The following is a 70,610-nucleotide window of genomic DNA, read 5'->3' as shown; positions in this document are numbered from 1 at the left end:
TGTGCAAGTTTGTCAATGCACTCAGGTACCTGTTGACCCATTTTAGAAGAAATAAGCATTAGCACATACAGCATGGTTATAAGATTCACATGTACAATTCCTTGAAAACCTTCTACACACCCCGAGCTGTAGTTTGTCCTCAACAGCGGTGGCACCAAGAAGAATCAAATCTCTCTCGATCATATCGGCAGCTTCCTCGATTTTTTCATCTCTATCAGCACTAACTGAATTCTTGGCCGCCGTGAAGCTTTCATTGAAAGTCATGTATTCTTCTTCATCGAGTTCACGACATGCAAGAACCAAGGTCCTTAAACCTGCATCAGCATACTCATTCATATGTTCCTTGGTTTTTTCCTCAAAATCCCTTCCATCCTTTGCAAGCCTTTCAAACATAACACTGTTTATATCCAAGGAAACAAAGGTCAGGACAAAATGTTGGAGATTTTGGATGCATATCTTTTTTTCAAAATAGACGATGAGAAATGAGAAACTTGGCTCCCTTTTAAGATTTAGTTAGACTTCTTAGACAGATTGGTGTAGTAGCTTACAAACCTGTCAGCACCTTTGCTGAGTAATAGCAATTTCCCCTCCTCATCTCGAACTATCACAGACATCCGCTTCCGAGAACTATTGAACTCCAAGATATTTAGAAGCTTGTATGACCTACGAGAAAAAGAAAAAAATAGATTGTAAGTTGCAATTTGATTAGAATTTACCAGCAAGTCATGAAACTGTTCCATCAGCCTTGAGTATATTTATTTCTCACCTTTCAACTGTCTTGCCTGACATGGGATCCAGTTCATTCACAGAGATGCTTGTCTGTGTCCTCTGGTAAAATTCAAATCCCAGCTCCCTTGCCGCAATAACAAAGGCAGCCTCATCGGGTGACTCGGCTTCATATGATATCTTCCCAGAGTCTTCATCTTCTTCAGGTATACAAGTATGGCAGATTGCCAACAGCCGAAAAAAATCCTGAATAGCATCAGCACGAGGCTCATGAACCCAATTCCCATTCATGAGACGTCCGTCCTTAAAATTAAAACCTTTAATTGCAGATTTTGCATCCACATGATTTTCTTCGTGTTCTTCGTTATCAAGCTCATTAACCATTGGGGATCCTTTTCTTCTAGCCATTGCTCTCTCGATCTCTGTGACTCCGCGTCCATAAGCAGTTCCAGCAATGGAGCATTTAATAAACTCCATTGAATTGCAAGTCAGGGTTCCAGTCTTGTCCGAGAGAATTGTGTCAACTTGGCCAAGTTCCTCGGTCAGGTTTGATGTACGAGCACGAGCAGGCGTGTCTGATTCCTCATGATACATTTGAATATCTTGGTTGATGAAAAAAGCCTGCAACACCTTGACGATCTCGATGGATACATACAGAGAGATGGGGATGAAGTAACTATACAGCATCATTGCTGTCAAAAAGTGCAATATTGCTGCAATAGGTGCTTTGTTAGGATCATAGAAGATTGTAGTGTCATCTGGTCTAAGGTACCATCTCTTCATCTTGCCATCTTCTAAGTCTTCACGGGTTGCGATGCCAAAGAAAATCGAGCCGATAGTTGAGATCAAGACCAGAGCAGATAGGAGGAGGTAAATGATTTTATCCATTTTCCTTTCAATTTTGCTCCTTTTGGATGGTGGATCTGTGGCATTTTGCATGACTTTTGTGTCATGGCCTGTGAAAATAACAGCCCCATATATGTAATCGGTGTTGCGCAGCTTAGAGTCCCTAAGAAGAAGTTGCTGAGGTGAGAGAGGGTACTGCTGGTCCTTCAGTTCCATGCTTCCAACAAAAGTGTAGAGGTTCGCATTTGGATCCTCGCATCTGATTATTGCTTGAAAATCTTGGAAGCTAGAATCAGCTTGTAAATCTGAGGTTGCCTCAAATGACTGCTTCAATTTCAAATTTGTTTCTCCATCAAGGTTCATGGTCTCGACATAACATACTGCATCTGCATAACTGGATGAAAGCAAAATGAGGTCGGCAGGGAAAAATTCATCCTTCTCCACCTTCACTATATCCCCAACTCTCAGCTTCTTCCATTCTGTATAGTCAAAGTTACCATCCTGACGATGCACTTTAACTTTTCGGTTGTTCACCTCAGAATCCTGGAAAAAGGTATTGTTCGCAGAAGCGCACATTAAGTTATTACATACAAGCAAGTCAACATGAGAAGATTTGGGAAGACACTTCTTTGGCAGCCCAATTATAATAGCACATTTGGATAAAATTTGGAAGGAACTGGTATTTGGAAGATGAATCTTTTAAAAAACATAACACTAAAACAAAATTGAGCAACATAAATGATAATGTTTGGTTAAATATCAGCAAAAGAAGTGCACAAATCCCCTTTTTCTTTCAGAAGTAATAGCGAAATCAGCATTCCTTTGTCTATATCAACTGATAGAAGATTCTCACTCAATCATTAGAAAAACCCAGTCAGACAATTATAAAGCTCTTGCTTTCACTTCCATATCCTTCAGAAAGGCCAGAGTTAATTATGTAACCTAATTGACACCGTTGAGACATCAGCATACATGATTATGTTTAGCATTTGCACCATCCCGAGAAAGGAAAATTCTTTTTTTTTTCTAGTACATGGAACTTCCTACTCACTAAATCCTGGAAATTTTCTAGATTGTAAACAATCTATTCTGTCAAGTATCTCATCTAAAAACATCTTCCTCTCTTCCCCTCTCAAACTTTAAGAAGGTTAACATGTTCTGATCGATGAAATTATTCAATATGACTACTACCAATGCTACTATAACAGAAACAGCCATACTCGAAGTCCTTTCTTTTATTGCTTGCCAATTATTAAGCTCATCAAGAAACCCAAAATGATTCAGGAACAAGTTCAGACAGAGATGCGATCCGATCCAACAGCACGGTTATTAAGATAATATATTTCAAAAATCATCATACTGGATTCAAAATTTTCCCAAACAAGAGTGATAAAATTTACCTGCTGGTTGCGCCTCCAATCTTCGACGGCCTCCTTCGCCATGGTTGCTCCAATCACGATAATTAGCGGGAGAATTGCACTCACAGCACTGTAAGGAGCCAAGGGGGTGAAAGAGAGACATCCGGAGACCAGGAAGTAGATGTTGGCAACCCTCCTGAACTGCTCAAACAAGGACTTAGGAATGAAGGTGGCCAATGTATACTTGGTGGTGGAGACATAGTTGGATCCATAGTTTAGGTTGATGGCATGTTCGCGATCCGGGTCATTGGCATAGACTACTCGGGAGAAGCCCGGGCGTCCGATCTGGGAGTGGTCTTCTTTGAACCCCGACCTACCGCATGCAAAGCTGTATAATTTACTAACATGGAACTTGCTTCTTCTCCCTCTAGCCATCTCTTATAGTCAAGTCCCAAGGGATGAAGCCACCCAAAATGCAATCACTACCAGTTTGCAGCCAAGTGGAGTGATAGAGAAATTTTTTTTAAAAAAAATCTAATATCCAAAGAAAGCAAATGAATCAGGGACCTGGAATCAAAAAATTCAGGGAGAAGGGGGAGAGGAAAATCCCAAATCACAATCTCTTCAGAAACTGAAGCTCCCAAAATACTCAAACGAACAGCAGAATCTGGAGTTTAAAATTCCTAAAGGTTCTTCTTTTAAATCACTCCCAGGCTTAATAATCCCCAATCAGCAGGAATAACAAAAGAACAGAGCTTCCGTGTCCGAGAATAAAGAAGAAAAGAAAGAACAACGGAGCCCAGAACAAACCAAAAAAAATGCCCAAAGGAAACAAAAGATCCCACCTTTACCGCAAGTTCAAATACAAAATCCCACAAATAGATGAAATTCGACAATAAATCACCAAAAAAAAAAAAAACCCCAAGCTTTCTCTATCTTTCGAACACAGAATGCCGGAGGTCAGACTCTGCGAAGAGCTATAAGAGGCTCCGGGCAATAAAAGGCAAAGAGTTGGGAACAGCAGACCATCTTCTTTGAAGCCTTCGCCGTGGCGGGCGGCATCGCGTTGAACCTTCAAACCGTGCCGTGCTCCAAGTCTCCCCCATGACTCGAGCACAAGCGAGAAGAGACAGGAGAAATCCCGCGGAAATCTCACGTGGAAGCCCAAGAAAGAAATAAAAATCGAAATTTTAGGCGAAGAAAATTGTCGCCGTTCTAGAAGGTCAACTTCACCAACATGGTAATAGTCAGAAGCCGGCTTTTGACGGCGAATCTGACGACTTCCCGCGGGTGGTGCCCGAAATCTCTGCCTCCTTTCCTCCCTCCCTCCCTCGAAGGTTCTTCTCGGCAGAGCATGGCGCCGGGGGGACATGAGAATACGAGCCGAGCCAATAGATTTTGGTGGAGCCAAAAAAAAAGAAAGAAAAAGCAAAGATATTAATTATAAGATCTCCCGAGTTTATCAACTTAATTTAAATTGCAGGTTGGTATTAATGCAAATCATTTAAGTTGCAGTTTCGTATTAATGCACGTCAACTACTACATTGTGCATTATGCCTGGTAACAATTTAAAGCTCATACTAAGTTTGGAAGGAAGCATATGTTGATTTTCTTAACCTTTTCGACTCCCTTTTTTTTTGGGAAAAAAATACTAATTATAGCGATTACTTATTTTTTCGCTAGTTGAGGGATTAAGTTGTTGACTCCTACTCAAAACAAGCTTCCTGTTCCTTCAACAAGATTATCTGCAAAGAACGTGCTTTGCTCAGGAAATCTATAACAAATTAATTTCCTATGATATTTTATTTGCAATTTGATGTATAAAGGGTGAAGGAAGTAAAAAGAGATCCGGCATGTAGATGGGCGATTTAATTGAAGATACTTTGAAGATGCATTTAATTTTTAGTACATCTCCAGTTTTATAATATTTATTTACCATTATTAACTTTTTGCAACGTACACCTTACTACATGAATATATAATTTAACAATCTTCTTAGATAACATAATACCCATAATTAATTTTCCCATGCATAATCAACTATACCAAGTTACCTTAAGTCTTCTTTTCTAGAAGGCAATGGGGGACAATTTCACCAATCAACTATATAGAAATGATAAATTAATGAATCAATAAATACATGTCTCGTACCGCCATTTCATCAAAAAGAAAAAAAATACATGTTCAGTAAAGATTGCACTATTTAATTTTAAAAGCTTTGATTTATCTCTAGAATCCTTAAACAATTTTTTCTTTTAAATGTTGAGACTAACAGCCCTATTCAGATTATAGAACTGGAATATGGAAGTGGGAAGGGGGAGGAGCATGGCTTCTGGTTTGATTAAATATGGGCATACACTTAATTATCAAGTCCATATCCAATTTCCTCTCCATTATGTAGAAAACTCCATACCAAATCAAAGCAAAAGACTGTACCTACTTTTATGCATGGAATTCTCTTAAAGTGGGTCCCTAATTTTTATCCACCATAAATGTACTTCATGTGACCCACGTGTCTCTGGGTCTTTGGGGACGAAAAGACCCCAAGTACTGTTCCCAAAATGCCCTCTTTATCCACCTTTTACTCGTTATTCCATGAATATTATGGGGGCAGAACGGGAATAGTACGGGTCTTCTCGATGTGCAGCCTAAAGGACCGCGTGGAAATACGATTGCGGTTAGGGTTGTTTGGGGAGGGTCAGAACGGGAATAGTAAGGTGGGAACTTTGTCGGCTTCTTCTAGGGGTTGGAAGCGGGAGGTGCTTTGATTTTTAGTTTTTCTCCCGCCCTCTTCGGATTCTTTGCCGGCCTAGAAATCAAACTGCTAGAATTAGAATAGTAACATTTTTTTTTCCTAAAACAAATTAATAACATGACAACTCAATATAGCAAAAAATTTACATTTTACACCATATATATACATACATACATATATATATATATATATTAGGACAATACATCACGTCAATCATCTCATCTAACTTTTAGAGATCTTATTCATCTCAAATTAAAATTTATAGAAACGACATCAAATAATTGGCGTGGTGCACCATCACATAACGCAAAATATTATTTATCACGGTGTAGCAGCCTTTGTAATAAAATCGATATACTTGTTGTTTTTGTAGATAATGTTTTAAATGGTGAAGTAACAATTTGAAATTTAAATTTGAATAATAAAGTGATATTTTTTAACTTTAATTTTGAATAAAAGAGCAAACTTTTATGTATCGAGCCCGCCATTGAAACCTTAAGGCTAGCTAGGACACTTCAAGCACACTGTTCTCAATCATTTCTACCCTGTACACTTGCACTTGTTTCTGAGTCTAATTGTATTTTAAAACTAATTGATATGATAAAATGTTTACTTCTAGAAAAATAAAATTGTTCCAAAAGATTTGGCTGACGCTACTAAACACCAGGGATAGAAGACCAGTGATCTTTTTTTTTTTTTCTCTCTCTCTCTCTCTTTGTATTTTTGAGGCCATTGAAGATATTGTTTTGAAATGGTGCTTGCAACATAAAGCCTGTGTTGCTGATATAAATTTGACATGGAGGACAAATGCATAAATAAAGCTTAAAATATTACGTACATGCAATTATTATTTCATTTATTACCTGATAGCGTAGCATAGTCTCCACCGTGACGTCTTGGAAACATTACAAGGTCAGTCATTATCTTGGAATATTTCGGTTACCGCTCATAAATCAATTACCACCTCAAATTAAAGCAGCATAGTCGCCTTCTTCAATACGAAGTTTCATGTTTGCATCTTTCTTATTCATCTAGTTTCACATCTGTTCAGATGCAACCTATCAAAGTTGTCATCAATAGTCTATTTATAAATGATTTTTTTACTTCTGACAGTCCTTTTTCTTCTGGTGGAAGTTCCCCTGATTGTCAAGAGGTAATATATTTTTATCAATATGTTATTGGGTCATGTAAAAACAAACAAAACAGAGCAGGGAAAGTTCATGGCTGATAAGGCCCGGCGATGTGGTTATGTTACGTGAGAGGACATCTAAGAGAACCATAGCTTTCTTGGGAGGCAACTTCAACTTTCCAGGGCTTCATTTTCTGAAAAATTCTAATACCGTTCCCTTTAGACTTAGGAGAGGAATATCCTTCCCTCAATCACCATCCTATACCCCACCACTGAGGGGAAGAAAGATTGAAAAAGAGGTGGCTGAAGGGAAATGAGATGTCTTGATGAGGTGCCAAATGGGAAAAGGTCTATTTATGTAAGGGGATTGTATCTTTTGTGGAAAAAAATAATTCATCATGCTTCGCATGAATCCACTATTAGACCGCACAAAGTTAGCTTTGTGATATATACAGATAGATGGATAAAAACATCCAAAATATTTTAAGATACGTGCAGAATATGATCCAACAGTGAACATCACAAAAAAATATCAATTATTCTTTTTGCGCAACTATTTATACCTCAAAGCCTCATACTATAGAAAAAGCCAATGCCTCAGGGCTTTTCGATTCAAACATTGACAGTGCCTCTTTTTTCTTTGAAAAAAACCCTTCTATTAATATATAGTCAGCTAAAAACCAAAAGGTGGAGGTGTCCTGGGCCCACAACATTTTACATATGGTACATGATGTCTCCAAAGTGAGGGCATTGAGGTCAAGGATTTTTTGGTGCGAGCGTGGAAAATTTAACATCAAAGTGGGGCTCATCTAGAAGTATAACTATTAGTTGGATCATATCCACGGAGATGATGGACCAGTTCAATCATGAAGCAACACGTTTCATGCGTGTGTATTCACTCTTTTCTATTTTGTCCATCTATGAACGCGTTGCTCTACGGTTGGACTAGTCCACCAACTAAGCGGTGGATTTGATCCAATCAATAATTATTCCATCCTAAAGATCCTACGATAGGTTGGTCATAGTTACTATAATACTAATGTTATTGGATTTTATCTGCTACATTTAATTAGATGCTTGATGGGTGTCCACATCCAAACACATAAATGCAATACCCTAGAAGGAGGTAAATTTTCAGGAGTCAAAATTACATTAAGTTGAATATCTTTGCAACATCCAAACAAACTCTATGTTGAGATATAGACATTAGTTGTCTAGATTTTCATGGCTTGCATCACAAGAATGAACATTCAAAACAGAATAAATTTTCAATTCTTTGTTTTTGTTGTGTTTGAGTAGGGGGCAACGAGAGCTTCGATTGGCAAATCTAATCCGAGAAAATAACTTTATCTATTATTCTCTTATATTAGTACTCATAGTAAACACAAATAAATAAAAATAATTATATCTAATAATATTAGCCAATTAATTTAGTAATATAAGACAGTGGGATAACAAAAAGTAAGTCTATATAATTTTATGGATGTGTCCATAGAGATTGTCCTTGGACTACTATTTTTTATACATCCTGCTAGGTTATACATGCATGTATCTTCGCATGTCTCTTTTGTAGCAATGCAAAATATCATGAGCCCTCGCTGAACACATTATATATTCTCTTCTTCACTGATAATGGCTATGAAAAAGTAAAGTATCCAAAAAAGTATTTGCATAGCAAATTTATCTAGAACAGTTTTATTTGGATTCATAGCCATCTATCCAAAAAATTTCCAGTCTCTTGCACAAATTATGTGCACAACTCATGCATGATGCTAGAGACTTGTTTAGTTTACAAAAAGAATTTTTCCTTGTTAAAATATTTTTTTCTAGGAAGCTAATATCTAGGTATATGATGCCTGAAAAAGTAGTTTTTTATTTTTGGTTGACCATAAAAAAAAGTACCATATTCTGGAGTAGCTTATGTTTAATCGAGCATCTATTTTTATGAAAAAATTATATAAAATATTTGTTATGCTCTTATGAAGAGAAAGATTTTATTTCATTTTATCTAAAAGCTTAAGAATATTTTTAAAAAAATATATACCAATTTTCAGATAGGAATTGAACCTTTTGATATCCTATATAAACTTTTTTATATAAAATATAAAAGTTTTATTAGGTTACTTTTCTATCTCTTTTTTTTTTAAATTCTAACTGAATATGAACTTTTTTTTTATTTTTTTGTTGATCGTACTTTTTTTTCTTCTTTTTCTACGAACCAAACGAGTCCTAGTTTTATCAAGATGCCCTTCCCTACAATGCTGAGCCGATCGCTTGCAAATTAAACACCTTTCTCCTGGCCTTCCTCGTCTTCATATCTTAGATTCGAAAATCTTTATGGGTGTAAGTTGTGATTTTCTATGGTTTTAGTTTAGCCTGTGCAAGAAGTATGCCTGTGCTTTGTCTGTCAAAAAAACCTGCCATTTGAAACCTCACCATGCCCACATGCCACAGATCTCTTCTACGTCTCTTTGTTCTAATGAGACCTTCGGAAGCAAATGATCCAATGCGAGATGTTTTGGAACTTTGGGTACCTACATCAAATTCATCAATCATTTTCTTTTAGAACAGAATACTATCATCCTTCACTTTGTAAGTGACATCATCACATGGGTAACTTCTTCTTTTTTTTTTTTTTTGCAAGGGCAGCCGCATCCCAAGTTACCTGTAGTTTTAAGGAGGAACAGCTCATTAATGCCAAATGGCATTCATTTAACTCTCTCCCCTCCATCTTTTTTGGGTCCCTCGGAGTCTCTTTGCCAGCTACGGATTGGCGTTTGCTTTTTTGCCAGGGTATGGAACGTAGAACAAACTCTACTTTGCGGACGGAGTACAGATGGGTGGGCACAATCTACCATCTGTTTTGCTTCTTTAAATTATTATTTGCATGCAAACAAGTAATAACAATCAACATAGAAAAAAAAAAGGCAGATGAATTGCAGACATTTCCCTCCCCCTTGCTTTTCTCTCGTGCCTCTAATTACATTTCATATGCGTACTTATGGAATTCCTTGAGCTATTTATTTTGGATTATTGACGCCTATTTTTAAACCTTTTCAAGTGTTTCCATAGACTTATATTTTTTGGCTGTTCCAGAAGCGAAGGAGGTCGAAGCGATTTCAGCTCAAGGACCATTGCCGGCACCAGAAGATGGAGTTATCGTGGAACCTAATTCGAACACGGTTTCCATCAACAGCATGCATCGCTAATATAAAATGCTTCATTGCTGGCGCTTTTAAAAATCTTCGGCTATTAGCGACACTTATAAGCATCGGCAAATTTTATAATTCACGACGCAAATAAAAAACGTCGTAAGATTAGTTTTTGACGGTAACATATTTGACGCTTTTATGATGTTTTAGAAAATATCAGAAATAAAATTACCGATATTTTTTTTGCATCGATATATACATTAAAAAGCATCGACAATCCACCGGATACTTTGCCGATGTGGCGAGATGTTCTTTGTCATAAGGGCACAGTTCGAGGGAAAAGAGAGGGAGATCTCTATCGATCTTGGAACAAAGGAGAGGGAGAGGGATGTGGGGATGTAGTTGGGGTTCGACGGCAAGAGAGTCCTCCAGGTGCGGCGAATCCTGCGGAAATTTCGGGGAGTGGGCGGGCCGAGGTGGAGAGCGGCGCTCAGATCCTGGTCTTGTGGAACCTCTACAGCTGACTTTTCCGGTCCAAGAATGTGCTTAGATTCGTTGCTAAATTTTTATTTTATTTAAAATTTAATTTTAATTCTGATTTGTGTTAGTTATATTGAGTCTTAGACTCAATAAAACAAAATTTAAGTTGGCATTTTTTTTGCCTTCTAATCGAGAGTTGACTCAGATCCCACCGTAGGCTTGTGATCGTTGTTTTACCTCGGAGTACTAAGATGTCCCTGGGAAACAGACTTTGCCTCTGTGGGAACGGTTCCACAACTTGATATCTTTAAGGGAGGCGACCTTGCTCCATCTTTCCTTTTTTTTTTTTTTTGGTAAACGGATAAATTAAACGATTTGAGTATCTGTGGACATCTCAACCTCGAACCTTACCGTTCTTTCTATCTTCATATGTAAACCGAGGCCGGAGCCACCAGCTACGGAAAATAATTGGCACCCATAGACGAGGACCGTCTTGCATCAAACCTACGCCGCACTTTGCCCGCACGGACTGACCCCGCATCGTTGATGTTAATGCGTGTTACGTCGGCCTAGATAATGACAAGATTGGCTCTCTTATACATGCGGAACAACCCAGAAACCTAAAACACACAATACGCTACTATTCTTACGGAGCCTTCACTCTTCCGAAATTTCTTTCTTCCATACTGTTGCCTCGTTGTTCTGACTTAAACATCAGAAATCTCTGATAGTGAATTTTTTACAGGCTATCCAGCTGCGCTCGCACCTCGGTATGGATACGATGACAACAATATTTGTAAAAATTTAAAAATAAAATATTTAACAATTGAACAGAAAATTTTGTTGAATAAAAACGGCATTGCCTCTATTTGTGGTTGACTACATAAGAACGGCATTATCTCTATTTGTTTACCACCATTCATGTACGGTTAACTAAAAAAACTGATGCAAAATGCGTGAGAATGTAGTTTGTTTGATGGAAAAATTGAATAGCGGGTGAAAAAAATGAGGGGAAACCATGGCTCACCCCCACTGTGTCTGATGCATCTGATCAGATATTCGTTTGCAGGCATTCCTTCTACTTCCATTACTTCAAAAAGAAAAAAAAAAAGGGCCAAACATGATGAGGGATGGAGAGGTTTTTCAGACCAAGCATATTTTCTATAAAGCTAATGAAGCTGCGAATTGGATGACCATCTATATGGCTAACTATACTGGTAGTACCTTGTGGACTGTGAATAGAGGGCTGCTTCGGGCGCTCCGAGATATTCTATTTTTTGATCTTATTGGATATATTCATGCTTGTCAGATATGGATCGCCGACCTAACAAAAAAAAAAACTTTTTCTTCAAGCTGATTTTTGCCGTTGGCCTTCCACTTTACCCCAAAAAAGAAAAGATAAAAAAAAAAAAGGAAAGAAACGGCTGAATGTTATGTTCACTTCGAAAGGGTACGTTTTTTTAAGCGTAGAGTGGGTGGGGGGCCATCTGTCAAAAGGAAGGTTTCCTAATTTTTTTGACCTTATCATAGCAACTTTCAGCAAAGCAAGGTGGACCAAACATCCACTTAAATCTGTTGGTGCCAACCGTTACTACCCTTCTCGAGAAAAAATACTCGCCTTCTACAACATAGGATTAAACAATTTAACAGCAACTTGTAGATTACCATACTGTTTTCATGGGCCCTAATTAACGTGGGAAAGAAAGGTCCACGTATTAAAATTACCAAGCCACTGTCACCAACACTAAAATACCACCTTGTTATGATGAAAGGTATACTTTGGCCGGCACATTAATTCCTACATTGCATGCACCACGTGGTCATGCACGCAGACAATGACAACCGCTCGTTCTTGTGGACATCATTCGTAGAGTGCTTATCCAGTGTACTGCCATAGAAACGAGTGGTTATGAATATCTGCATGCACAGACATTTGGTTCATGCATGCTACTAGGGTATAATTTCTCTTTATTTTGTCGGGCCAAACACCCATGCCCAAATGTAAGATCCCAAGCTATCCACATAATGATCCCATCAAGCACCAAACACTTTGTTTAAACCTTTGTAACAATAAATGGCAAATCAAACTCTTGGAGCAGGTGCAGCCATATTGAGATTAGGCTTGTTTGGTGATGGTCATACTTTGTTTCCTAAGGGCCCCTTCTCTATCTAACAAGACCATGACAGCCCGTCTGCTTGTTCGTCATAATCATGAAAGAAAATTTCAAACTGGAACCAACTTCACCACCATGTAAGTAGGCCAAGATTAATTTGGAATATTGAATGCATGCTAGGAACCTACTTGTTCTCGATGTTGGACCCAAAAAGTTCAGCGTATGAATTAGATCACCGCGTATATCTCAATCTCAGAAGACTGTATCAAATCATTGAACAATGACTTTAAAAAAAAATCATATAATAATTAACCCCTTAAATGATTGATGATGACTAATATTGGTTATTACGGCCGATCATATCCATATAATCTGCATGTAGAATTACATGCAGCTCACATGCACAAAAGCCAACGTACATCCAATCTGTGCTCCACGATATGAGCAAAAACAAGATCAGTGGCTGTGATCACATGAAAGGTGCACACCAACTTTCTGCACGACTTTTAATGTTTTTTTTTTTTTTTGGCATTGTTTTGGTAGCCCACGAAGGTGCGAACGCGCAATCTTGAAGAAGTCCGAAATCTTAATAAACTTAGATCCAAGTACTCCCCTTGATGTAGCGTGTGAGGAACGCACCCGGTCAACTTTAGAAACGTTGAACGTACATTGTGCGGCCGCATTTGACATTTCTGGTGCTTTTGAAAATTACTCCTTCTGAACGGATCAGAAACCACTGGGCTTTCTAAGAAGGCTTCCGCTTGCCAAATTGAGAATGATCGCCCCCTTGGAAGACCAAAAAAAACCTTAAACATAGAACGCATCCCAGATACAATAATGCACTAAAGAGAGGTGATATATAAATTATAATATCTGTAGCCGTCCAAAGCCTGATTTGCTGATCAGAGAGCTCCAAAACAATCAGCGCTCCGATGGCTCATAACACGTTGCTGGCCTGCAGCAGATCAAAGATAAAAAAAAGCTAGGCTTGGAGGATCGGCTTTGATCGGACTCTCCAATGCTTTTAAGTCAGATAGGGCTTTGGAGGAAGAGCAGAGGGACAAACTAAATGACTAGAGAATATAAAAACAATTGAAAGAGAGTTCGACTACCTTCTTTGGGTGTTGGGTCTTCTTTTATTGACGAAGAGTCCTTCTTCCAATGGATTTGTTCTCTAGAGTTTTTGATTTAATAGGAAGAGATCAGGCTTTTCGTATCTAGATCAACCCCTCTACACCACATGCCACCTTTTAATTGGTTGGCATATTTTAGCCGCATCAATATTCATATGCATAGTTACCTATGTAAAGAATTAAACTATACAACGTGGTATTGAACTGAGCATCAATGTTGGCTTTGAGGATGAAGAATAGGAAGCGAACCCAACTTGGCGGCACCTTCAATGGTGAGAATGAAGCATTTCTTCGGGCCATCATACTTGCATTGAGCTATACATGTGTCTATATGCAAACATAGCAAAAAAACTCAATGAACAATGGAAAGGTTAATAAGAGTTGCAAGCTTACAAGAAACTCTAATTGTCAATACGTTAAATATGCAAGGATAAAATCCTCTAAATTGCAAACGTTGTTTTCATCAACAATAAACATTAAAAGAGAGGATTTCTTGCCAAAGATACGATGAGGTTTCTAGTATTCCCTCAACCATTACACAGAATCAAGTTGGAAATTTCAGGTTAGGAAATAAATAATGCAGAAAAGAAGTAAGAACCGAGCACGCTGGGTTCTGTTAGGCGAATCCACCGACTGTTAGGCGAATATGTTGTCTTTCAGGCTACCTATGTCTTCAGAGAGGCCAATAGCACTGTAAATTAGGTGGCATCCTATGCGGCTCATCATTTTAGAGATTTTATTTGAGAAACCCATGACTCTGTTTCGCCTCCTTTGCATTCTGTTCTATTGTGTGACTCTTTGAGTTGTGCTCACACCTGGCATGGGTGAGCTGCCGATATACCAAAAGAACAAAAAGTTGCCATTCTTAATGTTGACTGCTACCCGGCCCAATCGAACCCACAATCGTTCCTGTGTGCATATGGGATTGAGTCAAGCTAGACCTGGACCTGGCCTGTGGCTCTAAATCCCTCTTCGAGGCTCTTCTACTCCAGGGCATGAAGATAGCGAGACGATATCAAAAAGAAGCCTAAAGATGCACGCTTTCACCTCTCCTTCCCTCAGGTGGCAGTTCCTTCAAAACACCGCTATGGAGTAAGATAATGGCAAACTAGAGCTACTCTACTAAAGCTCGCCACCTTCCTTTACTTCAAAGTCGACGTTTCATCTTCCATAGAAAGGTGCATTAATTGCTTCATGTCATAAAGTTATTTAAACCAAAGTCATGGGCCATACTGCTCAGATATGAAACTATTTGTGAACCAACATGGATAGCTTCATAATAGCCTCCATTCATCAGTTACAGCTTGAGAATGGTGATTACATCCAAGCAAAGGCACTCCATATGGTTGTTCTCAAGTCCTTTCAATCTCTCTCCAAAATTAACCACAAAAATTGCCCATAGAGGCATGGAGCCCTGCTAACAATATATATATATATATATATATATGAGAACTATATCTGAACCATAAAGTTCCAATCTCCTCAAGCTAACACAAATAGCTCTCAGTAGATAGGCTTATATAGAGACGAGAGAGACAAGCCAGGACATTCTTATATGGACCATGGTCGTTCCTGCGTCCTTTTAAACCATTTCCCGATCTAACCACCTTCCTTCATCTCCAATCCTTAGCAGCCTTCTTTCGTCTTCATAAGCTCAAACATCCACCAATCGACACATATCCATTCCACCCCACGAGTCATTCGACATGGAATCCCTTTGGTGGCTTTGCTTCTCAGCCTCTCTTCTTCTCGTCCAACTTTGCACCGCCGGAGCACAAGCACCGGCGGTTGCACCCACCATCCTACCACCACCGGTCGCCCCCACACCTCCAACAGCTGTGACACCACCACCCTCTTCAAGCCCGACAAACTCGCCACCTCCGGTCTCTACACCACCACCATCAGTGCCACCGGCATCGCCTCCTGTTCCATTAGCGCCTGCATTACCACCACCACCAGTATTGCCGCCGCCACCGACATTACCACCACCAACAGCTTCGCCACCAGCTATAACTCCGGTGGTGCCACCGCCAGTGCCACCACCACCAGTGCCACCACCGCCAGTGCCAGCACCGGTGCCGCCACCAGTACCATCGCCGCCAGTGACACCGCCAGCTACACCTCCAGTGATGCCTGGGCCGGTACCAGCACCGTCAATATCTGTGCCGGCACCTGCTCCGGCAAAGCGCAAGGGGAAGCACAAGAAAAGAAGGCACAGAAAGAAGCATGCACCAGCACCTGCACCGACCGTGCCAAGCCCGCCGGCGCCGATTGCGCCCACGCCACCTGATGAGTTGGATGTAACGAGTCCGGCACCTCAGCCAATTGATCTGGTGATCATGCAAAATTTCAAATTAGATTATTTTCCAACAGTTACATAATATATTATCAAGATATGGATATATGATTGGCATAAGAAAAGTACTTGCATTGGGACAAAAAAAAAACTTATATATGTTTTATCAGACACTCTACCAGTAGTATACATTAAACTTTACAGCAGTGATAGTGCATGTATAACTGCCAGATTTTTATTTTTCTTTTTTTTAAAAAGAAACTCAATAATATAATAAAATGTATAAATTTGATTTAAAAAATATAAAAAAATAAATTTGACAAAAGAGAGAGAGGGAGAGAGAGAGAGAAGAAAACTAGTGTTTGTCAAAACAATTGAGCGGTGGACCGTTTACAATGCTGCAGCTTTAGAGCAAGTAACAATCCTCAATCATGCAAGCAATCAAAATAAAGAAAAAAGCTATAATGCATCAGTGCTTCAATAATCATGCTTTACTTCTAGTTTTATAAGATCAGGTGCACATTTATTTTCAAAATAACATCGATCTCAGGGTTGTTTTGTTGTTTGTGAGTTTTCTAAAAAGATAATTGTAGAATCTCATCATCTATAAAACAAGTCTCACACATTATGGGATAGATCTGTTTCTCACAAAACTCATTTTTTCAAAGTTTTACAAAACCAGTTTTATAGAAATATTCAAACAAAAGTTTTTTTTGTTGTAAAACTCAATCTTTTTCAGGTTTTCTACAAACCTATGTTAATTAAACCCAACAACTAAATAACTTAGTGGAATTTAGATATGCAACCAATTGTTTTAAAACAAAAACCATTTATATCAATACAAAATATATTGAACAAGGACATGCATTCTTTATGGTCACTGGCATGGCCACATGTGCTATGTGCCAGCAAATATCCAGAGTTAACTCAGAAGACAAACATTGTTAAGGCAAATGCCTAATCTTTATTGCTTGGAGGAGCTTTAAAATATTTTAAATTGCAAAATAATGCTAGTTAAGTTTCTAGAGTTCAAAGAATTTAAGAACTATGGCTCATGCATGACTTTGCTTAATCCTAACCACTCTGCTCTTCATTTTGATTATAGAATGGAAGCATTGCGATGTTTGAGAAGGGAGGGATGCTCCGAAACTGGGTGGGAACCATATTGGCTATTTTTATGCTGTTGATTGTCTGAAGTTAGCACTGCTTGCGGCTCGGTAGAACAATCTTCCAGTTTTGCTCATATTACAGAGGATTATTGTCTTCATTGTTTTCCAGTTACCAAATGCCATCTTCATATTTATCATCACATCTGTTTTTGCGTGTAATAGAGAAAGTTTTGTTTTTGAACTATGCAGTGGAATTGATTCAATCACTTTGGTCCGCTTCTAGTGGTTGTTTTACTTAACCTCACATCGGCTTATTCGCTTTATTTTTATATGATGTCATTCCACCTTATCTGAAAAGTGTGCAGGTTTCCTCATAGCAACCAAAATGGTCGTTCAATCAGACCATTGACTTTGCCATTAGGTTAGTAGTAAAGCTATCAACTTTGAGGTTTGGTCAACATAAAAGAATTTCATCAATGGGTCAAGACACAGACACAACTTGAGCAGATAAAGCCATTTTTCTTTCTCTGATCCACCATGATACTGTATCCTTTTTTTCAAGAGCTTCTCACACATGGCTCATACCCTTTTGAGTTGAGAAATAAACGACCACAGGAGCCAGGGATAAGAAGTGATAGGTGAAAATGAGGTCGAGCTCCATAAGATGGCTCACCTTTTAGTCTTTTACCCCCTCTAAAGACTCACCAAATCTGAGTTTTGCATGAGGGAGCTTTTATTGATTGAACTGGATGGCATATTTGAATCCACATCTTATGTCAAAAATTAAAAACCTTGCATCTAAACCCACTAACCTCTGCAGCCAAGCATCTAAAGACAATCCCCATAGCAGACAAACTAAATTAGCGCACAATACACTCAGTGCATCATTTTAAGTTGTGCTCCCAGTACACATCAAGGAAATATCTTCTGATATATCTTTTGATTGTGCAGCCATGAAACAACGAAGAGCACCAAGAATATTAAACAAACACTGGTCCCTTCGGTGCATCATACAATTGAAGACCAAGAAATGATTATTGCCAAGAGTTCTCATTATCTGCATAAGACCTAATTGCAGTGAGACCTGTACAGCTGCAACTCCAAAATTATGCAACTTTATAGCAGCCCTACAAGGCTCTCTTAAATGATAGCAAGAAAAACCAGCCTTAACATTGGATATTGACTGATGTCTGAAGAAATATTTTCAAACCTAAACTGAGAGACAATACCCAATCCTACTGAAACACAAAAAGGACTAAATTTCATGACACCATCATCCATCCTTTTCGCTATGACTACTGTAGTGGTCAAGAAGATCTACCAAATGCTACAAAGTACTCCGAAACAGCACATACATCATTACGAGAAATCGCATGTGTAAATCAACACTCCACGTGGCATATTTTAAAGCATGTTATCAACCTCAACCATCCCTTTAGAACAGGATGACTCTTGAAGAAACACAGCGAGAACGAATCACTTGAACAAACTCCCCATCACCGAACATATTTGTAGCCAACTGTTATTGAAAAATTTATGCAAGATTTTTTGCTTAAAAAACTTCAGCCTTTTAGCTCAACCTACTCACCATAACATCACTATATAATTCAAATTATCAAGCCTGATAAGAGACAAATATACGTGCAAAAAGAAATAAAAATGTTTCAATTTATACAGTTTTTAGCTAACCTCGACCTTCCCATATCTTGCAGCAAGATGTTGATGGAATGGAGAAATCATGGGCTCATCAATAAGTAAATCTGACTCTTTGGGAAGGGCCAGCTTGCAGGAAGAAGAAAGCTTGGGATATTAGATAAACCAAGGAAAGACTGAAGAAAAGCTCATGGTAGACTTTCATTCATCTGATCCTCTATTTTCGCTCAAGTGCACCGCATATCCTGTTTAAACAGCATGCTGTGCTAAGCGGGTATTCAGAAATTGCAGAGGACAAGGCAAGCTTTAGATAGAAGATTACTATCACGCAGTTCCTATGAAACAGGAACAATTTCTATGATTAGAAAGAAAGAAAGAATCACAAAAACATGGTACAGCTGTTCCTGGGATTTCAAAGGAAGATAGCTTAGACCAATCTGACATAGGCCTATGTAGATAAGCATGCACCAGCGCTGGCACGATAGATGATGTATGACACAGACTCGCATCGGCCGGCATGCAGATCCATAATTGATAGTCAAAATAATATTAAACTGTATAACAGATTATATTTTTTTAAAAGCATGGGCCAGGCCATATTGATGTATATTATGGTGAGTCATAGTGTACTAATTGACATACAAAAATACAAGTCACAACAACTGATGTTAGGTCAACAGATACATACTAGAACATAGAGATTGTGTATCATACCAATGAGGACTTGGTAGGGCATCATGTAGCATATTACAGTATTCATTGATTCTTTACACTTAGATTGTATATTAACCCATTAAGTGAGATGAAAACTTACTTGATATAAAATCATCTGTATATTCCCTATCGATCACTCCATGTGCCATGGCACCAACCTGAACATATGGTCCCATATGTACATATATACGATGATAATAAGCCTATTCATTTCAAAGTTTTATCATCGGCCGCACACACCAGACAAACAAGGCTGACATTGTCACTTGCAGCGGCAGCATAATTGTTCAAATCAACCAACTTTTCTGAACTATATGAGAGGCCTATAAATGCAGTAGAATGGTTAGTGTTCATTTACAACAACAATCAATCGTAAAAAAAAATTGACAGAACAAATCTGACCTATTTTCCCGGAATTGGCAGGCAAGTGGCATGTAACACGATTTTTTATTACATTAAGAAGTTTCACACGCTTACCAACAGCAGTTATACTCAATTTTTAAACTAACTGCACTGCAAAAACAAAAAGAAAGTGTACATCAACATTTATGGATTTGGAAAACAATTAATTAGATCTAGACATTTATCAGGTTTCAGAAGAACAAAAATTAGCTTTCTTGTAACTTACACATGAGACCAAACAACCACTTCAATGTCCGTGGGATGCGTACATATGGTTTAATTTCGAAAAGGACTCCTTTATCAGTTTTTACGTAAACAGCATGCAGCCTCCCAGCCTTAGTTATTGGGCTATCAAAAATTGCAAGAAGTGCCTGACACAGTCATAAGTTGACAAAAGTTATGGCCCAAAGTAAATTAAAGTCATGTAATAGGAGTGCCAATTCAGATTCAAAAATGTGTAAACTTTAGAAGAAAGCAAGACAACTTACTGTGAGAAACTACATGTTACAGCATGTATGCAATTGATTTTTCTTTTCATAGAAAAACTGCTTTTGTAGGTACTACTTCCTTCGAACAATAAATGCTCAACCACCTAAACACAAAAATTACCTGTCCACGTCTTGACTAATTGCACTTGAAAATGCAAAGATTCTAATCATCTCAAGTAATAATTCTCAGCAATAGTTTCTTGTTAATAATTGGGCTATCAGCGGAACCTCCATACCTGTTCATTGCATGAGAGTATGAAGCCACACTATTAAGCCATTACTTTGAAGGGATTTTCATGGTGCATGATAATTGTATTGTCAAAATTGACAGGCATGTCCACTAAGAGAAAACTGTAGCAAGCATAAGATATGGACTGTTGAAGTGACATAATATACATACACATGGAAGCATAACTTTAAAGATATTAAAAATGAAAAATGAAAAGGAGAACAGAATCAAGAAATCGGAAAAGCTGGTGAATGATATCTGGCCTATAATCAGCAGGATTAGGATTCTGCTTTCTTAGATAGCTGGCATGCTCATCCGAGTTCGGAATGTGGAATTTCTGAAGAAAAGAAAATTAGCTAGGTCACCTAAAAAATAAAAATAAATGATAAGAAGGCCATTCAATAATACACATTCTAAGCACATGGCTGTAACATCTTCCAAGCAAAAAAGGATAAAAGATTATCTACCTTTAAACCCATTTATAAGCATCCAACTAGTTGATGCATAGCAAACAACTATAGTTTTTGGGCACATTGGTCTTTTTGACTTCTTATTTACATGACTAAATTGTTTCTAAACCGGGAAAAAAACCTGCACTAACTAAGAACAACCTAAAAAGCAACTTCTGCTCACCTGGCAACCTCCATAGATGCTTTCCCAAGGAACCACGAGGCTAATACTAATAAAGCCTTAATTAAGCACTGGAGTAAAATCCTAATCCAAATATCCCGTCCTAGGAGCTATTTTCACCTGTCTTTCCAACGCTAACGGTCATTTTCACTTACTTCCCTGAAAATTTGGCAATTATAAACCATGAATTTAATCAAACCCCTAACCCAATCAAGCCCTAGAGCAAAACCCCAATCTGGAAAACCCTACTTTAACCCTCGAGATATTGCCTTAGAGCTAACGGTCATTCCACAAACTACACTCGTGCTCCATGGTGGACCGGCTTCTGTGGATCCCTGCGAGATATTGCCCCGCAAATGCTCACTAGACTTGCCTATCAGGGGTAGGCAACAACCTTTCCCGACTTGTCCCCCTATCACCTCTTCACTACATCATAGAGATCAAGAATGCACAGGGTAGCCCGGACTTGCCTTTCCAACTCTTATATCCAGAAACCACAGTTCTAATCAGACCCAGAACTCTAATGGAACCGCAGTCAATACCCCGATCGCAAGAAAATCCAACTTGAACCTCGAGAATCACCCAAATAGCCATTCCCACTCACCTTCCCTCCTTCGGTGACCAAGAACCGCAGTTCCAATCAATCCCAGAACCATAATTAACGCCTAGAGCAAAACCCTCACCCCAAAATCCAATCTTTAACCCTATAAACCAGTCCAAGAGCCATTTCCGTTTACCTTTCCGACTTTGCCGACGACGAACATTCCCGCCATCAGCTCCACAGCCTCCTCATTCCTCCTCTCGTCCTCAGCCTCCGCCGCCACCTCTCCATTCCCCGCGCCCTCTTCCTTCACTCCCTCCTCCTCCTCCTCCTCCTCCGCTTCCGAGACCTCATCTTTCTCCTCTTCTACCACTTCTTCCACTTCTGTTTTATTGTGTTTTCGCCCCATCACGGCGTCTCTCCTCGCCTTCTCTCCTCCTTGCTCTCCTCCGCACGCGCAACTCAGGTGAGCCCGGAAAGGGATCATTAAATCATCAGCCGTCCATTAAGATTGAACGCGCAATATGACCGTTGTTGATCATCAGGTCGAGCCACCGGTCGATCACGCTCACGATTTTCTTTTTTAAAAAAAATTAAAAAGGATTAATCTCAACCTTCCATTCGATACCCATCTCATTTCAACTAGAATGGAAATTTTATTGGAAATGACAAAAAGGTAATATCATCCCGGCAAGCGCTGGGCAACTGGACCCAAAAAAAAAAAAAAAAAACATTAGCAGCTATATATGATTTTTATTTAAATTATAAAAAAAGTATAAAATATTTTATATGCCGCTATATAATATATTTGTATCTATTATACTTTTTTATCCTTTTATTATTTATGCAACTTATTAACTGCACTCTTATCATAGATGGTGAACATAGTTAATTACTGCTATTCTTATTATTAAGAAAAGCATGCTTCTAAGAGCAATTTATCTATCCAAAATATGATCGCAGAAAGAAAAGATATTTAAAAACCAAGAACATATCAAAAATATCATTCGGTTCTAGAAAGGCATTACAATGGTTTGTTGAATTTAACAATCAATCAGATAATATGGAGTCAATCATCTGTTCTAGAATTTTGAATTATGATATTTGAGATGTTGAGGTGGTGTAGCATCTTGAAAATATATACGTGTTTATGATTTGCGTTGTTGTCTAGAATACATGTTGGAGACTCATTAGTATGTTGTCGATCAAGTAGCTAATGCTACTTGATCATGAGCAAGCATGAATTAGCCTATATTAATCTGATGGTATGAACATAAACCTAAAGAATGGACTCTCTGTTGTATGCTAATTAAGCTAGCAGTCATACCATTCCCCCTTGTACATTTTAATGTGGAATACTATGAACTGTGAGATGGCATCTAAAATCATCTGTTTGCATGTGAAATTAACTGACAAGAGAGGGGGTAATCAAAATATTCTCTCTAGTTCGCATGTCAAGAAAAAATTATCAATTTATTCTTGAAATTTAAACATTCCAGTGGAGTGATTCTTTTCCAAAGTCTCAACCATGGTCAATGACCATGACTGTTCTTGTCACTGCCAATTTTAAGGACAAAACGAGGATTTCAAGAAGAAGAAAAATATATTAATAAAGAATAATTAGTTGTGCCGTCAGGGTTGATTGAGATTTGCACTTGAAATGAGAATGATCTAAGTGGGGAACAAACTTCAAGTCTTTTTCTGACATTAAGATTTCAAATATCCTCGTCATGCAACAACTAAGGAATCCCCCATTAAATTTCTAATATATCTTGTAAAGTAAGAGAATAGGGACATTGCTACAGGGAGAAGTAATAATCCTAAAAATACATGATAGTGGTATGGCCTTTGTCACTGTTGTCTGCATATGATTTCATCTGTCCTGCTTATAATGCCACAAATAAATATTTAACTCAAAGTCTACTAATAAATTCAATATAGGATTTAAGCAGCAGCTAATCATTTTTCAATCACAATTGCGATAATCGTTGCTTCACTCCACAAAATATATATATGTAAAATATAAAAAATGTTGTCATTGTATTAGTATTATATGTTATATAAATACTTTAGATCCCTTTCCAGTTCCCACATTCTCACCTAGAAGCAGATGACCCAATAATTTGATGGGACAAAAGTAGACAAGAAAAAGGAAGGCACCTAATCTTTCATTCACTTATTCAATTTAAAGAAAGGCTTATGCGCAAAGTAAATTCAATCAAGGGATTCCACTCCAATAGGATTTTAAGTGATAGTATGATGCATCATCTTGCTCGGAAAGATAATATGATGCAACTTATTGGGAGCCTTACATGTGTATTGTGACATATTCTCCTACCATCAAGGTAGAAGAAAAATGTGGCAGTTGCTCAATATTTGGAAGACAAAAGAAATATCATGGTCTCTAAAAGAACATGGAAAAGATAGGGTTTCTATCTAGACAAGGAAAATGCAATGAGTTTCTCTTAAGTATTTTCCGGCATAAAGATGTACACCTCTAGACCCTTATTTCAGAAAGCTTTAATTTACTGTATAATTTGTATCATCACATGATAGCATGGTTAAACATTTGAGCGAAGCTTCCAATGGATATATGGGAAGGTTCATATTTTAATCAATGTCGAAGTATAGATAATATAGATGAGAGGGAACCACTTTGTGGATGCTACTTTTCTTGCTGAGAGTAGTATGCTTTGTAATTATATTATTTTACTATAAGAATAAATAAAAGGATTCTTAAACAAGTATGATTCAACATAAGGAGGAGTAATGTATCATAAAATATGATTTAAATATTTGAAGTATCTGTGTTTTAAAGGTGCCAACTTGGTAGAGTCACTAATTGTTGGACACTAGATATCTGGCTAAATTTAATTCCACCTTCACAAAAGTTTCAACCGAACTTTCTCTTATTATAATTCCAAAAAAAAGGTTATTTCTAGTTGCAACATCAATGATTTTATAAAATAGAATCCTATATTACTTTTGCTCTTTTGAATCTATTTTACCTCTATTTGCCTTACTTAACATATATTGAAAATGAAGTATAATGTACACCTCATGGAGATAAAAAGTATGGTTAACTATGTGCCTTTTAGATATGCTATAAAGTTAAAAATATTTTAAAAAGTAAGAACTATATTTCTCTTCCTCTTTCTACTTTTAGAAGGTACTTTTATCTTTTTTTTCAACCATAACATTTGGTTCAAGAAGGTGGATTAGAAATCAAGTGCTAATCTCTAATAAAAAATTAAAATTAGTTGATCAAATGCAAAAATACTTGATTTCATTCAACAAAAATTAACTCAAAAAAAATTGAAGTTAAATTCAGTACCCATCAAATAAAAGGTTAGATATAAATTTGAATTTTAATTCATCACTGCCGATCTTCATCTAGGCTTGATTCGGCCTTTTATCATTACTTGGGATCTATATTTTTTTAAATTTATTAGTAAACTAGGACATGTAATACATACTCTAGAAAATACTTAAAAAAAATACAATAATGATTATAGAAAAGTTAAAATAATTAGTATAGAATTAAATAACAAGAAAAAAAAAACCTTACAATATGGAGTCAGCAACGGAAGGTTGGTTCTCTTTTAGGTTTACTTCCAGGTGGCTATAAAAGCAACTCTTGATCTAAATCAACTCGGAAGGTGGTTCTCCTACTCCCCCCCTCCCCAGATCAATCCCCGGCCAACCTTTCTCTCTCTTCCTCTCTCTAGACCAGTGGCACGGTCGGTCGCCGCCCGTCCCTCCGCCGCCACCGCCCCCTAAACCACCGTCACGGGCGGTCATCTCCTCCACTGCCGCCGGTTTGAGCCAAAGCCACTGGTCAGTCATCGATCTTGATTATCTTGGAGTTCTTTTCGTGAAAGATCGATAAATTTTTTCGAGAATTGATATTAAAAAAACTGTTTGTTTCCTCTTGTTTTCCCTTGAATTTTTTGTTTGGATGCAAGATTTGATCGAAAGCGCCGCTCGTTTTGTTTGGTTGAGATGTGTCATGGGTAATGAAGGGTGGTGCTTGATCTTGTTATTTCTTTGGGTAATGCTGAGATTATTCGTTTTTTTCAGTATAATAAGGGTACTTAGATGAGCCTTTTCGTTGATAGGAGGGTTGAGAGACCTAAAGATGAGGTCTTTTAATAAGTTTCTTGGATTTAGGGGTCAGTGGGTTGGGACACAGTATTAGCTAGCCTTTTAAGTATCAAATTTTGGATGTGAATTGGGTTTCTGTCAGAAGGCACACTTGCTGATCTTTGCAATTGTAATCCATAACTCGGGAAAAGGAATACCATAGGATTTGTGTCATTAGCAATTCTGGGATACATTGGATCAATTGAAGGTCTATGAGAAAAGAGATCAAAGAGTTCATGAATATCATTGGATGGATAGACCAAATTTCTTGTTGCTGATCTTTGCGGATGTAATTCTTTATGCTGATCTTTGCGAGTGTAATCCTTAGCTTGGGAAAAGGAATACGCTAGGATTTGTGTCATTAGCATTTCTGGGATACATTGGATCAATTGAAGGTTTATAAGAAAAGAGATCAAAGAGTACATGTAACTCGTTGGATGGATAGACCAAAAAAAGGAATACCTTAGGATCTGTGTCATTAGCAGTTCTGGGATACATTAGATCAGTTGAAGGTCTATGAGAAAAGAGATTAAATAGTATATGTATATCATCGGATTTTTCTTCTTCTTCTTCTTGCTTATTTCTGTGACTGTAATCCTTAGCTTGGGAAAAAAGACTACCCTAGGATCTGTGTCCTTAGCGGTTCTGGGATACGATGGATCAATTGAAGGTCTATGAGAAAAGAGATCAAAGAGTACATGTATATCATTGGGTGGATAGACCGAGCAAGCATCGTTGGCTTCTTATGTGGTATTGGGGATATCCAATGGCAAAGATACTGCCTAAAGCTGTTAAACTAATAATTCAAAAGCTGGCCAGGCTTTGTAGTGAATATTTTCTAAGGGATCGATCGAGTGAATGGTTTTGCGAGCGTCGAGAGATACAAAAATGGTTGAGTTGAAATTTGTGGCAAATGGGTTATGCTGCACTTAGTGTTAGATCATTCAGGAGTGGGAGTGCAGACCTTTAAGATGCTGTATCCCATGACAGCATTTGACTCTTATTATGCCAGTTGCTATCAGCTGGTCCATGTCATAACATCATATTGTGTTGAACTAAAGAATGTCTTTTTGAATGACATGCACCATATCACATGGGTGGTGGGTGATTTTTGGACCAAACGAACCCTCTTGCTGCAGTATAGATGCTTATTGATGTGATTAACAAAGATAGTGAAATGGCATACTCTTAGACTGGCCATAATTTGACATACATACATGTACATGGCACCTAAATCTCCTAGTTGTTCAATTCCACATATGTATGCTGATGAGAGAGGGGCTTGTTGGAGGGAGGTAGTGGTGGTAGAAACCCTTAAGAGGGTTGTGAATGAAGAAATATACTGAAGATTAATTAGAAAGAGAATAAAATAAATGAATGGGGCTAACTCTACATAATTATGTGATTCCACATATATGTGCTGATGAGGAGGGGCTTGATTATATTGAAGGGAGGTAATGGTGGTAGATACCCTTAAGAGGGTCTTCCACAAAGTAGTAAACTGAAGAAATAATTTAGAAAGAGAATAAATAGATGAAAGGGGCTGAATCAGGGTCTTCCACAAAGTAGTAAACTGAAGAAATAAAGAAAGAGAATAAATAGATGAAAGGGACTGAATACTTAATAACTGATAGCTTGCTGCCTTTTCTAAGACAAAGGTTGGAGTTGACACTATTTGGCCATGGTACGGGATAACAGGTTGTGGGGTCATAAATGCTGTAGATCAAGATACATATATTTGATGGACTTAGAGTGGCATGCTCTATCTGGAGTAGAAAAGGTGTAGATTTCAGGTTTCTGACTCCAGAAGGCTTATGAGATCTAGGATTAGGGTTTTTGGATGAAGAGGATGTGCATAAGTAAAGTTCTCTACTAATCTGGCTGTCTTTTAGAAATACCAACTTCATGACTTCTCTTATTCCCAACTGCCAATGCGGCATCAATTCTCCAATAGGCAAGGGCAGTGTCAAGTTAGGCAATTTAACCCCTTCAATAAGCAATGAGAATCTTTTGTTTTGTCTGGGAGATAATATATATGCCTCAAACTATGATGGCTACATAAATTTAGGTTGTTGACAGTGCTGATGCGGGCAGGTTAGGGTGATAGGATCGATGAAGGTGACAGAAGGCAGTTGATAATATTTGTTCATAGGCTACCCATAGGAACTTTTTTGGATTTGTTCCAGCAGCCTTTTGTTGAGTTTTGAATTGCAAATTGGAGGCTCTGTATGCTATGTTGATGAATTTGCGTATTGACAATGTTTTTAATTAGCCTTTGCACCCAAAGATAATGGAAACTCATTTCCACTATCCTGTTCTGTGTTGAAAATAAATCTCTATTGAGTTCATGGATTAGCCAGCTACCACCTGATGCTCCTTGGTGTCCCATCCATTTCCGGTAAGATAGCATTACCTTTGAGGCATCTAACTTTTATTGGTACAGTTAGTTTTCAAATTATTGCTTGAATACTTAATATGGGCATTACATTTTCATGTGAAATTGATGTTACTTGATTTATGCATTCTGTTGTTCCATGCTTGTTTTGTTAATTGGTAGTTGCAGGTGCATTCTTAATATAATAATTTTAACTGTTCAGATTGCATTATTATGTACTGAGCAATAACTTTTTTAGTACAGTACTATTGAACCACAACGGAAAGTAGCGACAATCTTTTGAATGTTTGACAGGGCATTTATTTACTGTTTAGAACGCTAGTAGAAATTTGAATTTTATTCTTGCCATTTGTCATTTTTTTGTCATTGCTGGTAGGATTTACTGATTATGATAGAGGAGATGTTGATAGTTTCCCTCATGCAAGTTTCCTGATTCATTATTTTTCAGACATATAGATTCAAGGTTCTGGACTTCAAAATTTTAGCGAAGAAAATAAGCTGCAGACAAGTGCAATTTAACAGGACTGCAGCAATTCTTTTATGTCTGCTATTTTGCCTCATTTCGTGGTCGAACAAAGTGATTTCTTGTCCGAGCATGCTAATATCATAGGCTTGGCTTCAGTCAGCCTCAAGAGAAAACCAGCATGCGACTTTCCTCATCTCTCCATGAATTGCCAACATTCTCTAAACTAAATCCCGTAGAGGGTGACCTTGGCCTTGAAACCGGTAGAAGTTATGCCCATGCAAAACCTCTCCGTGCTCTACAAAGAGAGGGTGCTGCTGGATCTAGCTTTTCAAAGGAGAAATCCTCTCCAGCAACCCCAACTAAACGAAGGAAATGGATATGGGCAGTTCTAGGTGCTATTGCCATTCTCTTATTATTTTTATTCATTTACATATGTTCAAGATATTTTAGTACTTATTTATCGCGTGAAACGTCGGAGTATTATGTCATACTTGACTGTGGAAGTACTGGCACTCGCGTTTATGTCTATGAGTGGTCTATTAATCGAAATAAAGGCCACTCAAATTTACCTATTGCCTTGAGATCATTACCTGAAGCTTCTCAAAGAAAATTCAGTGCAGGGAGTGGCCGTGCTTATCAGCGTATGGAAACAGAGCCTGGTTTTCATAAACTTGTCCGCAATGAAAGCGGGTTGAGGGATGCAGTAATGCCACTTCTTCAGTGGGCTGAGAAACAGATACCCAAGCGTGCTCACAAAAATGCCTCTCTCTTTCTTTATGCTACTGCTGGGGTTCGTAGGCTACCAAGTTCTGATTCAGCATGGCTTCTGGACAAGGCATGGAATATTTTGAAAAATTCATCATTTTATTGTAAGAGAGATTGGGTTAAGATCATAACTGGCATGGAGGAAGCTTATTATGGATGGATAGCTCTTAATCATCATATGGGTATGCTAGGTTCCTCACCAACTAAAGAGACATTTGGTGCACTTGATTTAGGTGGTTCATCATTGCAAGTTACTTTCGAGACTGAGAAGCCAACGCACGACGAGACTGGCATTATTTTGAGAATTGGAGCTGTTAGCCATTATTTAAGTGCATATTCTTTATCTGGCTATGGATTAAATGATGCATTTGACAAATCTGTAAGCTATCTTCTCAAAAGGTTCTCAGGAACTGCTGCTGCTGGCTTAAATAATGGAAAAATTGAGCTTAGGCATCCATGCTTGCAGACTGGGTACAAAGAGGAGTATACCTGTTCCCATTGTGCGACAATTAACCAAGAAGGAAGTCCTTTGATTGGAGGGAAAACCAGTTCGGGGCATCCTGGAATGGTTATTCAACTCCTTGGTGCTCCTAATTGGGAAGAATGTAGTGCACTTGCAAGAATAGCAGTCAATCTATCTGAATGGTCTAGTACAAGCTCTGGAGTTGATTGTAAACTCAAACCATGTGCTCTCAGTGACAATTTGCCTCGTCCACGTGGACAATTCTATGCCATGTCTGGTTTCTTTGTGGTCTTTCGGTTTTTTAACTTGACTTCTAAGGCCACTCTTGGTGATGTACTAAAATTGGGTAAGAAATTTTGTGGAAAAACATGGGAAGTTGCAAAGAACAGTGTTGCTCCACAACCTTTCATAGAACAATATTGCTTTAGGGCACCATACATTGCCTCGCTATTAAGAGAGGGATTGCAGGTCAGAGATAACCAAGTGGTCATTGGTTCTGGTAGTATTACTTGGACTCTGGGAGTTGCATTGTCTGAGGCCGGACAGGCATTGTCTAGCAGAATTGATCTTCAGAGCTATAGAATATTGCACACAGATATAAATCCAACTTATCTTCTTCTCCTACTTTTGGTGTCAATCATACTCTTGCTTTGTGCACTATCATGTGTTGGCAAATGGACCCCAAGATTTCTCCGGAGATCATATCTCCCACTTTTTAGGCATAACAGTGCAACCAACTCAGTTCTCAACAAATCATCTCCTTTCCTTTTCCAGCGATGGAGTCCCATAAATTCAGGTATGCTTTTCTTGTGGCATTTCACCTTCCATTTTGTGATAACTGCTCGGTTCCTCCAACATCATCTAAATTTGCTGCATGCATTGAAGCACTAAGTTTTCTTTGCATCTCCTGTCATGACAGAATTTTTCCCCGAAAAAAAGTGATCAATTTTGAGTTTTATTATCCATCTTTTTTTAAAAAAAATGCTAATTAAGAGCCGTGGCCGTGGCCAATGTTGATTGCACTATCTAAATATGAGCAGTGGTATGAGTCAAGTAGGAGCTGGGTTGGTAGATGAAACAAATTCATTAACCCTTTCATGTTGAAGGGCTTTCTTCTGCTCTGTTATATGAGCAAAATCATATTTTCTGTCATAGGAATGGGATAAAAGTCAGCAATAAGGTTTTTTAAAATCAGGTCCACTTGTATTAAGGAAGTCTGATTTATCCATCTATGAGTAAGTCTTCTCTGAAACTGCTGGACTGTTTTCTGATGCACCAAGTGAGTTGTCCCGATATATTCACCATTTTTGGTTCACATATAATGATTGAAACATATATGTCCAGTCTTCATATCTCCTGGCAAAGCCTTTCCTTGCCCAAGGTTACCTTAACTAACAATTAGGCTCTGATTCTTGATGGTTGACGTCATTTGGATGACTTGTCATGGAACTTCATTCTGTCCTTGTACGGATCTTCCTAACTTACATTTATGCTAAAGAAGTCCTCATTTTAATGTGGAAATGCTTGGATGATGATGATGATGTTAATGAGGATAACTGGTTATTATACAAATGACTGGGTTTCTTTTAAAAAAATGTGTTTATAATTTCCAAAATTAGATGTTGAATGCCAGATGTTTATATACTGTTTTAAAATTTTAGAGGGATAAAATGTATATTTAGAAAGTGAGAGGATTATATAAAGTTTAGAATATGTTAGGCATTTATGTTCCAAAAACTTTATCCTTGCTCTCAGATCAAAAGGAAAGATCATTAATTCAGAGCAGATTTCATGACTTCTACTGATCGGCAAATAACTGTACAAGCTTCATAGCTTCATCAGCATCTCTGCAGGGAAAGCATGGACATGGGTGCATGGAATGCATGTGAGAATGTACTCATGAACATACAATATGGCAAATATTAAAAGTACAGGACATGGTAGAGCTAAAATATGGTTATAAATAAGTGTATATTATTTACCATATTAATTATTTATGTGAACCATATTTGTGGAATCTTTATGTTGGTTGCTTGAGTTTCAGTTAAAGAATATAAAATCTGCACCCATTTTACTCGGCTGAAGAGGCAGTGAGACAAGCATCTAATATACCAACAAACATGTATTCGTCCCCTTCACTAAAACTCCCATTATGTGGTAGCATTTATCAAAGAAGAACAGTGTATCTATAGCATGACTTAGTTTATCAAGTGAACATCATAATGTTTTTTTACATAAAGGCATAGATTAACTTAATTTATGAGAGGGTCCGTTTGAGTCAAGTGGGAGTCTGGAGTCATGTTAGGTCCAGTTAAGTTATTATGCTGGAGTCAAGTCAATAGAAGTCTTGTGAGTCAATCTGGTGTCTCAAGTCAAGTCGAGAGTGTTTCAAGTCAGATCTGTGATGTGTGGCTGAGATTCATTCTAGGCATTTCTTATGCATTGACATAATCTAGCGTGAAGGGAAGAAGGGGTGTTTGGACATCAGTTCTGTTGTGGCGGCAGCTTCCCTCGAAGAGGAGCAACCTGATCATTGTTCCTCTCTCTTTGTCCTTCTTAGATCCTCAAACATAAATTCAATTATTTTAATGAATCTGTCCTGAATACTGTTTCTGTTAGGTTGTTCCTTTTACACTGGTTGGAAGATTCAGATCTAAAACAGTCTGGACTCCACCTAATTAGGGCTGTAGGACAATTTATAATTAAGCTATAAGTAGCGGCATGTATGTAAAGTTGTCAATATGAGCGCTAGGTGATTGTCGGGTTCCCAGCTACCCATCTAGGCCCCTTGGTGGCCTTCAAGCCTGGGATCCCTGTAAGCAGGTGGCACACGTAGGCAGTGGATTGCCAGGGTGGCAAGACCGAGTCCAGCTAGGCATCCATTTCTGCCTGTAACAATTGCTTTGAAGTATCAGAAATTTAGCTCATTTGTCAAGTTTGTGCATGCAAAGATACTGACCGCGTCTGTGTGAATCGTCTGTTGGTATGTTCTTCTTTTCTTTACAAACAATTTTTCTGTCTTCCCAAATGCTCTGCCCCGTTGACATGTCCTTTTATTTTCATTTTGCAATAAGCATGAGTTACGTAATGTAGTTTGTACTTGCAATTGCTATGACCAAAACAATGTTTTGATGAAATTTTTTTGAATTTTCCCTTTCAGGTGATGGAAGGGTAAAGACACCACTTAGTCCTACTGTTTCTGGCTCTGAGCAGCATCCTTTTGGCATGGAATATGGATTTGGAGGCAGCAGCATTCAGCTTATGGAATCTTCTTGGCACCCATTAGGTGTTTCTCATAGTTATTCCTCAGGTAGCTTAGGCCAAATGCAGATTAGCAATGGAATGGGATCCTTCTGGCCACCTCACAGGGGTCAGACAACTCTTTCAAGCCGCAGATCACAATCTAGAGAAGACCTCAATGCTTCATTGGCAGAAGCTCATATGGCGAAGGTTTAGCATATCTGTGCTGTTGACAAGCTGGTATGAACCCTTAATTTTTAACAACCATGTATATAATAGCATAAAAGTATGAGATGTCTTACCTGATAAAAATCATTTTGTACTGTATCTTTCTGAATGAGAGCTTCCTTGGAATTCAAGGCTTCTATAACATTAGTTACAGCCATTATCTTTTGATAGTACATTAAGAATACCATGACAAGTAGAAGTTTTGATTCGTTTTCAGAACTCAAGATCCTCATAGGTTGTATATATTTTTTAAGCAATTCTGTTGAAGCAGGTATGAGATTGTGACAAATCAGAATCTGCAAGACAATGTGCCCACCTGCGTCACTGCAGCATGTTCTTTGATTCACCTTAAGCCCCAGGCGCTCTTGGTCCCCTTCAATTTTGTTTTCTGACGTGAAGGAGCTTCAGCAGGATGCCTCGTATTCCTTTTTTATTTTTACAACACAGTAAATTGCTTGTTTATCATAATTGCTAACTGAAAATTATTATTTTTTCTTTTAATATTACTAGTAGTTATTCTTTATCATCCATTCATTAGTATTTTACTAACAGTGGTGAATGCCTTCACACATCACTGCCAATTTGATCCCAAGCATGAAGGGTTTATGTACTTTTTTGATTTCTATTGACAAATTGCAAGGATCCATTTCCTTCGCATTAGACCAGAAAAAATGTGTTTCAGCTGCATAAACACCTAAGCAAGCGAGCTAGGTAGCTAGCTTCAAGAAGATAGTACCTTCCGTTCAAATTACCCTTTTGTGTGTGGACGGTAAATTGCACAGCAGCTTATTTATTATTATAATGAATGATGCTATAAAATTTCCAAGAACAGCATCCCAGCAGACTGACAGTTCCCAGTGAAATCAAATGCTGAGCTGATATTTTGCTTTTAATCTGAAAGGAGGATTTTAATTCTTCCTTAATCTCAGAAGGCTATTATTTGTTTATTTCATCACTTTTTAATCTTGTTATAATTATTACTGTAATAAATGCTGCTACTGAATTTCCAAGAACAGCATTACAACAGATGACAGTTCCCACAGGAATCAAATGCTGAGCTGATGTATCTTTTGCTTTTAATTCAAAAGGAGGATTTTACTTCTTCCTTAATTTTGGATGGCTATCATCTGTTTATTTAATCACTTTTTAATCTTATCATGAACGTGCTATGCTCGAATCTACTTTGTTTTCTCTCCCTAGCCAATCTTATATTCTTATTTGATGCGAGAGTTCTTTTCGGATAACAGCAGTAGTAGCAACAATAGCGAAAGCGAAGCAATCGATAGAGCATTTAAAGTCTAAATTGTTATATTCCAAGGGAGGTATAGGGATGGTTGATACATTGAATCCTAATTATATCATCATTTTTTTATTGTTGACCGGTGTGTCCTCTGTGTAACCAGGCAATTGAAAAAAAAAACTAGTTTCAGCAATTATTTGGCTTTAAGAATGTTTGTGTGGCTATTGTAAGTTCGATGATGCTGTGGATCTGTCTTCTTTCTTTGATGCCATCGAACTTCCGGTATACGTATTGCCAATATGCTTGAAGAGATGTTATTTAATAAGGTTATGCTGATACTGTTTCACTGGCCCCAAGAGGAAACATGTCATTGGGCTATGCTAGATTCTTTTGCATTGTATGGTTGCCTTTGCCTTTTCGAGTAGAATGGAGTAGAAATTATCTCTCAGCTCATCTAGATGTGTTTGGCTCTGTGTTATTTTTGTTAGTCTAAAATTTCTGTTTGGCCTTCCTAATTCATCGACCAAACATCAGTATAGGCATTGTTAACCGTTGCAGTTTCATGTATCAAATTGTCTGAAGCAAACTCAGATGCTTTATTGCGACGATGTTATAATTGATCGTGATTGGTTAATTTTTTTTTTAATCTTTCGTAATTGCAGCATTATAATGATAATTGTTGGCTAACATTTTAGTAACATATATGGTGGCTGAAACAATGATCTTGAGCCACTGAGGTGGTAGCCTAGTGAGAGCGTGCCTTTACTTCCAAATAAGTAGTTTCGAGTTCGAAACGCACGGGCATCGATTAAATTGTGAACACGGGATACTCCCTGCTCGGACACGGAGTCTGGAAGGGCGTATTGCTCTGCTAGTAGTCTCGGTGGTGCCAGGTGTGACGTACTCACACGTGGTATTCGTGCCGGAGCCCAGAGGGGTAACCGAACCGGGCCCACGGATGGGGAGGGTATGAGTAAAACCAGCCGGCGTGCCCAACATACGGTCATTTCTGCCCGCATCGAACATTCTTCTGGCGGGGTGGGGGCCGGCCAATTGGGGGCTGCTACACAAGGGTGGGCTTGTCCCTTCCTCCTCATTTCCTTTTTGTCTAGCAAAAAAAAAAAAAACAATGATCTTGTAGTTTTATGCGTATAAATTCTAAAATTATGAAAATTATATATAGATTATGTGAATACTAGATGCATCAAATGGCAGATGTTTGTGTATGGGAGGCAATTGGTTCAGATCATCTTCATTACCAAGTCCAAAATTCGCCTGAGCTGAGAACCCCCTACCTAACCCATCACCCTCTGGGACCACAACTCCGACATCTGAATCAGTCCCCATGATTGAGCCACCCCATGTCAACCGACCATCAGCCCATCATCTTCATGAGGACATATTTAGTTCTGTCGTTAAACAAAGTAATTATGCCTTTCAAACTCCTGAATGTACGCAGTCAAGCTTTTCTAAAATGCTCGAATGCCACATTTCCACTGTATCCAAGGATAGCTTGCTCACAGATCATACTGTTTATATGCATGGTTAAACATTACTGGATTGCTGGATGTATACGGAATGTGATTCATGATATTCTAGGATATTACTGATCGAGCATTTGTGGTAATACTAAGCACAATGCTTCTGGTTGTATCTTGAAATATTCAATTAGGGCTTAAGGTTGGTACATTACTGATAGAGTATTAGTGACGTACTAGCATCCATGGCTGGTTGTTTCTCCCAGGTAAGATCATAATGAGTTAGGATAAGAAAATCCCTTCTCTTCAGCTCTGTTAGTCGAGGGGTTGAAACAATTCTGAGAGGAAGGTTAGTGAATGCATGATAAATTTAGATATTAATTGAATAAACCTTCATGCAAGAACTTGGATTATTTTGCTAAGTAACTTCTGTTTCCTTAGTAACAACATATGATAAATGTTCGAGAAATTCGAGATCATTAGAGCGAGCCTGTGGGCCCCGCAGAGCCCAACAAAAATAGATTTTTCAGCCAGCGGCGGCGGCGAAGGAGGAGATATTTTTGTTCCAAAATTAATCCGCCAACGAGTCGCCTTGTACGTGTCGAGCATCCAGTGTAATTGCAAGTTAATTTCCCATGCAAGGAAACCTTTCAAAGCTTTTATTTAGGGTGAACTCTGAGGCCTGGACTCGCTTCTTCCTTCTTCTTCTATATAAATCCGAAAGATAGAGAGAGAAACAGGCAGCCTTCTCCTCCGTAAATCCTAGATCGCTCCTCCACCCTCCGATTTTCATCAAGCGGCTGGTGATCCATTGATCGAGCAGCTATGCCCTCTGCCAAAACGTACGTTCTCTTCCCCGCTTTCTCCTTATGAGTCGTTGTTCTCCTTTTTATGGTATCTTTTTGTTGTCGTTGAGATTTTCTTTTAAACTTAACCGTTCGATCTACTAGATTTTTTGCGTTGATGTTAAGATGATAAGTCTTTTTGGATTGTTTAAAATTCTATTAGATTTTATGCGACCCAAGTGTAGGGACCAAGATGCCGAAATAGTAGCCGACATAGTAAAACCTGGATTGTTTACTATTTTTAGGTCAAAAATCCTCGTTAAGATTGAATATTACGTTTGAGATTTTATATACATCTGGCAGCAGAGCAAAACCTTGCTTGGATTCCACAGAAAAGCTCCGGTTGGGTTGATTTGAGCAAGATCTAAAAGTTGGTATTAGGTCGAAAACCCTAAAGGACAAGAGAAGGGTTTAGTTTGCATGGCTCCATTATAGAATTATACTCTGGGTTCAGGAGAAACGCTTGGCATGAGCTGCTTCTAGGAGCTCTGTCATGGAAATTTAGGATGGTTCAAATTGGATGTTCGAATTCTCGGCCTAGACATGACCCTACTTGCATTAGGTTTACAACCCAAGCCTGACCGTAGTCAAAAAATTTATATTGGTTTTTGGGGGTTTACAAATTAGATTTTTTTCTTTTTTTTCTTAAGTTTTCATCTTGTGCTTAACTTGTTTTTTCTTCTTTTTTTTTTCCCCCTCGCTCAGCTCAATTATTTTGTTTGGGCCTTCTCTAGTTAGAAGGTTGCTGTGGTTGTTTTGATTATAACTGGTTTTCATTCTCTGGATGCTTCTGCCTCCCTTCCTTCTCAAAACAAAGAATAAAAAGGAGTTAAAAACGAAAGCTAGGTTTGGTTAAGTCGACTCTGGTTGCGTTCCTATGATTGATGCAGAGCTCGGTAATAACATATGAGCTTTAAAAGGACACTTTTGGGTGACAGGCATAGTGGCATAACATTCCTATGAGAAGTCCAAGTATGCCAACAATCGATGCCCCCATGCATGGCAATCATTGGTGTCCCTCCATTGTGATGCCTTAGCATGGTCCTCAAATCTGCCCATGTAGTAAAGCAATCATTCGCCCTCGGTTCTGATGCCATCAAATCGTGCATAGAGCGAATCTAGTAGAACGATACTTTTTTTTTTCCTTCCAGCAACAAATTTAGCAGAACAATGCTAACAGCATCTTCAGCTTGCATATGAACATCAGAACATGCATCTAAAAAGAAGAAGATGAAAAAAGACCGAAAGAAAGGGACTGCTCCTCCTAGAATTTGGGATCTGCAATGCACATGGAAATAAGTATAGATAGCTGTAGTTTCCCAACAAATGATACTCTACGCCGTGTGCACCATGCCAATCAGCTCGTCTTCTTCCTCTGGATCAATTATCGAGATGAGCTCATATGGCAAGATGCACAATGACACGTGGCGCATGCGGTGTCGGGTATAAATTCTCGGGAGGCCGATTAACCTTGATGTAATCGTAAATTGCGGAAATGCATTTAGTAGAAGCCTTCATAAAGAAATTTCATGTTGCTGGGGTCGAGGGCTTCATTCTGTCGCTCTTATTAAAGAGGTGTGGGGTGTGAAAGACCTCAAAGGTCGTGGAAACAGAAGATAGAATATCTAAAAAGTTGATGCTAGGAAATGCTTGTGGAAAAAGAACAAATATGATTTTGATTTCTGAGGATCAAATATCAATTCTTAATTACTTAAGATTTATACATATAATAGACAAATAATTAAGAAACCACCATAGATTATTTCAAATCAATAATTTTAATTTTTGATAATTAAAAATCTCAGTTAAGATTTAGGAGAAAAAAGATTAGGGAAACTTGGTTGCTACCTTCCATATCACATTGATTGACACCTCGATATGTATCGATTTATATTCTTTAGAGAAAAGAAGGCCGAGATTTATATATCTTGCAGAGTGCAATGTCTTTGCCAACATCAGAGTCTTGCTTGGATTCTAGTGGATGGGGTTGGTTTGGGTTGATTTTAGCAAGATCCAATTTACTATCGGCTGAAAGCTCTATTCAAGAAGGAAGTGGTTCACTTTTCATCATGAGATAATTGCTGCATCATGCAAACTGAACAAGGTTCTATTTGTAGATATTTGGATTAGGTTTAATAGGAGCACCTAATAGGTGTTAGTTCAAGTTAGGTCAAGCTAGCAACTTTGTTTAAAAAAATTAGGTTTCACATACATTGGGTTGGGTCATCCAAGCTGTCAGCCTAGTCTTGACCAACTTGGTTTAGGGTTTAAAATGCAACGGCCTTAGCACAGCTAAAGAGAGAAACATATTGGAATAATTGGATGCAAATTACAAGTTTGTTTGGAGTAGGCAAACTCGAGTTGTCACCTTACATTTGGTGCAAAGATGAAAACAAAAAGGGTAAGGTCAATGATAATAACAAAATTGAAGTTCTAAGCTTCTTTGGAAGGAATTTTTTTGATCCTGAGAAGATGGGAAAGCCCATTAAATCATGCACAAGCTTGCTTTAAAGTTTATGCTAGTGAGCTCCAATGCTATGTCGATTGATGCCTCCTAAAAATTGTTATAGAAGCCCATCCATGGAAAGGTCACTTCCCTTTTGGTGTGATCCTACTCAAGAGTGCATGGATAACTTAGTAAAGCAATGCATTCTTCCTGCTAGAATTTGGCACAGTCAAAAACCTTCAAATGCCTTCAAATATATATTATAAAAATATCGTACCGCTGAAAGGTAGGGCGCATTATTCGCCCCCTCCCTCCCAAAATTAAAGATAGCAAAGGTCACTAATCTTATCTTATTGAAAGAAATCATCCTCCTGTGAAAGACCTAGGTCAGCCTGATGTGGCTGGATTCCAAGATACATAAAAATGTGGCTGCTACAAAATGCTAATGAGGATTTTATTTGGTATGAATCTTTTAATAGGACGTTGGGAGTTTAAGCAATTCTTCGTTAGTTAAAATAGATACATTAGGAAATCAATGTAAAGTCGTAGAATAATTTTTCCTGGTTCAAGTATTTTTCGTAAAATATGTGGAATTATGTTCTCCTTAATTCTTTTTAATGATTCATTGTTTGAGGATGAAGGTTGGAAAATGCATGTTCAGCAAGCAATAGTTCAGCTGCTAATAATATCAACATCCACGCAACCACAGCCGATGCGCTGAATTATTTGAAGCTTGTCAAGGTTGCCTTCCAAAATGAACCCAGAAAATATGACATATTCCTTGAGACAATGAAAGATTTTAAAAGCCACAGGTCTACATCTTAGTTTCCTATTATTGCCAAATTATCTGATCTTTTCTAATTTTCTCTAACTCATTTGAATTCCCTTGTGATCCTATCGTTGCAGGATAGACACCAGCACTGTGACAACAAGGATCAAAAATTTGTTTTCTGGCCACCCGGAGTTAATTCTGGGTTTTAACTTCTTCTTGCCCATAGAACATCATATCACTATCCCTGCTGAGGAAGTAGCTGCGCACTATGTGGACAGAGTAAATTTGGGAGATATCTAACTGTAATTTATGGTGACCTGTCTAATTCTAATGTTGAGAAATCCTCATGATGCTTCATTGAGCTTGTTGGACTTCGTTAATACTGCAAAGCTGATGCTGGAGAATGATGTGACTGCTTTCTAGTTCTCCAATGTAATGTGCTTTAATGTTGACAGTTTGGGCCAATGACTTTGTATATCTTTTTATCTTTTCTATTAAAAAAAAAAAGATTTTTCATACTTTGCAGTTGTATTACCACAATGATTGATGGTAGTGAACGTTCATATTATGCAGCAAAGAAGGCTGAGCTCCTACTCTTCCTCAACTATATTTTCTTGAATTGCATCTTCTTCTCATTTGCTGCATTTTTTTGGTTGCTGTCTTCCCGTCTTACTTGCAATGACATAGTTGTAGCGCTCTCGCTGTACAGGACAAGGAGGCATGGCCTAGAGAAGTGTGGTTGCATATCATCTATTCACCATTGCTTTATTTAGATATTAATGTGTAATATTGTGTGCACTCTTTAATACATTAGACATACTTTGCTCCAGTTGTTTGTGTGGTAAGTTACTTCAAATGAAAAAAATGTCTGTGGAGGTATAATATGCAGACCATGATCTGTTGGTGCATGTATGAAGGAAGAAGAGACATCTTATGTGCAGAAGCCAACGATGCAGCTGATTGGATGGCGTGGCGTGCGTCTTATATAGCCAATCATATAAAATCAAGATTGTAAGAATCACGATACATCTTTCATTCAATTGTTAGGTATTTTGTTTGCTAATACTCGTGTATGTACTTATACTCAGATTTGGTTTAATCTATCTGATTTATCCCTCACAAAAAAAAAAAAAAAAAAAAAAAAGACTTGGCCTTGGGTCACCCCAGATGAAGTTGTCTGAGCTAAGACACTCAATTCCAAAGTTCTTGGCGCTGATGAGGTTTGAACTTCTAATGAAGCAAGTCGCTTGTACTCATAGTTTCTACTCACCTTTTGCCCTATCATATGAAGTAATTCTTTTGGTAAGAATTATAAATAATTTTTTAAATGAGCATGAGGAGCGATTCTGGCAGAACTATGAAATCTCAACCTGAGAAGTAATTCAGCTGGTGCTTCTTCTTTGCTTTGGTAACTCAGGAAATCCAGCTTGATGAAGTCCCTTTGCTGGTGTGTTGGTTTTCTTCATTGGAATTGGTTTCTCATCCGAAATATACTAAATCTTATGGCAATTTTTTAGCTACTAATTATAACATAATGCGCATGAATACTAAAACAGATGTTTTCTTTTTCAAAAAAATTGTTTAGAGCTTATTTGTTATATTACATTCTTATTTCTTGTTATGTCCAGCAAATTATTATAATTAAAAAATCACTCTGACCTTGAACTTTGAAGGATGTAAGACCCTTATCATACACAAAATTCTAGAAATCCGAACTTCTAGAAGAGTTTCTTTCCAATTGTCCAGCAACATTGGAATCTCTTTTTTAAAATAAAATTTCAACATGATTTAGATTTTTTAGGAAATTCTAAATAGGATTTTATTATGAGAATGAAAAGTTGGGAAACATGGTCACTCCTATATGGTGTTAGGATTTAGTTTAAGGTTAGGGCAAGATTATATGACAGGAGTGCCATGCTCCATGCACTTGTTTTTTTCCTTTTTTTTCTCCCTTTTGTTTTATCAAACAAAAGGAGGCGTCTCCTTTCCAAATCTCTGAATTGAGAATTATTTTTAGTACAAGGCTCTACAAGTAACTTATGGGGATGATTTCTATGATAAATTTTAAACTCCAGTAAACGATTTTCCAACCACAATAAATATATGAACCAATCAGCCTTCTTTTAACCTTCTCCCTCCTTCCACACTTGGTATTATGTTCTCCATTGCTCAGGAAGCCTCATAACTTCCAGTCTTGTAGGTAAACTAATGACGATCCAACACGTTGGCACCCGCGGACTGTAAATAAAAAAAATGTTATTTGTGAATGCTTGTTAGCGAAAAATACTAGATTCCTGCACGTTTGATGCATGCGGGTTGGTGGGATGGAATCCTCCAGCCATGCTTCTTTGGCTTCCTCCTTTTGCACGCAAACTCCGCTGGACCGACACCGACACCAAGAGATGAAAGCTAGAAGAGCAAATACGATTGATGGATACTAGATGTTATGCGTATTAACTCGTGCAGTGCTATAGCTAATGAAACTCAGAAAAATTGACGGAGGCCTGCATGAGCGGTTGAACATGTGGTTTAATTCGATGCAAAACGAAGATTCTCACCGGGGCTTGACCTGCCATGAATCCTTTTGAAAGAGATGAATGCCTTCAGGAACGCGGACACAGATGGTGCATGGCTGTCGTCAGCTTGTGAGGTGTTGGGTTAAATCCCGTGACCGACTGGGTACAATCCTAGTGTTAGCTGCCACTGTTGAGTTTGGCACCTTGAATACCAATAATAAGCTAGAGGAAGGTGAGGATGACGTCAAGTGACCCTGTTCCTAACCAGATGGCACAGAAAGGGGCCAGCACTTAGGATAGCCCACAAGCTTTTGTTATGTACAGTAGATATGGAGATAAAATTATTGCAGAACATCATCAAGGTTGGCTAATTCATGGCTATTCAAGTTGGAGGACCAATAGAACATCAGCAACAAAGCACTGATCGAAAAGGAGTCTAAACTTGTCGTCGTGCATGCCGATCTCGACCAAGGGTCTAAGCTTATGACACAAATATTCTTGGAAGGAAGCCACTTGAGATTGTGGAGCCATCAAGGTGTGCATGCCTAAGACCAGTACAATCATGATCATCGATGTTTCCCTCCAGGATGAAACTAAACAAACTTGGGCCATGCTTGCTTTGGGCATAATTAACCCGAATAAGCTCGAGGAATAACAAGTATCCACAGCTATTCGAGAATTCCAAAAGGATGCTCCCCTTGATGGCCTTTATTCCGCCTTGTTTTGGTGGGAACCGGTCAGCGGTTAACTTTCGACAAAAGCAAACACTGAGGAGTCCTTAAAAAAAGCTGGAATCTTTCTCCAATTCGAATTCCAGACGCAAATATATAAGTCCAGAGCTAGAAATTGTAATCAAGGTTTATCGAGAAAGATTCAAATTAATCAAGCCAGATCCAGTCAAATGCTAAGCTCGAAATTGCAGTTCCGCTAATATCAAATATTAATAGCAAAACATGCTGAATTTGCAATTAGCAAGATCAAAGTTTGCAAGTGATCAAATGATTTTAAGTACATCTCTCATTTTTCTAACAAAATTTGGGTAGCACCACCCGAAACCAGTTTCAAAACTCACAATTGGCAAAGGACTGGAAGAACATTTGCATCTCCAGATAATCATCAATATCCAAGTAAAAAAAATAATGGAGGAGCGCCAGAGTTGCATATCGCTACTCACACATATAATAGTATTATCAATAGTTTAACTTTAAGCTGATTCGATAATATAAACGTAACTGGGATGACTTTTCTCAAGACGATGGTAGCGAGGCAACTAATGCAATGGAATAAAATTAGCAACATCAATTCATGCACTCATCCTTCACAAAATACAAATGTCAGAGCAAACAGAACACAGTCTTTTTCGCATTCATTACTGCAAGAGCATATGTCCATAGATACATTTATCACAAATGGAATGCAAAGAAAGCAAAGGAGCTAATACCTCATTTGATCATCCAACTTTAGGTAAGCATGAGTATGCTCATTTCACCTAACAATTGGCAAATGTTTGACTTCTTTAACAAGTAAGCCTTTTACCTGCTGCATTTGACTTCATTTACAGGCAGCTGTACCAGGCCAATCATCTAGCTTCTGGGGCTCAAGCACCACTGTAATGTCCCTCGCACGATAGCACTAATCGTAATGGCATTGTCTCTTGTGTCAATGATTACATACGTTGGGCATTAGGAGACTTTTCGTCCATTTCCTGCAGTACATGTGAATGTATCTCAATCAGCTGGTGAGAATTAGGCATTCTTACCGATTGTCCATAAATGCAAGTATAGAGATCAGCAAGAGGTATCAGGCCTGCACTAGTTCTTTGTTAAGAAATAAGAAATTTGTAGGGGAATAACAAAGCATACGTGTATTGAGTAAACTAAAAATTCATGCATGAAGATGATTTGTGAATAATTAATTTATCCTAATGTGTTTTGTGTTCAGTTAATAAAGAACTTCATCATTTGTATGTTCTACCACGAATTTCATTCATTTGCAGCAGAATAGCATGCTTACCTAATGCCCAGCAAGAAAAGCATGAAATATATTTACCCCAATAAACACATCTTCCACCAATAAATAGTCCCTGTCACGAAGGACATCCTACCTTACACACCCAACTATACCTCTTTTTAGAAGTAAGAGCTTAAGATAAACTTGTTCAATAGGCCACTTCTGATAAATAAACAACCACCACCTTGTCATCCAACCTAACAAAAAATTCCTTCCCTCACAAATGAGGAGGAAACGGAAACATGTATCTATATACAATATTAACCGACCAACTCATCAAAATGAGGCAAATGAACAAAGAGATGCGAACACATTTCTTTCCTTCTTATGGCTCTCTGTTCGAGGCAGTGCCATCTGTCTCAATATCCTCTTCCAGTTTACCTTGAAAAAATGCGAAAAGGATACCTGCAAGACATCTCAAAGCCCTTCATCAACAAGGAGGGGAAATGAAAAGATCGATGAATTGCATTGGTCTACTGGCTAAGGGTACTGGCTGGGAATGAGTGGGTTATTTCTTGGTTCTGGTTGTCAATGTCAGTAATCTCAGGTTGACATTATCATGAAGAAAGACATAGTATGATTTTCTATTGATAGACTGAGAGAGAGTAAAACGAGAGAGAGAGAGAGAGAGAGAGAGAGAGAGAGCAACATCCACACCTTCAATCCATGAGGTAAACTAATGGATGGGAAAATTCAACAAATGCAAGCTTCTCTTCTGCTTCTTAAAAATGTGTTTTTTCTGCTTCATTTTCTTCTCATCTTTGGAGGAGAACCAACAACAGCAAAAACTTCTTTTTGAGCATTATGTTTCTGAAGTTGATTTCTTGATGTGATGGAATACCTTGAATGGATATTAACCTAGTTTTCACTTTAATCATATTAACAGTAAAAATATCATATGAAACAAAAGAAGCTAAATCACTCTAAGGGATAATGACCTCTTCATTATCACTCTGAAGATGATTAGCCACCTTCAAAGAAAATATGACTACCGTACAGAAAGAAATAGCAACATCATTAATTTTCAAAAAAATCAAAAAAATAAAAACACAAATTAGACACCAATTTAAACAAGGAACGAGTAACAATTCATCAATTACAAAATCAGTTATTTGTTAATCCACAACTTTATTCAGATAAACTAAACCCAAACATAACCAGTATATCAGAGACAACACAAATCTTCCAATAAATCTTCATTTAAAAAATAATATTCATCAATTTCCCATCCAAATGATTAAATAAGTAAACTTGTTCTCTCGTGTTCGGCATAAGTTTGGTCGAGGGCATTAAGTATTATCATGCTGAGTTTCATCCAAGCATTTGCAACAAAGAATAACAGTAGCATCATAAGATATTGTCCACGTGTTTTACTCCAACAAACATTAGCCCACTTCATTGAAGTCGTGATGCCAACAGTGCTCATTCCTTCCCTGCCACTTTTTGTGATCTTACCCAGCAAGCATATTAGGTAAGAGCAGTCACCAGTATGGTTTGAACTTTGAACAATACTGAGATGTCTCGTCTCAAGAACATAGCAACGGAACAACTCGGACTGGTATTTTCTTTATGAAATCCTTGACCTGAACTGATGTAGATCCCAAGCACAATGATAATGAAAGTTGTAAGCTATTGTACATTTACAGCCTGCACATCCACTGATTGATTTAATATGAATGAAACATTATAGCCTGCTGATGTTGTGTGTGAAGGGATTGGTGCTTCCTTATATATCCAACTAGCTGGATCATCACCCTCAAACTATAGGAACTCAATCCTCCTATTCCTATTTAAAGGACTCCATGATCAGATATGAGAGTCATTGTCGCAATGGTTGAACCTTGATCCAGAAGTAGATCTGATAGGGCCAGATATCACAGCACGTGAATAGCCAACCACCTTCAGAACTCCAACACATAGGAATCCTTCTTCATATTGATTTTTTATAAATGCTTTTACAGGCACTTTACTGACACCAGAATCCTACTTTAGAAACCTTGGGGCTTCTTTACTTACAAGAATGTTCTGATAATGTATTAGGATCCTATTCGGATTAGGACTACTGCAGCCACAGTCTTGTTTAAGTTTTACCTTGGGTAAGGGAGTCTTGGATCCTCTAAAGCTGTATATTAGAGTGTCCTAGGTGTCTCGTGAGTTGAGGTTCCACGGAGATCTCAATTGGTAACAGTAATAGTAAATATTATGGGAACTAAGGAAGTTCTATGTAATCTTACGAAAAGGTATTGCAATAAGTGTAGCATCAAAAGTATAGTTGATTGTCTAGAAAAGGGAAGTAATAACTCATGTAAGGAGAACTTCTATGGAAATCAATAACCATTTTACAATCTTGGTGGACTAATTCAATCATAAAATTGCACTCAAAATTTCTAAGAGGTCGATTCTTTGCTTAATTGAGAAATTCCTACATACATCTCTCTCTCTCTCTCTCTCTCTCTCTCTCTCTCTTACTGGCATCAATTTCATCTCAATGTGATGAAAAATGAAGTTAAAGTGGGAATCTATAGCTTAAAATGCGAAGAGAAGAAATGTTATTGCATTTTTTCAGTGCCAGAAGCCCATTTCATCACATATAGAATTGCAACCAGCGTTGCTCATAAATTAATATTTTCCTAATTAAAGGTCAAGTGCTAGAATCAAGTTTCAGATTTTGCTAAAATTACTGTTATAGAAGGACAATAGAGGAAATTTTGATATGTGGTCAACTTATTCATAGTTTGGGAGTAAATATGAAATTGTCCTATACCAAAATCTTGTTGACCAACCTTTATAAAAACAACTAAAAGATTCTAAAATGATGCCAACGTTTCATGTCATTAGCTGAAAAGTTCATCAAGAATTTCTTTTGTCTACTATCCTTCTATGATGGCTAGAAGTATAACATAAAGGAATTTCATATCTATAAATAACTCTGGGGGCGAAAATTTAAGAAGAGGGACTATATAGCATCAAATCCCCTGATAAACGACTGAGGGGTGGTCGGCCTTCTCACAATAAAAGCCGATATATATTCGCATACAGCTTTAAGCTGTCACATATGAAGGGTAAAGATTTTGCTAACCAAAAATCCTACCAAAACAGGAAAGTTTACTAAAGGCTCATGAGTTACATCCTCAGATCTATTAAGAAATTAATCTACTCAATTATAAACCTATTTAAAGTTTTCTAAGATGAATATAACATCAATACAAAATGCCATGAGATGGTTGCGGCTGCTGAATTGTATAGCATGGACGAAGCATTCTGGGCATACTGCACCACTTCATTTGTTGGTTTCACATTATTATTCATTTGAAGTTATGGATCTTTGTTCTGTGCACGTAAACTTTCATTTACCAAATCTAATTTGCTGAAACAACGGTAAAAATGTTAAGAATTTAATAGAAATTAAGGTATCTAATTTGAAGCCTTGAGTGTTGTAATGAAAATAAGTGTTGTATAATAGACTCAAAAGATGGATGCCATTCATATCCAAAATAAAGAGCATCAACCATCACAGTCACAAAATAAAAGGCAAAATGCATAAATATAAAATTAAGAAGACCTTGGAGAGTATCGAGGAAGCTCAAAGTGAAAGATAATGTTTGTTAAAGGCTGTGGCTCTTGTCGCTGCATGGCAGTAAATGCATCAGTTTCTTCCTCAACAGTCTTAAGAATCTTTTCTATCTATTTGGCCTCTGCTTCAGCTTGCTGACGCTCCCAATAGCCATGCTCACTTTTGCCTTGGTCTCCTTTACAATCTTTTCTTGTTTCTGGATTTGTATCTTCTAGTTCAATTAAATTACCACTAGCTCCCCTTAATTGATGATCCATCTTGGTTCTTCTTCTCTTTGTTGTTAGGGTTTCTAAGTCCATTTCAGACTTTTCTTTCTTCTGATGTTTTGCTGTCTAAAAGGCATGGATCAGACTAGGAGATTTAAAATAAGAATGAATTGGCCATATTCAAAGTCAGGCAGACGAGTGAATCGCTTGCCTCCACTTGAAGATCTAACTTGGAAACTTGCCCAAGTTTTTTTTTTCTGATGATAGAAACTTGCCAAGTTACTTTTAAAATTCAGCAAAAGTCTCAAAAATTATGGATCCGACTTAGTCAAGTTCCCAGAGGTATCCTTATTTCTAGTCTTGATGATTTAAACTTTAAAGATTTAACCCATTCAATTACATACTTGGTCTAGCGGCAAGTGACGAGATGTTCGCCCTCCCTCCTTCTATGGATTGTCGGTAGCCATAGCGAAAGCTAAGAAAATCGGTGCTTTCATTATCATTTTCCATTCATACTTCTCTATATATGATGTACTGGTAATCTATAATAATATACCAATAGATCACAGTTTAACTCATTCAAACAGTGATTCAAAATGAATCAATGGGTACATATTGATTTGAGTTTCAAAGATATAAATATCTATTTCTCAGAGAATGCATCAATGGGACATCAAGTGTTAACTTTGCTAGTAAATGCAATACATCTACAGACATGCACCCCACATGTTCATGCCTTAGTGTGAGGACCATGTCAAGTTCTAGCCTTTTAGATCGCCTACAAGGTCAGACTCGCGCAACAAGGGGTGCATGGTAGGTGCGAATAGCACATACTTTCATCTACAAATATATGTTGTATTAACAGTCCTCTTGCAAGAAAAGAAAGACACTTTTGAGGGGAAAATTTCAGGTGAGATAAGTCTTTGAAAAAACATGCAAACACTGCCTATGGCTTGCTTGTAGTCAGGTTTGTTAATAGGAATTCTTCACTGTGTTTTGCAGCACATGGTCAATCGAGATTGTTTCTTATAATAATTAATATTAATTGCAAAGACCCACGTAGAATCTTCTGTGCAAGCGTTTGCAGTTGAAATCCATCTCTTTGCTGAGTTTGTTCCCTGAAACCAAACACAACCTGAAAACTTTTGGACCAAAAGGGCTGATGTGGACATAAGATAACCTCACCATTTCAATGAGGCACTAAACCAACACCAAACTCGCACCAAAAAAATACCACACGAACACCACTCACCATTCAAGACCCAAGAACGAAATTTGGCCCAAAATCTCGAATCCAGGTCAATTCTTTAATCCAGAATCCATCTCGCGGAATCGCCAAAGCCAGTCTCAAACTCGACAAAGTTTAACTAAAACAAAAAGGAGAGATTTTGAGACCACGGAATTTACTATAAAACTCAAATTACGCAAATTAGAAGACGTTTATCGAGACGAACCATGGCCGAAGAGAAGGATGGTGGGGACACACGGAGGCGTGAGAGACGGAGTGCTGCCTCTTAGGGCGCCGGTACGAGTGATTCTCCGGCTTTCTACGCCGCCGGAGGGGCCTTGCCGGCGATGGGGGGACCTCGCATCGGAAAGCGAGGGATGACCCTCTCGGAAGCGGTCGGTCGGGCGCTCGGCCTTGCGGGCGGAGAGGTTAAAAACTCGTAATTTAATCTCTTGATGATATCGTATTTGCTAGGGACTTATGTGTGAAATTCCTTTGCATCAGATTTGAATTGGAATCGGCACTATTCATGCCGAGACTAGCGTAAGGCGTCCTATGAAAAATATTTATTTTAAGTTTACAATTTGAAGTCAGTCCCGGCGGCATGCTGTAACTAGTTCCTGGTACAAATGTGCCCTTGTGTCCTTGTCTAACATAAACATTGCGTTAAATTCTCGTTAGCTTTGATGATAATCTTTCATGAGCATTATTACAATAGCCACCCTATCTATGAGTAAATATTTCAAATGAATTTTAAACATTGTGGGAACCAATCTCTGCCTACAATATGTGAGGGCTAGCTCAAATTCAGGAAGAAGTTATGCTCTTGCCATGGTGTTTTCTCGAAATCCTTGATATCATTTACTGAACCATTTATTTATTAGTGGACCATCAAGATGATTGATGTCAAAACAAGCAATAGCTAGTGTAAAGGGAAAGTACAATGCAACTGTCGTGATTGAAATAAAAAAAAGGGGTAGGTCTGTGGGTCTCTTCTCTCCTAATTTGCCATGTGTCCAATATTACTCTAACTTGGATAGTTCCTCTTTGGAAGTGGGGGTGGAGGAAGGACTTCGGCGACTCTGATAAGATTGGTGACGAAGCAAGGGCAGACTAGTCGAGCAGATGGTTGGTAGAGGCATCAATCTCAATTTTGGAAGACGGTGGAGTCTATGATGATAGGATTGCTCGTGGAGGCAGCTGAAATAATGGCTCGGACATTGAAGAGTTATATAGGATCTTACAAGGATCATATGGGTATTGATGAAGGAGAGGAGAGTCGAGAATGGGGTGCCAAGAAGCAGGAGTCAGAGTCATTGTTATCGTTAAAGGTAGAGCTATGGTCACCATCGTCGTTATGGTCGTTGTCATTGTCGCAACAACATTGTCTTTATGCACTCGGTATCCATGATTTTGAAGTCCTCATCCTTCTTTCCAAAAACTTTTTGAGAGCCTCCTCATTCTCATTGGACTCACCGTGGAATTGAATAGACTAGGTTACCGTTGGCACCTTAGAGATCAAAAAGCTCACAACTATCATATCCATCAACTCTACTTGGAGCCTGACCACCTTCTTGAACACCTATGATGATAACCTCCCTCGCTAATCTAACATTATTGAAGATGTCATCATCAATTTCTTTAGCACCATTAAGGCCACTAACATGGAGTAAATGCTAGCATGGGAAAGACGATGGAAGAAAGGGTTGCAACCAATTACCTATTAAATTCCTAGAATGCCCTCTATAAATCAATTACTATGATAGATACTCTTATTTATTAAAATCACATATACGATAGCAAAATCCTAAAAATTATTAGTACTAACCTCTTTAGTTAGATAAAATTTTATGTGAAAATAGAAGTCATGTATTTTAAGTAGTAGATATAGAACCTAACCTTTCAATCTATCGAATAACTACTACTATAAAGTCCTAAAAATAAATAATTGCTATCAAGATCTATTTTTAGCTATATGGAATTTGTATTGTCATCTAATTAATGGTAACTTCATGAAGGATGGACAATCATGGATGACTATCTTTTTAGTTATCTTTGGTCATCTTGCTAGATATATATATTGGTACAAAATAGTTGGAGAAGAATAAAGTCTTGCATGAATTTTAGATGTCATTGAGAAAATCTTGGAAATGCTTCGATTTGAAGGTTTCTTCTCCATTTTGCATAATGAAAGAAATTTCTTTAATAAGTTAATTGATTTATACTGATAATTACCAAATAAGAATGTGTTCATCTAATTACATTTCTTTTCCTATACACATATATGCAATCACTAGTTAAGCTAGTTATTTTATGCAACAGCATCTTCTCCTACTTCATGTTCCATTAACTATTGAGCCATTTAGGATGCCTGTATCCAGGAGTTCCATCATGATCTTTCACTTTGATTTATTGAAAGAAATAAAATTATTCAAAATTCGGTCAAACTCTACTCAATTTATTGAATGATGCATTTTTCAAATAAATAACACACGATGCTGCGCTTTAAGCACTGGCGTCGACATAAAAGCTCCATCAGAATTTTTTGCTCTGATTCACCGAAAGAGACAAGTATACTGAGAATTTAGTTAAAATATAGTCTTGTTTTACTAAATAATGCATTTTCAATGAATAACACCAGGTGCGCTTTTAACCATAGGCACATATTATTACTTGCCGTTTTAGCGTACATAATAAAGACCGATGCAACTAAAGGCAGAATTACACGGGGCAAGCAATGAAAATCATTTTGTTTTTGTTCATCCATCGGATTGTTAGCTTTAGTAAATGCGGGTGATAAAATGGATCTTTGATAAATCTCGCACAGCAAAATTCTAGAACCATTCCAAACAAGGACCGCTGAAACGGTATTAGGACTCGCACTAGTAGGAAGCCCGTATGGTTCGGTACTGATTTGGTATCAAATCAAAACCGGCACGTGTAGGGTGTTCCAGTTTTGTACCGGATTGTCCAATTTTTTTTTTAACTTTTTAAGAATATTTAACTGATAATTATTTTTTTTGAAGTTTTTCAATAATTTTAAGTCTAATTTAATATTTTTTGATATTTTTTGATGTTTTTATGATCCCAGTTTAATCTAAATAATGCATTTTTTTATTTTAAAATGATATAATTTATATAATGATTAGTGAGATATTGTATGCTATAAGGAACAACATAAAATATCCTCAAATTAAATAATGACATAAAAATTATAAAATAGTACAATCACTTAAATACATTTAAAGTATACCATATATACCCATATCTAAAATCAGGTCGAGTAGTGATGGCTCTTATAGCTATCCGAATTATCAGTATAATCAGAAGGCGCGTCAACTCACTCCTCTAACCAAACGACGCTGTAGCCTTATATGTTCATCATATAAAAAGTGCACATCGGGGTATAAGCACTCTGGGATCTCTCGCTGAAGCCACAATCAATTGGTCGGTTTGTACCGAGTCGACATCGAATAAGCCGGTTCCAACCAATTCTTGCTGGTAAAGGATCAGTTACAGCTGATCCAATAAGGATTATGGCCAATAGGGCCGGAACCGAATTGAAATACTGAATCGACTCGGTTTCGCACCGGATCGGCTTGGTACTATCTGAACTAGGTGATTCAGCAAACTCTGATTCTAAATCATCGACGTACACATGAACTCCACAACCATCCATGCATCGCTAAAATTATAAATAGAAATATATTAAATATAAAGAAAAATAAAATCCAATGAATTCAAAGCAAAAAAATGCCTTAAAATCTAATCTAATAATTCACTTCTTACTCTTGGTAGCAACCTAGGATGAAAGCTCGGAATAGGGCCGTAACCCTGGCCATGCCATTTGAACTAGATGGACCACCTTAGTCGAGCCGACGAGAGGTAACTGGGTCACGCCATAAACGAGCAAGTCGGCGGTAACGTCACCGCTCCTGATCCTGTTCGTATTCGGAATCCCTTCTCACCTTGGAAACAAAAAAAAAAAATCTCCGCCGTTCGATTCAGATCCGGGCACCCAATCGGGTTCATCAGGAGCCGTCTGGCGGAGAAGGGAGGAAATCACCATTGACCGGATCAGAGCGGCGGAGGCCACCGATCCAACGGCTGTGATTGGTGGACGAATGCCCGGGGTGGTTTCAGTAACTTCCCTGGTTTATATAGCGCACCTCCCACCGTCCCTTCGGTCCCTTTTAATGAAGCCTTTGGCTCTCTGTCTTCGCTGCCCCCCCGCTCGCGTCTTCTACAGATAGGTAACATATAGGCGGAGAGGGAAGAGCCGATTTCTCTCTCTCTCTCTCTCTCTCTCTCTCTCTCGCGTTGTTGGCTTCGCTCGGAAGCTATCGCCACCTCGGAGCGCTTGATCCAGGCGAATTCTTGCCGCCAGATCCGTCTGCCGCCGGGCGATCGAAGGGGGAAGGCGGGGAGAGGGGCTTTGGTGTAAATCTTTGTGTTCTTCTCGGCTTCGTTTGTGAAAACGGCCCGGGAGGAGGCGTTCATGAGTTCCCAGCTCAAGCGGCCCAACATATCTCGAGCGGATCCGTGAGTTTTCTCTTCTCCTTGAGCTTTCCTTCTTCTGGCCGGACTCTCCTTCATTTTCGAGCTCTGTCTTAGTTGTGCTTTATACGGGCTTTTTAATCGCTTCCAGGAGGGATAGATGGTCTGTAAATCCGAATTTTCCCCGGTTTATTCGATTTTGTGAGAGTTTTCGGCTCTAAATCATTCTTTGCCTTGAACAAGAGGTAGGCATGGAGAAAGATTCAATTTTGTTCGCATATATATGTGATATTCTGAGCGTCGAATAATATACAGTCGAGTTAGGTTCTTTTTCCTGATGAATGATTTTTGAAAATTTAAATTTTGTTAGGGTATCGTTTTTGGTAACCAGAATTAGATGCGGGGAAAGGATTCATGTCTTTCTGAAATAATGTTTTTTTTTTCTTGGGGTTGATTTTTGTTCATGACATGGAAGTTTTACAATATGGGTTTCTATCTGCCGTGATTCAATTAATTTTGGTGGTCTTGTTGAAGCTCTGGGCAAACCCACATGGCGCCGGCACCGGCGGCCGGTAGTGCTCCGAAGCTGACGACAAGCGATGCCCTTGCCTATTTGAAAGCTGTGAAGGATATATTTCAGGACAAAAGGGAAAAATACGATGAATTTCTTGAAGTCATGAAGGACTTCAAGAGCCAAAGGTTCAACTTCTGTAGCCTTCTGTTACTTTTTTAATTTGTCGTTTTGTCAGTTGACGGTTCTTTACGTTTAATGTTTTTTGGCCTGTGCTCTCCTCCTGATGCAATCGTGGCAGAATTGATACGAACGGGGTTATTGTGAGGGTGAAGGAACTGTTTAAGGGGCATCGAGATCTGATCCTAGGCTTTAACACCTTCTTGCCCAAGGGGTATGAGATCAAGCTTCCCGAGGAAAAGAGGCCTGTCGAATTCGAAGAGGCCATTAATTTTGTAAACAAAATAAAGGTATAAATCTGACATATATATACATGTGTGTGTATGTTTGTATGTATATATGCATATATAGACACACACACACACACACACGTATATATATATATATGTGTGTGCATGTATGTATATTTCTATATATTTATATTTATGTGTGTGTGTGTGTGTGTATATATAATTTCTTGCCAATATTTATTTCTATGGTTTTCTCTTAATACATCACTTCTCCCTGCAGAATCGTTTCCAGAACGATGAACATGTTTACAAGTCATTCTTGGATATTCTGAATATGTATAGGAGGGAGAACAAATCTATCCAGGAAGTCTATCAGGAGGTATTTTCCTTTTCCTCCCATGCTACTCTTTACAGTGACGAAGCTCTGTGAACGGCCTAGATTCTTTTGTTTTTTGTAGGTAGCGGCTCTCTTTCAGAATCATCATGATCTATTGGAGGAATTCACACACTTTCTGCCTGATGCCTCAGCAACAGTGGCTTCACAACATGGAGCACCTGCTAGACCCTTTATTCGTCCTGAAAGGAGCTCTGTGATGCCTACAATGAGGCATGCTCATGGGGATAAGGTATAACTTAGCAATTTTATTTTTAGAGTTCTATGTTTACAATAAATTGTTCCAGTTAATTATAATTAGGAATAAATTGCTTTTAATATGAAAAAATCTCATACTTTTGAACTGCCAAATCGTCTCTGTGAATAGTAAATCATTCAAGGAAGATAATATATCCTGCATTTATGAAGCCTCTCCAAGCTAAAATTTTTGATATATGAGCTGCTCTGTATATGTGGTATAAAACCTGTCTCGATCAACCTTTAGGTAGCTAACTTGTTCCCATATAATGAGTTTGCAGAGGGAAAGAACTTATAACTCACATGCTGATCGCGACCTTAGTGTCGACTGTCCTGATCCAGAGCACGACAGGCAAAGGAGACGTTCTGAAAAGGAAAAAGATAGGAAAGAAGATAGAGACAAAAGAGATCGTGAGCGGGATGAGAAGGATTTAGAACATGATAGCAGAGATTTGGACAACACACAGCGCAGACGTAAACTTTCTAGTAGAAGGGTAGATGACTCTGTTGGCGAGCACTTGCATCATGGTGGGGAAGCTGCTGAAAACTTTGGAACATATAGCATTTCAGCTTCATCTTTTGATGATAAGAATGCTTTGAAGAGTAAGTCCAGCAGCATTTGTTTTCTGGTACTCAGAGATATCTTTGTTTTTGAATAAACTGTATCTCTGGTAGATGTAGAATTATTATTTAATATGCTTTTCCTGTGTCCTATCTGCCCTTGTTCCTTGGTATCTGGTCCCACCATTTTCTTCTGCTTGTTTATGTTCTTACATCTTCCAACATTTTGAGATTCTAACTCCTGGCTAATCCATTGTTTAATATCTTCATTGGTTAGACTTGGCAGTGCACTGCAGCTTTAGGAGCCCTGCTTTCTAGGTGTCTGGGATCCTTGTGACTAGTAGATACAACTGAGATCACGACTGTTTTCATTTTTAATAGCTTTCCTATCTCTGATATGAGATGAATCTCTAGAAGAGCTGACCCCAGACACGGCTGTTGATTTTCATGAAATCTTCTGAATCATTATATTCTAAAAATGCTTTGAGGTTATGTTTGTATTGGGAGCATAATTCTATTTTTTCTGTATGCATTCTAGCTGGTCAAAATACCTAAAAGGTTGTTAAGGATAGTGATCGTCGCTGTTGTCAATGATGTTGTGCATGCGTCATGCATTTTAAAAATATTGATCATCTCAGAATGTGTTAATCTCCAAAATGGTATCATTCAAATCCCTGCAGAGCCTGATGCGTTGTCATTTTGAATGCTGAAAGCACTTTTAGTGGAAGGATGACATATTCCTATTATGGTTTATCTTATCTACTTGGTTGCTTGTTGTTATAGCTATGTTAGGTGTACATAAGAAGCCTTGTTCCATTTATGTTGGCCCTTTCTAGTGGATTCTACTTTGTGATTGTCCCTGGGAGGCTTTATTTTCTTCTGACCAAACAGTCAGCACTGGAGACATCCATGAATTGCTCAACTTCTGACATATTCGACATGCATTTATATTGTTAAATATGATTGTAATCATTAGTTTTTTGGCATTAGTCTTGTGTGTTTTGTGGATGTGCCTCTGCTACACCTTTTTGAGAAATTAGTGTTGATTGTTGAAAATATGATTCGGTTCTTGTACAAAAGTTCTGTAGTGCGAGTCTAGATTGGTATTCTGGTTGTGTAGGTATATCAGAACATGTCTGCATCTGATTTCCTTGTTTTGTTTACTAAAAGAATTATTCTTTTCTTCCTTTTTTCGAGTGAAAATGGTGCATATATTGAATCTATAATATTTTGGCAGGTATGTACACTCAAGAATTTAATTTCTGTGAAAGAGTAAAGGAGAAGTTGCATCCTGAAACATACCAGGAGTTCTTGAAATGCCTTCACATATACAGCAAGGAAATTATTACCAGAACTGAACTGAAGAATTTGGTAAAGTTCTGATTATTAAATTTCTATATAAACAGTGGTTTTTTTAAGAACAACTATTAATAAACTGGTGGAATTTTACCATGCTAATTCTCTTGCATTACTTGCAGCCTATTTTTTAAAGTTTTATTATTCTATTTTTTTTATTTTTTAAAGCTTTAATATCCTATATTTCTCTAGTTGGTGCTTTTGGGTAATTTCCAGAAAACAGTATGTTTAAGGCTTCTAAAGTAAGACAGATTAGTTATGTTGGCTTATTAAGAGGATTATTAGTTGTTTAGGGGAAAAAGCTTAAAACCAACTCTTGAAATCCAATTTAGTGGAATTTAACTATACCTAATATTAAATGTTGTCAATCTATGACCCTTATAGACGATTGATGCTGATTCATAATATCTCGCAAACCACAGGTTTCACCTGACCCGCTTAAATGATTAGTTCAGGTGGTAACACTACTGCTTAAAAGGTAATGTGACAACATAAGAAGTCCACATGATTGCCACGCCCAAATGATATATTCCATTAGATTAAAAGACTGTTCTTCTTATTTTTAGAGTTTGTGTGCTGGATTTGTGGTCAATAATACTTGCTTCACTTGATGTGAATGGTCAAAGATCTTTCTACAGTCAAACAGGCAATGCACCAGCTTGACATTCTCCGTGTCTAAAAAGACTCGTTCCCTATATTTGGTCTGTTTGCCTCGATTTGGTATTATACTGAATAAATAATTTGATTGAGTGTCTGATCTGTTGCTTAAATCTGATTTACGCGTCTATGATTGTATCACCAATTTTGCTTCTATCACTTTCTCATTATTTCATTCTTACAATCCTCTGCAATGTTTTTCCACTAGGATCCTTACCTTTGCTATTCTCATCAGGCTATTTCTAATTCCATTAGTCATTGCAAAACTGGGCCACCCTTACCCCAACTTATGGCTATTGACAGACTCATCATCATGTTCACCTTTCTAATTTGCTGATATTGCATGATCCTGATGTTTATATTCTTTGTCATTTCTAGCAATTACTACTTTCAACTCCACCTTTCTGTCATCATCAACATCATTATTTATAAGCACTGGAAGCCTTATACTATTAGGAATTACTTCACTTGTATCATTGGTGCTGTCTTGGTTTAGCTGCCTAAGAAAATACCAAGAGTTGTGCAGTGTATGTTTATGAATCATAGATATAAAGGTTCCATGTGATGATGAAAATGAATGTATCAAAGTTTTTGCTATCGAAGTCTAACATATGATGTTACCCTTGATAGTGTGGATAGCCGAGCAAACTTTTGAATCAGCTGGATTGACATCTTGATAAATGGTGAAGTTTGTATAGAAGTCTATTTAATTGAAGGTGACTGACTTTAACCCAAACTGGACTGCTTGTAATTAACCTTTGGAGTTTTAAAAGAGGAAAGGTCTGTAATTGCTGTCTGATAAATGGATCGCACTCTAGGTAAAGTTGCAGTTACAGTGGAACCACAACCAGTCATCAGTTACTCCATCCCTTTGGATATTACATGCATTTGCACTTGGTTGCCATTTATAAAATATTGAAGCATGTCCATGTCTTGATTCAATCACATGTACCTCTCAGTTGATGGAATTACAGCTTTCAACTCTCCCACTTGGTTTGGCAACGTGCATGGTAAGTACTAGCACTTTTAAAGAATAGAATGAGAACATATTAACAGGAGTCAGAAATTGGAAGATTTTAAAATCATCATCATCCAAGCTTTTCTTCTTTAAATGAAGTTGGCTGTGGAGCAAAATCGTGAGTTTAGAAGGCTTCAAGGAAGCTTTTACCCATGAAACTGTAACTTTTTGATTAAAAATCAATCTATTCATGTATTGTAATTTGTCATTTAGTCATCAACTTGTGCCTTCAAGAAACTGTATATGTCCGTTTTGTTTGGCTGCTTGACCTATATCTAGTTATTGTCTCATTTTCTTCTAGCTTCTCATATCATCATGAATACCAACACACCATGAGTTTTGCTCATAAGAATATGCTTTTTCTTTTACACTTTCTCATTGCTACTTAATGCATTCTAAAAGCCCGTATCTGCTGTCATTTTTAGGTGAGTGATATCCTTGAAAAGTATCCAGATCTTATGGATGGTTTCAATGAATTTTTGGCCCATTGTGAGAACATAGGTAAGGTTATATTTTTTCACAGTTTTGGGATCCATAAATTGTGTTTATATATATATATATCTGCAGAGAAGTTTTAAGTCTGTGGATGTAGTTTCTAAGAGTGACCTTTTCTGCAGATGGATTTCTTGCAGGCGTGTTCAATAAAAGTATGTGAAAATCTTATTCTTATTTTTCAATTTCTTGTACCTTTGGATGAAAGCAGTTACTTTTCTTCCTTGACCATAATTTGTCTGCGACTGTAGATGATTGATGATGCTAGGGTGTTTTATCTGATATTTTTGTACTTTAAATTTATAACATAATTGTTTTGTTTTATACTAACAGCATCATTGCGGAATGAAGGACATGTGGCTAGACCAGTTAAGCTAGAGGATACAGACAGAGACAGGGAGCATGAAAGGGATGAGAGGGAGAGAGACCATGAAAGGGAAAGAGTTGACAAAGGTGCTGCCTATAATTCTAAAGACATGGCATCTCAGAAGACTCCTTTCTACTCAAACAAGGAAAAATATAATTTATGCAAGCCAATTTCAGAGCTTGACCTCTCAAACTGTCAGCGATGTACCCCCAGTTACCGTCTTCTCCCAAAAAATGTAAATGTTATTTCCACCCTTATGCCTTTTCTTGTCAAAACAGCTCTCTTCGCCTGTCTTATTTTTTGCTCTGTTGCTTGTAGCATCCAATTCCTCCTTCGAGCCACAGGACTGACCTTGGTGCATCAATACTGAATGATGTCTGGGTATCGGTGACATCTGGAAGTGAGGATTATTCTTTTAAGCACATGCGCAAAAACCAATATGAAGAAAGCTTATTTAGATGTGAAGATGATAGGTGCTCACTCAGTTCCCTTCAGTTGAAAATATCATATTGAGAGATCTTAATCTGTAGCTGAAATACATATTCTTTAATTTAACATCCATTTCATCTTAATAAATCAAAGAATTGTTTTCCTTTGTCAGGTGTTTTTCTGCATATTTTTCTATTAACCATTGGACATTTTTTTTCTTTATGTCTTGTATTCATGTTTTGATAACCGTTGCATATAAAGGTGCAGAACTCTTTGCTATAAAGTGTTTGTTTATGTGCCCTTTTTCATTGTGAGATGCTTTCAGATTTGAGCTGGATATGTTATTGGAGTCAGTGAATGTGACTACTAAGCATGTTGAGGAATTGCTAGAAAAGATTCAGGACAATACAATCAAACCGGAGAGTCCAATTCGCATTGAAGACCATTTTACTTGTCAGTATTCATGTCTAGTAACAGAAACAAATTGTTTTTTTTTCCTTTCTTTTCATTTTGCTTGAATGTAGTGTATTTATTTGTCTGTTAATTCTTTCCCACCTCCTTGAATAGCGCTAAACTTGAGATGCATCGAAAGATTATATGGTGATCATGGCTTGGATGTGATGGATGTTCTACGCAAAAATGCGAGTCTTGGATTGCCTGTCATATTAACTCGTCTGAAGCAAAAGCAAGAGGAATGGTCAAGATGTCGGGCTGATTTCAATAAAGTTTGGGCTGAAATTTATGCCAAGAACTATCACAAATCGCTTGATCATCGTAGTTTCTATTTCAAGCAACAGGACACAAAGAGCTTGAGCACGAAAGGTATATAAATTCTTTAATATTGTATCGCATTTAAGTATCACAAATTCCTGTTCTAGTAGTAAGTTCTTTATGTTTAATTGTTCATTGAATTCTCCATGAGATCAACTTCTGTAAATAAAATGTAGTGCGTCTGTAATGAAGAATGTTAACATTGATAAGTTTAGAAATATAGATTTATGTGCATAGGCTAATATTACATTTTATCTGCTGTATATTTTGGTAATGTATCTGCAATGTTATTCATTGCACAGCTTTGTTGTCTGAGATCAAAGAAATTAATGAGAAGAAACGGAAAGAGGATGATGTGCTTCTTGCTATTGCCGCTGGAAATCGGCGGCCTATAGTCCCCAATATGGAATTTGAGTATGTGGATTCAGATATTCATGAAGACCTGTATCAGATCATTAAGTATTCATGTGGAGAAGTTTGTGCATCCTCAGACCAATTGGACAAAGTAATGAGAATATGGACAAGCTTTTTGGAGCCAATGTTGGGTGTTCAACCTCGGCCTCAAGGTGCAGAGGATACTGGGGATGTGGTGAAACCTAAGACTCGTGCTGTCAAAAATAGTATGGCGAATGTTGGGGAAAGCAATAGCAGCCCTGGCACCGATGGTGCTGCCGCTGCCAAGCAAAGTAATGGTGATGAAAGCGTTCCACCAGAACAAGCAGTTTCATGCAGGGTGAGGTTGGCAAATGGGGATGCAGCAGTTACTGATAATGGTTTTCATGATGTTGATCGCACTGCTCGCCGAGGTGATAATCTCTCTGGTGCTCCACTTCATGGAAGGGTGCAGGGCAATGCTCACACAGCTGATGAAGTGTCTGGGGCAACTGTGCAAACTGCTTCTACTGAGAAGTTGACAGATAATGTTTCTCCTGCTGGTAGAGCTGAACCAGGTCATACTAGAAGCAACCTAGAAATTACCTCAGGTTCGAGGGGCTGAACTTTTTTTCCTTTTAATTTTTTTCTTTTCTGCTTTTAGATTTTAAAATAAAGATTCTTATGGTTCTCCTTGTAAGGTGTTAGTGCTCCAACTTCAAAAGCTGCTCAGTCTGGAAATGAGACGGCAGTTGAGCTCCGATCTAGTAATGAAGTTTTACCTTCTTCAAAGGTATGAATTTACAATTTAGGTCATTGTGGAGCTGTTTTTCTGGTTTATTACATTTGGCTTACTATCTAGCATATCCTTATAGTTATTAACCTGCTTGGTTTTTACTTTTGAATACTTCCAATGTTTGGTCTTATCCATAGTTTTATCTGAATATTTGGCTTCAGGAGGTTATCATTTGGTTGTTTGCGGAAAAATATCCATTTTTAAATAATCGAATCCATGAGTTGGTTCTCCTTCGCAATTCAGATAGCTTGTAGTTGAATGTCCAAAAAATCACTTCCTTCCCTGATGTTGTTTCTGAGGCTGTTGGATACAGTAAGCTGTTTGTTTGAAGGCTGAAAGGTCTAAAAGGATTAGCATTGAAATATAGAACATATTCATACAATACACTGGAGGATGATATTTAGGTATTTATGCATTATAATGACGTTTATAATAATCAACTACTATGAGAACACGAAATGTAGTCAACTGTTTCTTAATGCAGCGTTTGTCTGGTCGATTTAAGAAAACTGACAGCTGAGAAAATTGTAGAATTATGAAGGTTTGATTGCCCTCTCAAAAAAAGAAATATGAAGTTTTCAGATTGTATAATAAAGTTCATTGGTGTTAAGGATATAATCAGTTAAATTTGGATCATAATTCAAGGGAGTTCTTTTAGTTCTTAGGCATAGAAAATGAAATTTTATTTAACTTAAAAATAAATTAAATCTCAAAAAGTAATTTAACATCATTGTACATGCTCTAAAACGAAAATTATTGGGTCCAACATTGATGTGTTCTTTATGAAAACATTCCAGGCTCATCAAGGGCTTGATCTTTATTGCTCTATGAAGTGACGGAAGATGAAGAATCTAGTGCATAACTGGCAAGAGCATCTTCTAGTTGCCTGCATCTGTATGTTTACTCTCTATTACCTGTTATTGTGCGATACATTATGACTCCTGGATTTTTGATTTGTAAATCTTCGTATTTAGTGTGCGGACCCAATCTTTATTTGGTTGTGAAATTTTAGGCATTTCATTCATGTCTTGAAATTACTGTAATCATATGATCAGGGAAAAGCTTCCTTATTTAATCACTACTTGCCTATCACAAACTTGCTAGTGTGATATAGGATTTTACCTTCTGTTTATTCTGCTGTGTTCATATATGGAAAAGCTGTGATCATACAATCATGAACAAAGCTGCCTTATTTGCAAATACTGGCTTTTATTATTAGTCCTGACTCCTGTTATTGTTCTTGTTATCACAGATATTTAAATGTTAGTGTTCTGTATGTGTATTCTTAATGAAACAAATTTGTGGTTCTTCTGTTTTAAAATTTATTACATTTTCCTTTTAATTCTTGGTATGCTTGTTCTTGTGTTAGGGAGGGGACGGTGGGAGGCCAAATAGACCTGCAAATGGTGGTTGCCCCGCTGAAAGTAACAAATTGCATGGACTTGGTGAAGGTTCTGCTGTCCATAATAACTTTAAAGTTGAGAGGGAAGAGGGTGAATTATCACCTAATGGAGATTTTGAAGAGGATAATTTTGTAGCTTTTGAAGATGCTGCTATGGGTGCATCACCGAAACCAAAGGACAGTTCTGCTAGCAGACAGTACCAAGTCAGACCTGGAGAAGTGGAGGCCTGTTGCGGCGAGGCAGCGGGAGAAAATGATGCAGATGCTGATGATGAGGGCGAGGAAAGTGCTCAAAGGTCTACAGAGGACAGTGAAAATGCGTCAGAGGCTGGTGAGGATGTTTCAGGCAGTGAATCTGGTGATGGGGAGGAGTGTTCTCGTGAAGATCATGAGGAAGAAGAGGAAGATGCAGATCGTGATGATCAGGATGCTAAGGCTGAAAGCGAGGGTGAAGCTGAAGGAATGGCTGATGCAAACGATGCTGAGGGAGAAATAACGTCAATGCCATTTTCAGAACGTTTTCTACATACAGTTAAGCCTCTTGCAAAACATGTACCTGCTGCCTTACGTGATAAGGAAGATAAATGCTCGCGGATCTTTTATGGAAATGATTCAGTTTATGTGCTGTTTAGGCTTCATCAGGTCAGATTTTTTTTAAATTACATTCGTTTTTGGAAACCACTTGTGAATTTGAGGTTTGTTGTGATAATACTCTTGTCTTGCAGACTTTGTATGAGAGAATACTCTCAGCAAAGACAAATTCATCAGCTGCTGAAAAGAAATGGAGGACTTCGAAGAATACAAGCCCTCCAGACTTATACGCCAAGTAATTTCTGTTCATATCTATGCCTTTATCTATGTAGATTATGTGACAACTGAAAACAAAAAATAACATTTGTTTATTCTGAGTTTGCAGATTTATGAGTGCACTTTACAACCTACTCGATGGTTCTGCTGACAATACCAAGTTTGAAGATGATTGCCGTTCTATCATTGGGACACAATCATATGTACTTTTCACATTGGATAAGTTGATATATAAAGTTGTTAAGCAGGTATATTTTCCAGATGTATTTAACTTAAAGCAAGGATTGAGATACTCTTTAAATGAGCTAACCTGCAGTTCTCTTTCAGCTTCAAGCAATTGCCTCAGATGAAATGGACAAGAAGCTTCTTCACCTCTATTTATATGAAAAGTCAAGGAAACCCGGAAATTTTTCAGATCTAGTTTATCATGAAAATGCTCGTGTCCTCCTTCATGATGAAAGTATATATCGTTTTGAGCGTGTAAGTTTCATGCCTTCTTTCCTTTTATATTGAGACTTTGACTTCTTGATTTCATAATAGTTTCTTTGACCTACTGCAAGTTCTCCCTTCTGAACCCTGGTTGTGAAAGTACCGCATCTAAAACCACTGTTGAACATTTGAATAGATTTCTTGCTTTAACAACTGAAGATAGTTTAGCCTAAAAAGGTTGGCGGAAATACAAGTGTCCTATTTTTAATTGTTGAATATGAATATGACTAATTGCACCAGTTTCTTAATTTTGACATTGCTGTCATATTTTGCAGACTTCAAATCCGACTCAATTATCTATCCAACTAATGGAATACGGACATGAAAAGCCTGAAGTGACCGCTGTTTCTATAGATCCTAATTTTTCAGCTTATCTGTATAATGATTTTTTGTCAAATGCTTCAGATCGAAAGGGTACACATGATGTCTTCCTGAAAAGGCATGAACAATTTGCTGACTATAAAAGTTTAAACTCTTGTTACTTTAATTACCTTTGACAATGGATAAATATTATTCAGGAATAAACGCAAATTTGGAAGCGACGATGAGTATCCTACCACTTGCAAGGTGATGGATGGGATTCAAGTTGTCAATGGCTTGGAATGCAAGATATCATGCAATTCCTCTAAGGTGTTCAGTCTATATATTCATGTGAACTTCTAGTCTGTTCCTGAGACCTGCCAATTATATCAATATGCTTTTTTGTGTTTCATATTATGCATTTTTTCCTGGTCATCTAAGCATTTGGCTAATCTGTGTATGCCACAGGTTTCTTATGTTCTAGATACAGAAGATTTCTTATTTCGTGTGAGAAAGAAGAGGAGATGTTCCAAGGGAGGCACTGCATCTATCCAAGACCTATTCACTAGAGCGTATGATGTAAAAAGACAGCGATTTCAACAGTTCCTGTCCAAATCTTAACATGACATTCTCATAAGAAAGTGGTAATGATCCCTGTAAATTATATGTATCTTTGCATTTTCTGTTGAAGTGAGTGATGAAATCATTCCTGTATTCATTTACCTGATCTTATATCAAGCATCTCATAAGAGCCTCTTTAAATTTGTTTGGGGTTAGTTTTTGATGAGAAGCCTTTCAAAAAGGCCCTTTTTTTTTATTACAAAGAGAACTGCTAAGGAAATGGAGTAAATTTTGACGATTTTCTTTCTCATTCTTGGTGACTTCCCCTCACTTCCTGCTCATTACCCTAAATTGAGATATTCTAGCTCACCTCAAGTTCTTCCTTCTGCAGTACCTTTATGTCACTGGCTGAGAGAGCGGGCACTAATATAGCAGGGCGCTTGGCTGCAGCTAAGCAATGGATGTCGGAGTGCAGCTGGCTTCCTCTCACTCCCTGTTTTGCTCTCTTTGAAATAACAGCTGGGAAAATTTCTAGTCCACATGCCAACAAAGCTTGTAACCTGGTTCTATTTGGTTCCTGGAGCCACAAATGTGTATATATCTATGACCTGCGAATTTGTTTGTTAGATTCAGATACTGCTAGTCGCCCTTTGTATCTCTGAGGCACTTGCTTTTCAGGGTGGCAGCCATCCTTCTGCCATGGCCGATTAAATGAAATGTTTTTTGTAATCTGAGCACTGTTCTGGAGAAAAGTGGTCTTGGGTAGTCTTGTAGGTCATCTGGTGTTCATTTGTAAATGTGAGGCTCGTGTAAGTCATTCTAAGATAGCTCCAAAAGGGGGAACAGCTCCCAGTGGGCTACATTCAAAATGTATTGGCTGGTCTAGGTCCTGTGAAGAGTTTCTGAGTCTAGATTTTAATAGGCATTAAATTAACACTTTCTTGCGGCATATGGATTTGCTCAAAGCGACCAATCTCCGTGCGTAGCATGCTGGATGAGTAGGATCATGTGTGATGTGGCTGTGTAATTTGTAGAAGCTATGGAGAATCCTTGATGGTTATGGCACAACTGCTATAGCTTTATATAATGACATTATTTGGCTATAGTAGGGCTGGAACTTGAGAATTACTTTTTTACTAATTTGTGTTGCTGTCATGTTGAAATTCAAAACGGGCGCTTTTTTCTAGTACTGCAATAAAACTGTTATTTAAGGGCATGTTTGGTATTGTCTTTTTTTTAGCATGTATATATTTTTTGAAATAGAAATATGAAGCCAATGTAGAAAATATGTTTGTTTATTTTATTTTTATTTTTTAACAACTTTTATTTTTTTAAATAAAATATTATTTTTAATTTTTGAAAAAAATAAGTTTTAACCTCTTCCATCTCACCCTCAATCTCTACCTATCCACACCGGCTTTTCGGGCCTTGTCAAGTTAATTTTTTGTCATATTTTTTTTTTCTACTGCTTTCACAATGATGAGCTCTTTTTTGTTTTTGACCATATCGCTAGTCTGATCCTCCATTTTTCTATCGGCTCAAGGGAACCAAATGGTGTGATTTAGAGCCGATTATGGGTTAGGCTTGGGTATAGAAAATGTTAAATTTCAATTAAGTTCGGCCCAAAGTCTGAGTAAAAATATAGTTTAGGCTTGAGGCCTAGTTCATGATCAGCTTTACTGTTATCAGAAATCTGAAAGAAATAAATTTTTGTTTTTATTTTTTAGAAAGAAAAATGGTAATAATGCCAAACGTGGTCTAAGTTTTTGATTTTGTTAGATTTAAATACTCAAATGAATTAAGAAAATTGATACAATATGGTAAGTTAATAGAGAACATATAGGGTTGAGGTTGAAAGTTTATTTGTGAGACTTGTACCCACAAAGAAAATCATTATTTATGAGACTATCACCACTTGACCGATCTTTAGACTCGGAACTATATGCGGAGACTCGGATCTAAACTATATTTATTTTTAATCAGACTTTGGAATTTGATATTTTTTTTTGTTCAAGCTCGATTTGTGATCAACTCTATTGGGGACTTCATAAATAACTAGGAGCAGAGCTGCAGGCAAGGACTCACCGTCCCAGGTGTCAAGAATTACCTAAGTCAAAAGATTACTATGATATCACAATCCATCACCTAGGTTATTTTTTTAAGAAAAATGAGACAGATCGATAAGAATATCATACATGATAAGTAAATTTGGATGGGTTTATTAATTATGGGTCAAGTTAATATCACAGAGTTTTTTTTAAAAAAAATCTACGAGACTCCATATGCTTGCCCAAAAAGTGCCATATAGAGTTTGATCAATTCAAACGAAACCTACAGCCTTTTCTCTCGAAAGCTGCATACTTAGCTATCTTACGTCAAACAACTAATTCAAGCCTATTCAACTAATCTCATGTAAATGTTTGTTCTCAGCTAAACTAATAGAAAAAGACAGCAATTCATCTGTCAAGCTTCTTACCCACTGATTCAGATTGCTGGTTTTGGGCCGTTGAACGTTTGTAAGAAGAATGAGGCAATTCATAAACAATGATCTCGTCGAGCAACATAATTATTTTATTACAAGCACTTATACTATTTTTATTCACAAACAACTAGCTTTCTGACTCTCCGGTTATTCCATGGCCGTTATTCCCTGGATTCATGGCTCATCTGTTGACGCCCCACGGCCGTGATCACGACCGGCATCACCACTGTTTTGCGCCTACCCACTCGCACAACACGTGTCTCTCCACCAAAACTCGCCAAGGGACAAAGGATTCGCCATTGGAGGACACGTGTCTCTCCACAACACGTGGATCGTTCGCGTTAATTCGCCATTGGATGAGTGCAACCAGATCAACAAAAGGATTCAGATTGCTTTCAGATCTGTACGGAGCGCGATCCAACGGTCACATCGCGAAGGAAGATCGGTTATTCCGTCGCGCGAAAGATATATAAACCGAACCCTTCCCCCAGGCCAATTCCACCAGGTCTACGTGGGAGCCCAACCCACTTCCCCTCCCTCGTCTCTCTCCTTTCTCTTCGGTGACGGAGTCCAGCCAGGCTCCCCGTTTCTCCCTCGCCGCCGCCGAGAGGGGCGTGGGAGGACGGCGAGACAGCTGCGGCGGCGGCGGCAGGAGGCGGAGGGCGGCGTGAGATCCCTCCCCCGCCTCGCGCAGCCCCTCCTTCCGCCGGGAAGTCGAACACGCGGCGGCCGTTCATCACCCGCCTCGCCCTCACCCTCCTCCGGTACCTAGGGTATTCATCTCTTCCGTCTCATTCTTTCCATTCTTCCCCTTATCTTTATATCAAATCTTTCATGTGGGAAAAAAATCTCGATGCCCGTGGTGCTCTTGAGATATTTCTTGATACCCATTTTTTGCTATTGACAAAGCTCTCCTTTCTCGAGATCCTCTGTTTGAATTCTTGTACAATTTCATTTTTCTGCCGTTGATTGAATCTTTTTGTTTCTCTTTTGCTTTATTACCGGTTTTCAGGTTTCTCTCTTACTCTTACCACAGCTGCGGCGGCGGCGGCAGGAGGCGGAGGGCGGCGAGAGATCCCTCTCGCGCAGCCCCTCCTTCCGCCGGGAAGTCGAACACGCGGCAGCCGTTCATCTCCCGCCTCGCCCTCACCCTCCTCCGATACCTAGGGTACTCATCTCTTCCGTCTCATTCTTTCCGTTCTTCCCCTTATCTTTATATCAAATCTTTCATGTGGAAAAAAATCTCGATGCCCGTGATGCTCTTGAGATATTTCTTGATCCCCATTTTTTGCTATTGACAAAGCTCTCCTTTCTCGAGATCCTCTGTTTGAATTCTTGTACAATTTCATTTTTCTGCCGTTGACTGAATCTTTTTGTTTCTCTTTTGCTTTATTACCGGTTTTCAGGTTTCTCTTTTACTCTTACCTTTCGTGTTGATGGTGTTCTTTCTTTGCATATCTCGTGGTTTTCTTCCCTCTTCCTTCATTCCAATTTTAGCCTTTTCTTTGTTGTTGGATCTTGTTACGAGGAAAGCGCTTTGCTTATCTTGGTTTCTCAATGGATTTTTCTTTATCTTTCCGATTCCTCTGTCTTTTGTTTTTCTATTTCTTTCGCTCTTGCTTCTGCTAAAGGTTTCATTTTTCTTGATCCCCCATTTTGTTCTGTGGTGCTATGTAGACAACCCACTTTTTTTGTTTCTTGATATTACCTATCAAGTGGTGCGCTGGTTTATCTTCTACACTGTTCATTGGCTTCTTCTTTATAGTTTGTTTTGGTGAAATCTTGATGCCTGTTGCATTACAATGTTCATATTGTTGTCCTTTTCTATATTCTTGATATTTGTCCTCCTGGGGTACTCGATTTTTCTTTACTGCAATATTTCACCTTTTGTCGTGCTTTTTTTTCCCCCCTTCTTGATTCCTGTTTTCTAT

The 70,610-nt window shown here is 38.0% G+C and overlaps 6 protein-coding genes and 1 long non-coding RNA gene across 9 annotated transcripts in view; 4 read left to right on the top strand and 3 right to left on the bottom strand.

Annotated features, from left to right (window-relative positions):
- The window catches only part of LOC103705841 (putative phospholipid-transporting ATPase 9), an 8,302-nt gene extending 4,042 nt beyond the window's left edge, over positions 1-4,260 (bottom strand). The window contains exons 1-5 of the mRNA XM_008789721.4: positions 2,973-4,260; positions 767-2,115; positions 553-663; positions 121-397; positions 1-29 (exon numbers count right to left, since the gene is read on the bottom strand). The exon at positions 1-29 is cut by the window's left edge and continues 60 nt beyond it. Of these exons, the coding sequence (XP_008787943.2) occupies positions 1-29; positions 121-397; positions 553-663; positions 767-2,115; positions 2,973-3,365 (2,159 nt within the window). The 5' untranslated portion in view covers positions 3,366-4,260. The remainder of the gene's footprint in view (positions 30-120; positions 398-552; positions 664-766; positions 2,116-2,972) is intronic.
- A 10,632-nt stretch (positions 4,261-14,892) lies between these two features.
- On the top strand, positions 14,893-17,392 carry LOC120113300 (lysine-rich arabinogalactan protein 19-like). The gene is made up of 2 exons (XM_039134398.1): positions 14,893-16,026; positions 17,095-17,392. Exons 1-2 carry the CDS (start codon positions 15,400-15,402, stop codon positions 17,182-17,184), a joined length of 717 nt encoding a protein of 238 aa, XP_038990326.1. The 5' UTR covers positions 14,893-15,399; the 3' UTR covers positions 17,185-17,392.
- LOC103705840 (FK506-binding protein 5-like) lies at positions 15,945-22,199 on the bottom strand. Its single transcript, XM_039134399.1, has 5 exons — positions 21,952-22,199; positions 20,094-20,238; positions 19,868-19,973; positions 19,566-19,788; positions 15,945-16,023 (listed from the first exon to the last, which is right to left on the bottom strand). Exons 1-3 carry the CDS (start codon positions 22,162-22,164, stop codon positions 19,939-19,941), a joined length of 393 nt encoding a protein of 130 aa, XP_038990327.1. The 5' UTR covers positions 22,165-22,199; the 3' UTR covers positions 15,945-16,023; positions 19,566-19,788; positions 19,868-19,938.
- A 3,213-nt stretch (positions 22,200-25,412) lies between these two features.
- LOC103705839 (probable apyrase 7) lies at positions 25,413-33,985 on the top strand. The gene is made up of 4 exons (XM_008789719.4): positions 25,413-25,592; positions 28,742-30,783; positions 33,148-33,467; positions 33,727-33,985. The coding sequence occupies exons 2-3, from the start codon at positions 28,938-28,940 to the stop codon at positions 33,441-33,443; spliced, it is 2,142 nt and encodes a 713-aa protein (XP_008787941.2). The 5' UTR covers positions 25,413-25,592; positions 28,742-28,937; the 3' UTR covers positions 33,444-33,467; positions 33,727-33,985.
- A 2,881-nt stretch (positions 33,986-36,866) lies between these two features.
- On the top strand, positions 36,867-40,849 carry LOC103705838 (paired amphipathic helix protein Sin3-like 3). Its single transcript, XM_008789718.4, has 3 exons — positions 36,867-37,015; positions 40,106-40,276; positions 40,371-40,849. Exons 1-3 carry the CDS (start codon positions 36,999-37,001, stop codon positions 40,534-40,536), a joined length of 354 nt encoding a protein of 117 aa, XP_008787940.2. The 5' UTR covers positions 36,867-36,998; the 3' UTR covers positions 40,537-40,849.
- Positions 40,850-44,084: 3,235 nt separating this feature from the next.
- Positions 44,085-50,218, bottom strand: LOC103705836. 2 transcript variants are annotated; one of them, XR_603860.3, is made up of 4 exons: positions 49,997-50,218; positions 49,795-49,909; positions 49,602-49,660; positions 44,085-44,457 (listed from the first exon to the last, which is right to left on the bottom strand). It is a non-coding gene; the product is annotated as an uncharacterized LOC103705836 (long non-coding RNA). The 2 variants fall into 2 exon arrangements; XR_003385426.2 differs by lacking the exon at positions 49,602-49,660.
- A 3,755-nt stretch (positions 50,219-53,973) lies between these two features.
- On the top strand, positions 53,974-67,333 carry LOC103705837 (paired amphipathic helix protein Sin3-like 4). Of its 2 annotated transcripts, none has more exons than XM_008789717.4 (23): positions 53,974-54,312; positions 54,802-54,966; positions 55,080-55,248; positions 55,469-55,567; positions 55,647-55,814; positions 56,101-56,422; positions 57,618-57,751; positions 59,837-59,912; positions 60,029-60,058; positions 60,237-60,505; positions 60,589-60,743; positions 61,025-61,152; positions 61,267-61,521; positions 61,773-62,453; positions 62,544-62,635; positions 64,008-64,682; positions 64,766-64,866; positions 64,957-65,095; positions 65,175-65,327; positions 65,612-65,775; positions 65,855-65,966; positions 66,105-66,280; positions 66,589-67,333. In XM_008789717.4, exons 1-22 carry the CDS (start codon positions 54,269-54,271, stop codon positions 66,255-66,257), a joined length of 4,284 nt encoding a protein of 1,427 aa, XP_008787939.2. In that variant the 5' UTR covers positions 53,974-54,268; the 3' UTR covers positions 66,258-66,280; positions 66,589-67,333. The 2 variants fall into 2 exon arrangements, with proteins under 2 accessions (XP_008787939.2, XP_008787938.2); XM_008789716.4 differs by having other exon boundaries at positions 65,855-65,987.
- The last annotated feature ends 3,277 nt before the right edge of the window (positions 67,334-70,610 follow it).

The sequence above is a fragment of the Phoenix dactylifera genome, chromosome 15 (genome assembly GCF_009389715.1).
Source record: "Phoenix dactylifera cultivar Barhee BC4 chromosome 15, palm_55x_up_171113_PBpolish2nd_filt_p, whole genome shotgun sequence".
In the NCBI taxonomy this organism is placed as follows: Eukaryota; Viridiplantae; Streptophyta; class Magnoliopsida; order Arecales; family Arecaceae; genus Phoenix; species Phoenix dactylifera.
The sequence above is the reverse complement of the archived record's forward strand: the minus strand, read 5'-3'. Positions and strand labels throughout refer to the sequence as shown.

What these genes read in the sequence shown, in the direction of transcription:
- LOC120113300 (XM_039134398.1), top strand. Translation starts at nt 15,400, where the DNA reads ATGGAATCCCTTTGGTGGCTTTGCTTCTCAGCCTCTCTTCTTCTCGTC. An exon ending in CACCTCAGCCAATTGATCTG is followed by an intron (nt 16,027 to 17,094) that starts GTGATCATGCAA and finishes TTTTGATTATAG; the next exon opens with AATGGAAGCATTGCGATGTT.
- LOC103705840 (XM_039134399.1), bottom strand. Translation starts at nt 22,164, where the DNA reads ATGGGGCGAAAACACAATAAAACAGAAGTGGAAGAAGTGGTAGAAGAG. An exon ending in TCGTCGGCAAAGTCGGAAAG is followed by an intron (nt 20,239 to 21,951) that starts GTAAACGGAAAT and finishes TGACTGTGTCAG; the next exon opens with GCACTTCTTGCAATTTTTGA. An exon ending in GTGGTTGTTTGGTCTCATGT is followed by an intron (nt 19,974 to 20,093) that starts GTAAGTTACAAG and finishes TTTGCAGTGCAG; the next exon opens with TTAGTTTAAAAATTGAGTAT.
- LOC103705839 (XM_008789719.4), top strand. Translation starts at nt 28,938, where the DNA reads ATGCGACTTTCCTCATCTCTCCATGAATTGCCAACATTCTCTAAACTA. An exon ending in ATGGAGTCCCATAAATTCAG is followed by an intron (nt 30,784 to 33,147) that starts GTATGCTTTTCT and finishes TTTCCCTTTCAG; the next exon opens with GTGATGGAAGGGTAAAGACA.
- LOC103705837 (XM_008789716.4), top strand. Translation starts at nt 54,269, where the DNA reads ATGAGTTCCCAGCTCAAGCGGCCCAACATATCTCGAGCGGATCC. An exon ending in AACATATCTCGAGCGGATCC is followed by an intron (nt 54,313 to 54,801) that starts GTGAGTTTTCTC and finishes GTCTTGTTGAAG; the next exon opens with CTCTGGGCAAACCCACATGG. An exon ending in GGCATGCTCATGGGGATAAG is followed by an intron (nt 55,815 to 56,100) that starts GTATAACTTAGC and finishes ATGAGTTTGCAG; the next exon opens with AGGGAAAGAACTTATAACTC.
- LOC103705838 (XM_008789718.4), top strand. An exon ending in AAAGATTTTAAAAGCCACAG is followed by an intron (nt 40,277 to 40,370) that starts GTCTACATCTTA and finishes CTATCGTTGCAG; the next exon opens with GATAGACACCAGCACTGTGA.